The sequence below is a fragment of the Meles meles genome, chromosome 4 (assembly GCF_922984935.1).
Source record: "Meles meles chromosome 4, mMelMel3.1 paternal haplotype, whole genome shotgun sequence".
Classification (NCBI taxonomy): domain Eukaryota; kingdom Metazoa; phylum Chordata; class Mammalia; order Carnivora; family Mustelidae; genus Meles; species Meles meles.
Window position 1 is genome coordinate 117754721 of NC_060069.1, and position 72089 is coordinate 117826809.

The 72089-nt window shown below is 36.4% G+C and overlaps 3 protein-coding genes across 3 annotated transcripts; all 3 read right to left on the reverse strand.

Moving 5' to 3' along the window:
* Positions 1-20346: 20346 nt before the first annotated feature.
* Positions 20347-21264, reverse strand: LOC123940532 (olfactory receptor 5AC1-like). The gene has a single exon (XM_046003413.1). It carries the CDS (start codon positions 21262-21264, stop codon positions 20347-20349), a length of 918 nt encoding a protein of 305 aa, XP_045859369.1.
* A 10056-nt stretch (positions 21265-31320) lies between these two features.
* Positions 31321-32244, reverse strand: LOC123940528 (olfactory receptor 5AC1-like). The gene has a single exon (XM_046003407.1). The coding sequence runs from the start codon at positions 32242-32244 to the stop codon at positions 31321-31323; it is 924 nt and encodes a 307-aa protein (XP_045859363.1).
* An 18289-nt stretch (positions 32245-50533) lies between these two features.
* Positions 50534-51457, reverse strand: LOC123940529 (olfactory receptor 5AC1-like). The gene has a single exon (XM_046003408.1). The coding sequence runs from the start codon at positions 51455-51457 to the stop codon at positions 50534-50536; it is 924 nt and encodes a 307-aa protein (XP_045859364.1).
* Between the last annotated feature and the right edge of the window lie 20632 nt (positions 51458-72089).

The following is a 72089-nucleotide window of genomic DNA, read 5'->3' on the forward strand; positions in this document are numbered from 1 at the left end:
GAGATTATACTCACGTGAATAAACTCTATCATTTGCAATTCTTCCCTTAAGCTGAAGGTTGCTAATGTTATATAAAAATAATTGCAAATGTTACATAGTTGTATATAAACAGAGTAGAAAATAGACACATTTTAAGAGCTCAACTGATAGTGAATTAATTTACTTCACTGTAATATAAACAAAAATGGAGTACTATTTAACAAAAATGAAACACCTTCTACAATAAGAAACTCTGAAAAGGTGTAAGAAATAATCATTCTAGAAAGAACTACACTAGCTTTATCTGAAAAATCTATGACTATTTGATAATTGATGAACAGAAATTAATGTTAGCCATTTTTATACACATTTCTTTTCAGAAAACTAAATTTTGTGTAAATTTTTACTATTTGCAATCATTTGAAGATTTTTCTCCTCCCCTCAGGTAAAAGAATATACTTTTTCCTTTTTTAGGAAAAAAAAAAACTCTACGCTTCATTAATCATAAAAACCCAGACCAATGAAGAGAGGTACCATAGGAACTTAGCTAAATCCCTCATGAAATTTCCATTTTGATGTAAGTGTCACAATAGTTATTAAACAGGAAAAGTTCTGACTTAATTATAATCACCTAATCTTCAGCAACTTGTTTCTCAACCTTTAAGAAGTAACTATTGTCAAGAACTGGTGTTAGTCTGCTATATTCATGCTGCCAGAAGATATGAGCCAACCAGGTTAGAGGCAAAGGATTTTATTACTCACAGCATTACTCAGCTTTTGTGCCAGTTCCTTGAAAGTTTCCTTGAAACTTAGTTCGCATGGTCTTATGGTAAGTGAAGCTCAGGTCCCCTATACCTGTACTGGGTTATGTTATAGGAGAGAAACCCCGGGCTTAGAAAACCTGAATCTTTTATAATGGGCAGTAAATCAGTCTGTTCTTTGACTGGATGAAGACACAATCTCCACACACAATCACATACTCTTCCAAAACTGCTGTGCAAACATCCTTGAAAAGTCTAGAACAAAGATAGCCAACGTGTCTGCTTGTAAGGCATGCAGAGAAATGAAAGACCCACGGAAAATTGTATTCCGACAATCATTATAGATAATTCTCAACTCTGGATGGACATTAGAGCCATCCAGAGAACTTCGAAAAAATACTGAGCATAATAAAGAACATGGAGGACATGGGGAGATGGAGAGGAAAGGGAGTTGAGGGAAACTGGAAGGGGAGATGAACCATGAGAGACTATGGACTCTGAAAAACAACCAGAGGGTTTTGAAGGGGCGGGGGTGTGGGAGGTTGAGAAACCAGGTGGTGGGTAATAGGGAGGGCACATACTGCATGGAGCACTGGGTGTGGTGCAAAAACAATGAACACTGTTACGCTGAAAATAAACTAAAAAAATAATAATAATTAATTAATTAATTAATTAAATTTTTAAAAATACCCAGAAATGACACAGGTGATAGAATTAATCAACAAAGACATTCAGTTATGATAGTATTCCTTATGTTCAAGAAACTGGAAGAGAGATTAAATGTGTTAAGTAGAGACATAAAAGATAGACCCAAGTTGAAAATCTAGAGATGAAAATTACCATGGCTTAGACAACAAGTACACCAGATGAGATTACTAGCAGAATTAACATTGCAGAAGACATTGAAGAAGATTAATGGACTTGAAGATACAGCAGAGGGAAAGGGAGAGAGAGAGAGGAAAGATGACTTAACAAAATAAACAGAGAATCATTCAACTGTGGGACAAATTCAAGAAACCAAATATATGTGTATTTATTAGCTTTGTCTCAAATGAGTCATGGTGGTGAAGCTAAAATCTATTTGAAGAAATAATGGTCAATACTTCCCATATTTGATGAAATCATATCCACAACTCCCAACAGACCTCAAGCCATGAAACATGCAGAGATCTTCGCTTAAATCAACTGATAGAGAGCAAATCACAAAAGCAGCCAGAGAGAAAGAGGAAGAAAGATAAGGATATTATCAGATTTCTCTTTGGAAACACTGTAAGCTAAAAGACAGTGGAGCAACATATTTAGAGTACTGAAAGAAAAAAAAAAATACTATTGGGTGCCTGGGTGGCTCAGTGGGTTAAAGCCTCTGCCTTCAGCTCAGGTCATTATCTCAGGATCCTGGGATTGAGCCCCACATCAGGCTCTCTGCTCAGTGGGGAGCCTGCTTCCCTCTCTCTCTTCCTGCCTCTCTGCCTACTTGTGATCTCTCTTTCTCTGTCAAATAAATAAATAAAATCTTTAAAAAAAAAATACTGAGCCTAACCCTTAACAATTCTGATTGTATTTAACCTGTTGGATCCTGATGTTACTATTTCTTACAGTTTCTCCTGGTAATTCTTTTTGCAATCAAGAATGGGAACCACCAACTTATATTTTTTAGAGGAAGATATAGTAAAAGAAAGCAAACAAGACCAAATCCAATACTTTTCATTAATTACATTACCGCTTATCTCCAGGGTCTGATGAATAAGAGGATTGTCTAGCTTTAAAATATCCTGTGAACTGGTAGCACCTGAAATGCTCCTACTCACATTTTCCAGTTTCCACCACAAACTCCAGTTTCCTAATTTGTAAAATGAGAACAAAATAGTTCTACTTTATAAGATTCTTTAATGATTAAATGAGGTAATACTTATACTTGGAACACTGCCTTACATGGATGTCATATAAATGTTTGCTAAATAAATAGATCTTTATATGGTATGTCCCATATGGTAAAAATGTTTTCAAAATGTGTAAATTTTATGTTTATACTTTAAAATTACATAAAAACATATGTATAGTCTTTTTTTTAAAAAAGAACACATACATTCTTCACCAAATATCTATGTATGAGTCTTCTATATTCTGAGACTTATGGTAAGCTGTGCCACTTGAGAATATTCAACTCATTCCCATTAGTGACTACTGAAAGAAGAAATAGCTCTGTAAATTTTTATAAAGTAGTTCCCTAGAAATTCACTTTAGCACCATGTTCCTTCCAAGAAAACATTTTATTCAATCTATGAAAGGAGGGAAAGAAACAGAAAAAGAACATATAAATAGTTTTCCAGACTTCACTGAATAGTTTTGTGTCTTTTTATTCACTCTGCTAAAAATCTAGCCAGTACAATCCAAATAACTATGATTAGAGTAACAAAGTACATATGTAACTGGGAAATGTACCTTGTTCCATAAGTAATTTAGAATGAATCTTTTAGTATACTTTTTCTCAGTGTGCTGGGATATACACCATCTGGGAGAGGGAGAGGGCTTAAAATCCTGAGTATCAGTAGAACCTAAAAAAAGTTACTGAGGATTTTTGCACTCATGAATGATACAGGAAACTATTGTCATCATGTAATGTTATTTAAAGAAATTTAAAATTAATGTGAAGCACAAAGAAAAATAACTTGAATACAATGATGCTCATTTGAGTGGAGAAAAAAATTGTAAAATGCTCAAGATCAAAATTTTCTACAACAAAAAAAGAACATTATGGAAAGCAAAAAATATAGATTGAAGAATTAAAGGATGAAGACAGCAAAATTTATATGGAATTGTAGGAAGCTACTAAGAAGATAAAAAGGGGGATTTCATGGCAGAATAAATTAGCCAAACATCTTTAGATGTAGGAGGGTGGATGCAGGATACTTCGTAAAGGAAGCTAAATAATTATACCTAAGCAGAGTTGAGAAAGTTTTGGAACAAGATTTTTTGCTTTTCTCTTCAGTATATCTGGGAGAAAATACGTGAACTAAAAATGTCACAGAGCAAACAATATATAGAGCAAACAAGGTCATTATTTGAACATCATAGGGATCTTTTTTAATGTTCAGTAGTCTAGAATAAGTGTGATGTAATTATTTCATTAATTTTTCTTCTCTCTGTTCTCTGTTGAAAGTTGCAGAAATAAAGAAAAACACATTACAATAGTTCCTCCCTGAATCTGACAAACCAAATTATAGCTATATTCACTTTAAATATTGTTTTGCTTTCTTGCCTCTCGGAAGTGTCTTCTGAAGAGGTTCATTTTTGACTGGTGGGTCAAAAGGATTGGGAAAGTTTCTGAAGTCAATAATACGAATTTGATAATATGTGCATATTAAAGATTGAGAACTGGTCATTTCCAAATATATTGTAGAAGCCAGTTGACTATAGTTATCAATTTATTCCATAATTGAGTTGTAAAGGGCCAGGAATGCCGACACTGATGGAGCTCAGGAAAGAAGAAGCAAGTGAGAATCCGTAGTTGACAAGGACCTGATTTGAATCAAGATTAATAAGGGTTGATATTAATAACGATTGACTTAATCAATACCCTATTTTATTTGAATCCCAATTTAAAGTCTCTCATTATTAGTCCAGCACTCATTTAGAAGAGATGTTTGGGGATTGGTAATGGAAATGTCGGCTAATAATGCCCATTGCTCCTCACACAAGAATTGGAAAGTTATTTAGTGAAACTGTTATCTAATTTCCTGTCACCAAACTTTTGCAAATTTCCCTTGGGTAGTTCCTCATTATTTCAAATAATTACCATTCTCTTGGTACCCTGTTAAACTTTTTTATTCCCCATAGAAGCAAAGATGATCACTCTCAAGGCTAGCATAACAGAAGTCATAACATAAGCTATATTTCAATCATTATAGTTGTTGGCTTCATCCTTACTCTCTAAAAGCCCTAAATAAATTTGCACTGAAAGGAGAGCTCCCTTGTGCCAGTTTCTCCTCAGGTCAAGACCAAGTGACTTTTCCCTGAGCTAGTCTCTTCTCACTTAATTACCCACCTTGGGTATTGACCTAAGGTTACCTGTTCAGAGGGTAGTTAACTAACCCAAAAGACTGACTCTGACATTTCCTGAGCCATTTAAAAACAGGCTTAAAAATTCAGTTTTATAGCTCACCAAAGTAAGAGATACAAGGTTTTTTATCTTTTATCCCTAATTTATCTTTATTCCCCTTATTGGATACACGATAATTTATTGTCTTCAATGCTCCAAGAATCCATTAATAAGAGTTATATACATATTGACAGCTAAATAAGTAACTGTGAAATCTGACAGTAGTAAATTTGTCCTAAAGTATTTACATATGCAAATTTTCAAGTGTTACATGTGCCCTCCCTACCTTTGTTTAACACCCTCTTAAGGTTACCCTAAATAGGACCAATCCTCTGTGGTTAAAAAGTAATAACCAAAACAAACATGCTGTCTGACTAGTGATAGCCTTATATGTTGTTTAATGTGAATAAATAGTTATGGAACTTATAGATGACATGGATCAGTCTTGCTGCAGAATCCAAGTATCATATTGTTTGAGGACTCAACTTCTATGGTCATTGAGAACATAAATATATTTGACTTCTTTGTCCTTCATTTGAATTTTAATATTGATACCAGGTTTTATTAATTACCATTATGCACTCCATTAAGAACAGGATCACCATATTGATTTAGTTCTCTGCTTGTTAACAGTGCCTGATGTATTTAACATTACACTAAGTTTAATTTCTGTGGAATTTAAGACTAGATTGACAAATACTAGTCAAGAGGTGTACAGAATTCTTCTAAGGCAGCAACAGAATTTCAACACCTTCTTAATCAAGTTTCCATTGATGAAGAAAAAGCCCTGAAAAGAATAAAGTAAATGTACTATAGCCCAGCTGTGGCCTTTATGAACGGATACCATGATTGACACAGACTTGGGAAATTACAAACCCAAGACTTGACATTATTTCTGTTTAAAATGCATGGAGTTCCTTATTTTGCTGTAAAGGATATATAGTAAAATATGGAGATCTGTGAAGGTCAAAATGTCCCTAACATCATTATCATTTAGAAAAATATAGTGGTTTCTATCCTGAGCCCTTAAAGTGGATTTGACTCACCTTCATGCCAGAAAAGTTTTTTTTTTAAGGCATACAATAGATTTAGTTGATTTATTTGTGCCCTGTGTCATCTAAACATAATTAATGTTGGCTCCTAAAAATTAATTTAATCCTTTTTATCCATATGGTTTCCATGAGATACTGGAAACCAGAAGAATACAAATCTCTCCCACACATCCTCGAATTAAAAAAAAATACTATTGAAAAAAAGAATACAAAAATATCCATAAAAAGAGACCTGGGTGGTTCAGTTGGTTAAGTGAAAGACTCTTGGTTCTCTTGGTTTCTGGTCCTGTCATTATCTCATGCATTGTGAATTGGAGCTCCCTGCAGTGCCCTCTGTGAGGCTCCATACTCAGCAGGGAGTCTACTTGAGGATTCTCTCCCTCTGCCCCTTTCCTGACTCACATGTGCATACATGCATGCACTCTAAAATAAATAAACAAATCTCTTAAAAATAACCATAAAACACATCTCTCATATATCTAGGAAACAGAGAATACTATGAACTTTAATTTACAGGTAAGCAGTAAATTATACCCAAAAATTCACTCTGGAGCCTGGACCTGACACAGAAAAGACAGAAACTCTACAGGGAAAAAGAGAGAAAGAGAAAAAAAAAAAAGTAGAAATGATGCCCCAGGGTAGCAGAATACAGATAAATTCAATCTCAAAAATATAAATTTCCATCCTGAGTGAAGAAAATACCAAGAACCAGCCTGAAACTTGATAGTTAAGAGCAAAGAGAAAATCACAAATTCAGAAGATACTTTGAACTCTCCTCCAAGGAAGGTCCTAGAAATTTGAAACTTTCATTTTACTATAGACCACCAGAAGAAGGGTATGGTGAACTACAAAAATATAGTAAACTAACCAAACCCATTCTATACATATGTCAACACCTATAAGTGATGGTCCTAGAAAAATAACTTTTCAAAAGACCAGAAAACAACTGAGAATATACACAGTAAGCTATGATAATATAAAAATTAATTCATTGCTACATTTTCCCCCTGAAAACACCCAAACAGGACAACATGATTATAACATAGAATCACATGATACAAACTCAAATTAAAAATCCTTAAATATTAAGATATATAAGAAAAAGACAATATATCAGCTGAACCCAGTGTTTAGCCATCTTCACCAATGGACCAGATTTATGAATGAGCCATGTTGGAAAATCTAGAACAATTATGCCTACAGATTACTGCAGATCAGCTGACATTACGTGGAGCAAAATAACAGCCCATTTGAGCCTGGTCAATCCACAGAACTGTGAGATAATAATTAGATTGTTGGTAGGTCACTAAATTTTGGTGATTTTTTACACATGAATAAATAAGAGAAACATTCAGAAAACTTAAGAAAAAATCCAAGGGAGAAAAACAAAAGTAAAAAGAGGTAAAAATGATCAGAGAAAAAATTATTGATATAGCTGATATGCAAATAAAATCCAACATATATGTAATGAGTCCCTGAAGAAAAAAATAAATCAATTAAATAGAATCATGAATATTATAATCTAAGAATACTTTTCAGAAATAAGAATATATTTATGCATTATTATAAGTTCATTACATGCTTTGGAAAATTAAATAATCTATTTGAGTCATAGTATATTAAAACTATTAAATTTTAATGTAAAAGGAATAAATACCCTCTGGACTTCCAGACAAAAGAAAGAATATCAGGTTGGCATCAGACACTTTCAATGGCAATATATAAATCCAGACATATGCAGTGGAGCAATATTTCTAGAAATTTGGGAAAAGAAATTTTTAATGATTTGTAACTATGACCTTATTTTTCTCTTTGTGTTTAATCTCACCCTGGTTTCAATCTGTTTTTCATACTATCACAAGAAATGAACTTCCAAAATCCATTTTTTTATTTTGCTTATCACCTTTAAGTTGTACCTCCTTTGCCTATAATAAATTCAATTAATTACCATGACATAAGTGTTTTTCCATTGTTTAATCCCTGCTGACATCTCCAGTATTATCTATGATATCACCATCTTCCATCACCTTCTGTTTCAGCTAGATTTAACTACAAGATTCAAATTTGGAGCATTATTTTTATATATTATGCTCCCTCATTCTGGCATGAGTGCCTTGTGGACTCTTGCTAACTCATATGCTTCTAGTACTGCATCAATGCCATCTCTTCTAGGAAGTTATTTCTGATACACACCCCCCCCCATTATTACCATAAGTAGACTTGAGCTGTATCTCTTTTACACCAACTCTATTTCTTGTACTTCTTTTTAATTTTTTAAGATTTTATTTATTTATTTGACAGAGATCACAAGTAGGCAGAGAGGCAGGCGGGGGACGGGGGAAGGGCTCCCTGCTGAGCAGAGAACCCAGTGTGGGGCTGGATCCTAGGACCCTGGAATCATGACCTGAGCCAAAGCCAGAGGATTTAACCCACTGAGCCACTCAGGCACCCCTCTTTATAATTTTTTAAAAGATTTTATTTTTAAGTGATCTCTGTACCCAACATGGGGACTGAACCCTGAGATCAAGAATTGTACACACCACCAAATGAGCCAGCCAGGTATCCCCCTTGTACTTCTTTTATGGCACTTTTATTCTCTATTACAGTCAAAATTTTTACAAATGCATTTCTTTCTCTAGACTGTAGGTTCTTTGAAAATAATAATTGGTTAAATATATCTATGAGATGTTTAATATGTTTTCTTAAATAAATACATGAATGAATGAATGAACTAATTAATTTGGCATGAGTAATAAAGAAAGTTGAAAGAAGCAACTGAACACTTTCAGGATGGTCAAGCTTCTAAGATTTCTACTGGACACACTTTATTATTTATTTATTTGAGAGAGAGAGAGCAGAAGCAGGGGGAGAGGCAGAGGGAGACAGGGAAGCAGGCTCCCAGCTGAGCAGGGAGCTGACCTGAGGCTCAATCCCAGGACCCTGAGCTCATGACCTGAGCTGAAAGCAGATACACATAACCAACTGAGCTACCCAGGTGCTCCTGAAGGACACACTTTAGAAATGAAGGATGAAGAAGGTTTCCCATTTGAGGAAGAAGGGAGCGATAGGACCAAAGTCACAATAACAAGTAAATTACCTATTTAATGCAAGAATGCAGAATATTTGCTTGGTTCCTTTATGGATCTTCACAATATGCTAAGGAATGTAGACTCTATTACATAGCCAAAAAAGTACTAGGAGATTTTAGTCAGAGGTAAGAAATGATATCAAACGCTGTCTTACATTTCAGTTTTCCTCAGGGAAAAAGTAACTGTTGTGAGGCTTGAACTTCCACTACACACAAATAGAAAGCTGGACAAATATATGAAAAGCTGTTTCAGAAAGCATACAAAAGGCAGCATAAAACTGCTGTGACACCTAAGAACATATGAAGTGAGCTTTGTCATGTTCAATTAAATGCTAGTCTAGATGTTGCTGTGAAAGTATTTTCTAGATCAAATTAACATTTACAGTCAGTTGACTTTAAGTAAAGGAGATTATTGTCAATAATCTGAGTGAGCCTCATCCAGTCAGTAGAAGGTCTTCAGAGCAAAAACTGAAGTTTCCTGGAGATAAAAAAAAATTCTTCCTCAAGACTATAATAGAGAAATACTGCCTGAGTTTCCAGCATGCCCTGTGAATTTCAGACTTTCCAGTTCCCACTATCATGTGAACCAATTCCTTAAAATAAATATCTTTATTGGTTCTTCTTCTCTGGAGAACTCTAGCTGATATATAAGATCAGATTATTTTTTTCAAGAGTACCAGTGTAATTCAATGATAGAAGAGATAATCTTTTCCAAAAATCCAAGAAAAGATAATCCAAAATCAAAAACAGATGATCTTTTCCAAAAATCCAAAAAGATAATCTTTTCCCAAAATCCAAGAAAAAAAAGACTTTTAAAAACTGGATATTTGTTTGAAAATAAATGAACCTCAACACTTATCCCATAAATAAAAAGCAAATTAGAATAATTCTCAGAGCTTAATGTTAAAATTTAAACTCTAAAACCTCTAGAAAAATACAGAGGACAAAACTTCCCTGACCTTAAAGTAAGGCATAGGTTTCTCAGATGATAAAATATGCAGTGATCGGTTAAGAAAAATGATACATGGGACTTAAACAAAACGGAAACTTTTGCAGCAACATAATAACGAGAATTAAGTGTTAATTATGGCATCATAATTACTATTTACCAAAAATTATGTTATTTTTTTAAAGATTTATTTATTTTAGAGAGAATGTGAACAAGAGTAGGGGCAAAGAGAGAGAGAGAGAAACAGACTCCACAGCTGAGTACCCAGATGCCCCTAAACATTATTTTAATCTCAAATCCGCACTGATGCTGAAATACAGTATTTGTTGGTTCGCATATAAACCTAAATTAACAGCGCCTGGGTGGCTCAGTTGGTTAAGTGACTGCCTTCAACTCAGGTCATGATCCTAGAGTCCTGAGATCGAGTCCTGTATTGGACTTCCAGCAAAATGGGGAGGGAGTTTGCTTCTCCCTCTGAACTTCTCCCCTCTCATGCTCTCTCTCACTCTCAGTCTCACTCTCTCTCTCTCAAATAAATAAATAATATCTTTTTAAAAATAAACCAAAATTAAAATGTAAATTATCCAGATATTAACCCTCTGGATGAAAAGATACTTTGGGAAATTATCCTTACTCTCTAGTTTGTGTAATACATCTGGAAAAGGTAATCTTAAAATACATCTGGAGGAAAAGGTAAACTTAGCTTAGTGAAAATTACGTATACAATTGAATGCTTCTATTCTACATCTACAAGAATTTTAAGTAATAATGAATAATGGGGGAAAAGGATGATATAGTTCCTGCTTTCTCTTGTAGTTTTAGTTTGTCTATTTTTAATCCATCAAATATCATAGAAATTGGGGTATTGAACAATATAAAAATCGTGGCCCCTGGATGGTCCAGTCAGTTAAGCATCTAACTCTTGATTTCAGCTCAAGTCTTGATCTCAGGGTCATGAGTTCAAGCCCCATGTTGGGCCTCCATGCTGGGCATGGACCCTACTTTAAAAAAAGGGGGGGAGTAAAAATGTATAAGAACCATGTATATATGGTCAATTAATTTACTACAAAGGAGACAAGAATATGCATTAGGGAAAGGACAGTTTCTTCAAGAATGTTGGGAAAACTGGACAGTCATGTGCAAAAGAATGAAATAGGACCAGTATATTGTGTATTGAGGCCATACAAAAAAATTAGTTCAACACAGAATAAGGACTTTAATGTAAGACCTGAAGCCATAGAACTCCGGAGGAAAACAGAGAGTAAGGTCCTTGACATCAGTCTTAGCAATGACTTTTTGGAGTTGACTATAATTGCAAAGGCCACAAACAAAAGGAAAGGTATTGCAAACAATATATCTGATAAGGAATTAGTATCAAAAATATATTACAATCTCATAAAACTTAATAGGGGGAAAAAAACAAACAATCCAGTTTAAAAAATAGACAGCCTAAAAGTCCTGATTTTGTGCTTCGTTCTGAAAAACAACCTGAGGGTTTTGAAGGTCAGGGGTGGGAGGTTGGGGGAACAGGTGGTGGGTAATAGGGAGGGCACGTTTTGCATGGAGCACTGGGTGTTGTGCAAAAACAATGAATACTGTTACGCTGAAAAATAAATAAATTAAAAAAAATAGACAGCCTAAAAATAAATGAATGAATGAATGAATAAATTTTCCAAAGAAGACATACAAATGGCCAATACCTACATGAAAAGACTCTCAACATCACTAATCATCAGAGAAATGCAAATCAAATCCACAGTGTAAAATCATCTCAGACATGTTAGAATGGCTATTATCCAATAAACAAGTGTGGGTGAGGATGTGAAGAAGAAAGAACCCTTTGTGCACTGTTGATATAAACGTAAATTAGTACAGCCACTATGGAAAACAGTAAGAAGGTTCTTTTTTTTTTTTTTTTTAATCACAAGTGGAACTACTATATGATCCAAGAATTTCACTTCTGGGTATGTGTCTGAAGGAATTGAAACTCTTATTTTAAAGAGATTGTTTTAACTGGGTTATAAGTTTTTTGGATGTTCAGTTTGAGAAGTTCTTTATAGATCTTGGCTATCAGCCCTTTATCTATAATGTTATCTGTAAATATGTTCCCCCATTCCGTGGGCTGCCTCCTAGTTTTGTTGACTGTTTCCTTTGCTGTGCAGAAGCTTTTTATCTTAATAAAGTCCCAAAGGTTCATTTTTGTTCTTGTTTCACTTGCCTTTGGAGACATGTCTTAAAAGAAGTTACTGTGGCCAATGTCGAAAAAGTTACTGCCTATTTTCCCCTCTAGGGTTTTGATGGATTCCCGTCTCACATTGAGGTCTTTCGTCCATTTTGAGTTAATCTTTCTGTATGGTGTAAGGGAATCGTCCAGTTTCATTCTTCTATATGTAGCTGGCCAATTTTCCCAGCACCACTTATTGAAGAGACTGTCTTTTTTTCCAGATATTTTTTCCTGATTTGTCAAAGATTGGCTCATAGATTTGAGAGTCCATTTCTGGAGTCTCTATTCTTTTCCACTGGTCTATGTGTCTGTTTTTGTGCCAATACCATGCTATCTCAGTAATCACAGCTTTGTAATATAGTTTGAAGTCAGGCAATGTGATGGCCCCAGCTTTGTTTTTCTTTTTCATCATTCCCTTGGCAATTTGGGGTCTTTTCTGGTTCCATACAAATTTTAGGATTTTTTGTTCCAGCTCCTTGAAAAATGCCAGTGGTATTTAAATAAGGATGGCATTGAAAGTGTAAATAGCTTTGGGGAGAGTAGACATTCTAACAATGTTTGTTCTTCCAATCCATGAGCATGGAATATTTTTCCATCTTGTGTCTTCCTCATTTCTTTCACAATTGTTCTGTAGTTTCTAGAGTATAGATCCTTTACCTCTTTAGGTACCTTGTGGTTTTTGTTGCTATTGTGAACAGAACTGATTCCTTAATTTCTCTTTTACAGTTACATCATGAGTTCTCCCTGTCATTAGTGTATAGAAAAGCCACTGATTTCTGTGCACTGATTTTGTATCTTGCCATGTTGCTGAATTGCTTTATGAGTTCTAGTAATTTAGAAGTGGAGTCTTTTGAGTTTTCCTCATAAAGCATCATGTCATCTGCAAAGAGGGAGAGTTTGACTTCTTTTTTGCCGATTTGCATGCCTTTATTTTTGTTGTCTGATTGCTGAGGCTAGGACTTCTAGCACTATCCCGAACAATAGCGGTGAGAGTGGGCATCTTTGTTGTGTTCTTGACCTCAAGGGAAAAGCTCTCAGATTTTCCCCATTGATAACGATATTCACTGTGAGCTTTTCATAGATGGTTTTTATGATATTGAGGAATGTTCCCTCTCTATATATACTCTGAAGAGTTTTAATCAGGAACAGATGTTGTATTTTGTCAAATGCTTTCTCTGCATCAATTGAGAGGATCAGATGGTTCTTGTCTTTTCTTTTATTGGTGTGGTCTACCAAGTGGATTGATTTGCGAATGTTGAACTACCCTCACATCACAGGCATAAAACCTACTTGCTCATAGTGAATAATCCTTTTAATGTACTGTTGGATCCTACTACCTAGGACCTTGTTGAGTATTTTGGCATCCATGCTCATCAGGGAGATTGGTCTGTAATTCTCCTTTTTGATGGGGTCTTTGCCTGGTTTGGGGATCAGAGGAATGCTGGCCTCATAGGATGAGTTTGGAAATTTTCCTTCTCTTTCTATTTTTTGGAACAACTTCAATAGAATAGGTATTATTTCTTCTTTAAATGTTTGGTAGAATTTCCCTGGGAAGCCATCTGGCCCTGTACCTTTTGTTTTATTGGGAGGTTTTTGGTTATTACTTCAATTTCGATACTGGTTATTGGTCTATTCAGATTGCCTGTTTCTTCCTGCTTCAGTCTTGGTAGCTGTAAGTTTCCAGGAAGGCATCTGTTTCTTCCAGGTTGCTTAATTTGTTGGCATACAGTTGTTGTTATACTTAACTAATGAATCACCAAACACAATATCAAAAATAATACATAATAAAAAACATAATAAAACATAATACATATAATTTAAAAAGTCAAAATTTCACAGGCTAAAATGTGTAATTATAATTGAGTAGAAAATATTCTCTATCTTCTGGTAATAAGGGATTGTGTTAGCTACTAAAAGTTTATGAATAAATGACTGAATAAGAACAAAAAAATTTAAAAAGAGATAGTTTTACCCTCATGTCCATTGTAGCACTATTTCAGTAGCCAAGACATGGAAACAACCTAAGTGTCTATCAACAGAAAAATGCGTAAAGAGATTGTGATACACACACACACACACACACACACAAACATTGTTCAGCCATATGACGAAGAAGGAAATCTTGCCATTTGTGACAACATGGATGGACTTTGAGGGCATTATGCTAGGATGAAATAAGTAAAAGGAGAAGAAATATCATATGATCTCACTTATATATGGAATCTAAATAAACAAAACAAATCTTCATAGATACAGAGAACAGATTGGCCATCACTAGAGGCAGAGGCTGAGGGATGGACAGAATGAGTGAAGTGGGTCAAACATATTAACTTCCAGTTATAAAATGATGGCATTCTGGGGCTGTGGTTTATAGCATGTGACTATAGTTAAAAATACTATATTGTAGCATTGGACATTGGGGAGGGGAGGCGAACCATAAGAGACTATGGACTCTGAAAAACAACCTGAGGGTTTTGAAGGGTCAGGGGTGGGAGGTTGGGGGAACAGGTGGTGGGTAATGGGGAGGGCACGTTTTGCATGGAGCACTGGGTGTTGTGCAAAAAGAATGAATACTGTTACGCTGAAAAAATAAATAAAATGGAAATATTAAAAAAAATATATATATTGTATATTTGAAAGTTACTAAGAGAGTATAGCTTAAAAATTGTCATCACAAGAAAAAAAATGTAACTATATGTGGTGACGGGTGTAAACTAACTTATTATGGTAATCTTTTCCCAATATATGCATATATCAAATCATTAGGTTATACATCTAAAACTAACACAATGTTGTATGTCTGTTATACTTCTGTAAAAAAAAAATAAAATGTTTCAAATGAATTTTTTTAAGTGTAGAAAAGCTTCACTCCCTCATTCCTATCTTTATATCTCAGCAACCTGACAAAGGTGTTCCCCACTTCACTAACCACTGTCAATGAGCATTCCTATATACACTTTTCAATTAATTAGTGAGCTATCTTGAATTGTCTTATTTTGGAAGATATTTTTCTGGCATTGCTCATTACACAGTAGATCTCAAGTTTTAAAATTATCTGCTGTCTTTCTATTTCCACCAGAGCCCAATAACAGACTGCCTTTAGCTTTCAAAAGGACTGTTCCTTGTTGTGCACCAAATAATTTATAATTTCTTTCAATGGATGCCATGTGTGTGGTAGTATTGATGTTTGCCAGAGACTCTAATCTTCATGTAACTGGGTAACAGATACCCTCGAAATCATTTGTGACTTGGGAGGATGTGATTCCAGAGAGACTGTCTGGGTTCAGTGTGAGTCTCTAAGAGTTTTTTTTCCCCCAACTCCAATAAAGTTCAGATTTATTTGATTGCCTAAATACAGGGCTTAATAAAATGCTCAAGTGCAGTATATACACTTACCAACATGTAAATAGACCGCTTCTTATCTCTAAGTTCTGAAAAGAGTAATTTATTCTGTATTATCTGTAAAATGTCTATTGTGGTTCCAGTTCAAATTATTCTGCCAAATTTTCTGGCTAAGCCAAGGCCCTATATTTTAGCTGGATAGATCAACAATTTTTGGATTAGCCACGTGCCACCACAATTCTTAGTTCCTAGGTGTCTTCCTCTTCTCAGAGATAAATTATGATAGAATATATTTTCAATGTAATGAGCTAGTATTCTCTTTGTAAGGATTGAATCTTTATCTTATCTAACCAGGGTGTAAGGCTATACTGGAGTGATTAACATATTTCAAACATGTATGGGATGCCTTGTCAAATGATAGAAAATTGTTTCATTTTCAAAATTCTTCTGAAATTGGAATAAAAACATGAATCTTTCACCAAATCTGTAGTAGTGTACCAGTCACCTTTAGATCGCTGGCCTTCTTCTTAAATGGCTTTTACCAGACTTAGTGGAGAGAAGCTTAACAGTGAAACTATTTAATTTAGTCCTCAGTAGTCATAGTAAATCTTCATTAACTCTTTTTTCCTTAATACCAGACAGGGTCTTTATATAGTTAGTCAATAAGGGATTAATATCCCCATTTCCACTATATCTTAACGCAGGAATGGGTTATTATTCTCCAAGGATTTCGTATTGTTTAATATTCACTACAGAGGAGAATTTGCATGATTCTACAGGTTCTATTTGTATGTAGAATTAGAAATGGGTGGAGGCTCTGTCTCTCCAGAGCCTCCACCCATTTCTAATTCTACATACAAATAGAACCTGTAGAATCATGCAAATTCTCCTCTGTAGTGAATATTAAACAATCATATGATCTCCCTGATATGAGGACATGGAGAAGCAACATAGGGGGTTAGGGGGATAGGAGAAGAATAAATGAAACAAGATGGGATTGGGAGGGAGACAAACCATAAATGACTCTTAACCTCACAAAACAAACTGGGGGTTGCTGGGGGGAGGTGGGATTGGGAGAGGGAGAGGGGGCTATGGACATTGGGGAGGGTATGTGCTATCGTGAGTGCTGTGAAGTGTGTAAACCTGGCGATTCACAGACCTGTACCCCTGGGGATAAAAATACATTATATGTTTATTAAAAAAAAATTTGGAAGGGGAGGCGAACCATAAGAGACTATGAACTCTGGAAAACAACCTGAGGGTTTTGAAGGGTCAGGGGTGGGAGGTTGGGGGAACAGGTGGTGGGTAATGGGGAGGGCACGTTTTGCATGGAGCACTGGGTGTTGTGCAAAAACAATGAATACTGTTACGCTTAAAAAATTAATAAAATGGTTCCCCTTTCTCCACATCCTCTCCAGCATCTGTCATTTCCTGACTTGTTAATTTTAGCCATTCTGACTGGTGTGAGGTGATATCTCATTGTGGTTTTGATTTGTATTTCCCTGATGCCGAGTGACGTGGAGCACTTTTTCATGTGTCTGTTGGCCATCTGGATGTCTTCTTTGCAGAAATGTCTGTTCATGTCCTCTGCCCATTTCTTGATTGGATTGTTTGTTCTTTGGGTGTTGAGTTTGCTTTAATATCTCCAGAGAGGGTTTCTCTAATATCTTCCATGCCTTTTTCGAGCCCAGCTAGGATGTTCAGAATCGTCATTCTGAACTCTAAGTTCCTTATAGATTTTGGATACTAGCCCTTTATCTGATATGTCATTTGCAAATATCTTCTCCCATTCTGTCAGTTGTCTTTTGGTTTTGTTAACTGTTTCCTTTGCTGTGCAAAAGCTTTTGATCTTGATGAAATCCCAATAGTTCATTTTTGCCCTTGCTTCCCTTGCCTTTGCCGTTGTTCCTAGGAAGATGTTGCTACGGCTGAGGTCGAAGAGGTTGCTGCCTGCATTCTCCTCAAGGATTTTGATGGATTCCTTTCTCACATTGAGGTCCTTCATCCATTTGGAGTCTATTTTCGTGTGTGGTGTAAGGAAGTGGTCCAATTTCATTTTTCTGCATGTGGCTGTCCAATTTTCCCAGCACCATTTATTGAAGAGGCTGTCTTTTTTCCATTGGACATTCTTTCCTGCTTTGTCGAAGATTAGTTGACCGTAGAGTTGAGGGTCGATTTCTGGGCTCTCTATTCTGTTCCACTGATCTATGTGTCTGTTTTTGTGCCAGTACCATGCTGTCTTGATGATGACAGCTTTGTAATAGAGCTTGAAGTCCGGAATTGTGATGCCACCAACTTTGGCTTTGTTCTTCAATATTCCTTTGGCTATTCGAGGTCTTTTCTGGTTCCATATAAATTTTAGGATTATTTGTTCCATTTCTTTGAAAAAAATGGATGGTATTTTGATAGGGATTGCATTAAATGTGTAGATTGCTTTAGGTAGCATAGACATTTTCACAATATTTATTCTTCCAATCCAGGAGCATGGAACATTTTTCCATTTTTTTGTGTCTTCCTCAATTTCTTTCATGAGTACTTTATAATTTTCTGTGTATAGATTCTTGGTCTCTTTGGTTAGATTTATTCCTAGGTATCTTATAGTTTTGGGTACAATTGTAAATGGGATTGACTCCTTAATTTCTCTTTCTTCAGTCTTGTTGTTGGTGTACAGAAATGCAACTGATTTCTGTGCATTGATTTTATATCCTGACACTTTACTGAATTCCTGTACAAGTTCTAGCAGTTTTGGAGTGGAGTCTTTTGGGTTTTCCACATATAGTATCATATCATCTGCAAAGAGTGATAGTTTGACTTCTTTTTTGCTGATTTGGATGCCTTTAATTTCTTTTTGTTGTCTGATTGCTGAGGCTAGGACTTCTAATACTATGTTGAATAGCAGTGGTGATAATGGACATCCCTGCCGTGTTCCTGACCTTAACGGAAAAGCTTTCAGTTTTTCTCCATTGAGAATGATATTTGCGATGGGTTTTTCATAGATGGCTTTGATAATATTGAGGTATGTGCCCTCTATCCCTACACTTTGAAGAGTTTTGATCAGGAAGGGATGCTGTACTTTGTCAAATGTTTTCTCAGCATCTATTGAGAGTATCATATGGTTCTTGTTCTTTCTTTTATTAATGTGTTGTATCACATTGATTGATTTGCGGATGTTGAACCAACCCTGCAGCCCTGGAATAAATCCCACTTGATCGTGGTGAATAATCCTTTTAATGTACTGTTGAATCCTATTGGCTAGTATTTTGGCGAGAATTTTTGTGTCTGTGTTCATCAAGGATATTGGTCTGTAGTTCTCTTTTTTGGTGGGATCCTTGTCTGGTTTGGGGATCAAGGTGATGCTGGCCTCATAAAATTAGTTTGGAAGTTTTCCTTCCATTTCTATTTTTTGGAACAGTTTCAGGAGAATAGGAATGAGTTCTTCTTTAAATGTTTGGTAGAATTCCCCTGGGAAGCCGTCTGGCCCTGGGCTTTTGTTTGTTTGGAGATTTTTGATGACTGTTTCAATCTCCTTACTGGTTATGGGCCTGTTCAGGTTTTCTATTTCTTCCTGGTTCACTTGTGGTAGTTTATATGTCTCTAGGAATGCATCCATTTCTTCCAGATTGTCAAATTTGTTGGCGTAGAGTTGCTCATAGTATGTTCTTATAATTGTCTGTATTTCTTTGGTGTTAGTTGTGATCTCTCCTCTTTCATTCATGATTTTATTGATTAGGATTATTCCCTGCATATTTTCAGACCACAATGCTCTGAAGCTAGAACTCAATCACAAGAGGAAAGCTGGAAAGAACCCAAATACATGGAGACTAAACAGCATCCTTCTAAAGAATGAATGGGTTAACCAGGAAATTAAAGAAGAATTGAAAAAAATCATGGAAACAAATGATAATGAAAACACAACAGTTCAAAATCTGTGGGACACAGCAAAGGCAGTCCCGAGAGGAAAATATATAGCGGTACAAGCCTTTCTCAAGAAACAAGAAAGGTCTCAAGTACACAACCTAACCCTACGCGTAAAGGAGCTGGAGAAAGAACAAGAAAGAAACCCTAAACCCAGCAGGAGAAGAGAAATCATAAAGATCAGAGCAGAAATCAATGAAATAGAAACCAAAAAAACAATAGAAAAAATCAATGAAACTAGGAGCTGGTTCTTTGAAAGAATCAATAGGATTGATAAACCCCTGGCCAGACTCATCAAAAAGAAAAGAGAAAGGACCCAAATCAATAAAATCATGAATGATATTTCATTCTTTAATTCATGCCAACTTTCATTTTCTTCCTAACATCCACAATTTTCTTTAGAAATTTTCATTTTTTTTCTTAACTTTATCACCAAACAGTACATTTCTTCTCAAGAAATATTTTTCCAAGAAGCAGAATTGTATTTTATTAGTCAACTGAAGTAACTATCTGTGGCAGCAAACAACAAAGCCTTATCGATTTGCAAGTCCAGAGCAATGGGCTGGGCTCATGCATGAACTAAAAGACTAACTCTATATGCCAGCTTCTATCACAGCTATTTCTCTCCATATTTGTCTGTATCTATCTAGAATTTTGGAAAGTCCTAGAAAATAACTAATTTGCAAAAGCTAAATGCTTCAGATAAAAATAAGGTCCAATATTTCTAATTAAGCAAATTCTAGAGGTAATGATACCAAACTTTCACTGGACTCATTCCAAGAAAGCTTACTGGGAAGCTGGGATGCTTCACACACACTTTATTAACTCCCCTAACCATTAGACTTCTGGTGGAATGGCAGTCATGACTTATCTATAGGACTTGGGGTGTTTCTTCAGCAGATGATAAAAAAGAAACATTTTGAAAATTGGCAACTATTTATTTCTTCATTATTCTTCTCAAGGCACCTATAACTTCTTTGTTCCTCAAGCTGTAAATAAAAGGATTCAGCAGAGGAATTATTATTGTGTAAAATAAAGAATACATTTTGTCATGATCATCAGTGTGGCCAGAACCAGGACGCACATACATGAAGAAGAGAGTGCCATAGAACAACGAAACAGAGAGCAGGTGGGCACTGCATGTGGAGAAGGCTTTGCTCCTGCCCTTTTCAGACTTCTTTTTCATGATGGCAAAGAGGATACGGATATAAGAAACCATGATGGTCATGAAAGTAAAGACTTGTATAAAAGCAGAAAAGATTAAAACCAGAAGTGTATTAACTGTAGGATCAGTGCAAGAAATTTTGAAAAGTTGTAAAATTTCACAGTAGAAATAATGTATTTCATTGGACCTGCAGAAAGTTAATCGAAATAGCAATTGAATTGCTGAATGTAGAAAACCCATGAAATATGAAACACCAATGAACTGAGTGCAGAGGTTCCTGGACATTAAGACTGGATAAAGCAAAGGGTTGCATATGGCTATGTAGCAGTCATAAGCCATTACTACCAGCAGGAAACACTCTGTGGTGGCACTAGAGCCAAAAATATAAAATTGAGCCATACAGTCAAAAAGTGATATCACATGATTCTTGGATAAAAAATGTGTAAGCATCCTGGGAGTTACAGAGGATGAAGTACAAGCATCTGCAAAGGCCAAACTGCTGAGGAATAAGTACATGGGGGTGTGAAGTTGGGGATGCTTCCGGATGAGAAAAATCAGTCCAAGGTTGCCCACCATGGTGGTGAGATAGATGACCAAGAACACCAGGAACAGGGGGACCTGCAGCTCTTGAAGATCTGTAAGTCCTGTGAGAACAAACTCAGCCACAAGTGTCTTGTTTTCTTCTGCCATATCTGACCTGTCCAGATGTTAAAATAAAAGAAAAATATTGTTGAAACAGTTACAAAATAATCATTAAAACCATGTACTTTTTGTGTAACTGATGTATTTCTAAAATGTGCTTCTCATATGATTAGCAATTTTTAAATTTTTACCTTTATATGTGTCCTTTAATATACATTCAAAAATTTCCATAATAAAAAGTTTTAAATGATAATTCACCTAAAGTAACAAGTGAATTAAATACAAATCCTTCTCAATCCAACAGAGGTTTTAAGAACTGTATATGCTCATCCAAACATTATATGAAAGAAAGAAATTTCCCATTTTACCCAAGAAAAATGTAAATAGTTAAGAACAGTCAAGAGTACCTAAATTTCTACTGAACTACAACATCAAGATATGATAATCAAAACATTGAGATAGTGGAATAAGAATACTCGAGAGGGTCAATGCAATAATGGGCAGCCAGCTCAGAAATAGATTCCATTATATACAGAAATGTGGCATAAGACAATATGATGTTTCAGTTCAGTAGGAGAAAGATAATGGATTTAATGGATTGTGCTGCCATTCTTGGCTATCTGTCTGGATATGAACAAGGTTAGGCTCCTAACTCACAGCATAGATATTTTCTAAGAAATTTGGGAGACAACAATATAACATAGTGATTAGAGAAATTCTTATCCAGAAAAGAGTATTGGACAGAGTCAGAGGGCATATAATAGGTTGGGAAATACATTTTACAGCGTATATGAAAGATATAGATTTATGAATAACATAATACATAATATAAGAATAACATAAAAATAGATAAGAAAAAGGGAAACAATCTAAAAGAAGAATGAATAAAGGATATGAACAAGCAAGTTTACAGATGAATAACCAACAAATAAAATGAAAGGATGCCTAGTTTTCTATGTGTCACACATAAACACACATGTGCAAGTGCAGGCATGCACACACAAACACATACACAGATACTTCCTTTCTCGCCTATCAGATTAGCAGAAATTAAAGTGAATAGGTACTGTTGACTGAGGTGAGAAAAGTGCTTCTTTCATGTTAACTGTGGATCCATGAATTGCAACAGTCTTCTAGAAAAAGCAATTTTATATGATACCATTTAAATTTTTAATAAATACATATACCCTTTGACTTACCATTTTGCCTAACATATACCCTAGAAATAAAAGCACAACTATACAAAGATAGATATAAAAAGAATATCCAATGCATTATTTTTCAAGGTGACAAAGACCAGACACATCTACAGTGAGATGGCTAAATAAATCATATTTATGTACACTTATGTTTTGTAATACAATTCAGCTATGAAAAAAGGAGTCATCCCACTTGAACTGGGAATTTTCACGATGTATTTTTACCTGAGAAGAATATGATACAGAGAAGTATAAATAAGATTTCATTATTGTAAGATGAGCAATGCATTTTTAAATCTTTTACCTGGAAAAAATGTGGATATTAGAAATTAAGTTGATAGCATTGGGCTTTCCAGAATAGAAGTAGAGGTAGAAATGAGGGAAAAAGAGAAGAGGAAGAGAGAAGTCAAAATAAAAGTTCTATGAGAACAGCAACATATATATTGTGATCTCTTTCACATAAAATTATGTAATTGATTTACTTGTGTGTATATATACGTAGGCCTTTATACATACATAAAGAGATGTGTGAAAGAGTCTCCAACATGTTAATAATGGGGAAAAGAAACAAGAATGACAAAATCCTAGTGTTTTCTTTTTCAAGATGTTTTGTCACTGAAAAGTGCATTGTAAAATTAGGATGCAATCATCTGTTAATTTTGCATGTATATATCAGTTAAGGACAGAAATAGTCTTCAGAGAAATTAACATTTTCTTTTGGAAACTGTCAATGGGAAACAACTTTTAACCATTGAGAGTAGATACAATTTTTTTGATAACCCAAAATTACCTGTAATTGTATAAAATAGGGATTCAAATAAAACAAGAATTTTTAGAGGGTTTTTTCAATTTTAATAAATTTTTTATTAATCTTATTTCTCCATACTTACTTTTTAGTCACTGTTGTGAACTTAACATGTGGTGTTTGTATGAAGTAATGACATTGATTTTTTTTTTCATGATTTATAAATAGTCTCTGAAAGAAGTCAAAAAAGGAGTTTTCCAGTGAATACAGTTTCTTTTGTATTACCATAAAAAGAAAAAGAAAAACAGATATACAGATTGTTATGGTATTTCTTGGGATGAAAAAAACATTTTCATAATTTTATAGTCACATCTCTCAGTACTGGTAGAACACAAAAAATTTTTTTACCATTAGAATATATTTGAAAAATTGAGTTTGTTTAATGTAGAAATAGGAACAAAGGCTCTTTTTCAATGAATCAGTGATCAGTGTAAGAGAAGACTGTAAGATATTATTCTACCCCCACTAAAAATAAAGGAAGAATTTATGAGCTTTAGAATTTTTACTTTTGAATGTGTACCCACCAGGAACCCCAATATATACAACACAGACAAAATATTAATTGAAAATTAAGAACATAGGAGATTTTTGCTCTGCACAAACTGGTCCAACTTTATAGTCTCAAATAACCAAATGTTGGTTTTCCTAGTTTTAGTTCCTACAGCGTGTAACTTGGCCAATTAGTAATCTCTGTGATTTTTTTTTCTCGTTATGTGATAAATAAGACAAGGAGCAATTTTGAAGTTACCACCAGTGACTTTAGCCCATATTTGCATGATTTCATGAAATTAAAGAATTTGTGTTGTACTCAGCAACAAACCTTAGGCCATAAGTTCCCAGTCTGAAAACGTTACAAATAAGTTAGATTTGAGCTGCTTAGCTTATATCTCAATTAAGCAAACTTCACATTATGAAATGAACTCTGAATTTTTCTTACCATAATTATTGAATTTTTCTATTTTTCTTTCTTCTGTTAACCAAAGTTTATTATTTAAAAACTCCCTCCAGGGGTGCCTGGGTGGCTCAGTGGGTTAAGCCTCTGCTTTCAGCTCACTTCATGGTCTCAGAGTCCTGAGATAGAGACCCACATCAGGCTCTCTGCTCAGCAGGGAGCCTGCTTCCCCTTCTCTCTCTGCCTGCCTCTCTGCCTACTTGTGATCTCTTTCTCTCTCTCTCTCTCTCTGTCAAATAAATAAATAAAATCTTTTAAAAAATAAAATAAAAAAGGAAAAATAAAAACTCCCTCCAAAATGTGCTATCTACAGAGTAAAAATTCTAACTAAAATATACATGTTCAGACAGACGTTTACTTCTGTCTGTATAGATTTTGGTTGCTGATTTAAAAAGAAAAAAGTCCTTTCCAGGATGTTAGTTTCTTACTTAGGTGTTTGTTATCATACAGACAAATTGCAACACTACATTAATGAAAATTATGAAAATCTCTACTCTCTCACCTACTTCCTGTAAATCATGGGAAATTTGAAATGTTTTCTTAAAGTAACATAAAAGGTACAGAAATGAAGCAGTATTATTTGTGCATTGATTTTCCTTAGAAACTCCAAACTGGAGATAGATAGCATTTCTTCCTGCTACCTGCAAATCTATTCTTTAAAAATTTCTGAAATTCCCTTAATGCTTCAGAAGGATTCCCAATAGGATGAAGTCAAAGTTGTTCTATTGGGTCTTGTGAGCTAATCCTCAAATCATCTACACACCAATAGTTGTAACAATTAAAACTGTACATTCTGTCCTCAGGGTTTACCATAGGGACATGTTTATGAAATGTCACCGAATAGAGTTGAGAATAAGCTTGTTTTCCTTCCCCTTGTCTCTTTTAATGGTCCCACTACCCAAATACATTCTTGTCCACTTGGAAATCCCAAAGGTACATTAGAATTAACATATCCAAATCTGAAATTAAGATCTTCCTCCATTCTATCCCCAAACCTGGTATTCTTCCAATGTTCCCTGTCTCAGGGAATAGGGTATACAAACAAGTATTTGTGCACACCATAAATCAGGAACATATTCATGAAACTAACTTCTTCCTCAATTCCATTTTTTTTTACTACTATCTCTAGATGTTATGTACCAAAGATGTCTTAAATCCAACTACTTCTCTCTATTTATACAGTTAATCCTAAAATCCATAATGCATTCATCTCCTGCCTGGACTTATTAAATAAATTCCTAGCAACACTATCTGTATCTGCTCACACAGTCATCCACTTCATTTTCCATTTTCCACACTGATGCCCAACTGATTTTTATAAAATGCACACCATTTCACCATCATCCCCTACACACTCTCCATACTCGACATATATAAATAACTTCACATTCCACATAGAATAACAACAAAAATTGGTAATCCTAAATATCTATTTCTGGATATTTCTGAGAAATAGACCCAGTAATTAACTGTATACAGTTGAGGAAGGTTTTTTTTATTACATGTATATATTATTTACAGTAACACTAATTGAATTCACAAATAATAGCCAATATTTTACTGGATTGACATAATCGACATAATAGAAGTTTAGTTCTCCTTTATGTAAGTATGAAGTACATGTTCTTAACTGAACAGCTGTTCCTTCCATTTGATGATTCAGAGTAACAAACTCTTTCCAACTTGTCACTCAAGCATTTTCCACACATTATTTCCTTCAGGGTTTGTGTTTTCATTTGGATCAAGCTAAAAGGGGAAAGTTCATAGGGGATTCCAAATGTGAGGTTCTTATGACCCAGAAATGTAAGTGATATACATCACTTTCAATCCTAAACTCAATCATATCACTATAGTCAACTGAAAAGGGGGTCTGTGTGTCTAGGATGAAAAGAAAATAGATTTGGAGGTCACCTAACAGTTTCTTCTTCTGATTTGACTATAGTTTCTGATTCTCATTTACCTGTTTTTACCTTCCTTCTCCTGTAGACAATACTTTCAACAACTTCCCAAGGGAGTCAAATCCAATTCTCACCTAGCCTGTAATCCAAGAAAAAGCTAGGATCTCTGTTGATACTCTGGTCTCTCCATCAAATCCAGGTGTAGCTGTTCTCTGTCTGGAAACCAAGAAATTTTTTAGTATTTTGGCACGTTATAACTACCATTGACAATATGCAATTTTTGTAGGATTTATCTGTCATCCTCTGGAGAACATGAACTTTGCACAATATCCAGTCTTTATCAACATAATATTGTCAATATAAATGAACCAGCCTGTGCTCTACAAAATGTCCCCCAAATAAATATTCCTTCTGTCCTCTTAACCCATTACATTCTCTTCTTAGTAAACTCTAGGCCACTCAAAAGAAACAAGATGGGATTGGGAGGGAGACAAACCATAAATGACTCTTAATCTCACAAAACAAACTGGGGGTTGCTGGGGGGAGGTGGGATTGGGAGAGGGGGAGGGGGCTATGGACATTGGGGAGGGTAAGTGCTATCATGAGTGCTGTGAAGTGTGTAAACCTGGCAATTCACAGACCTGTACCCCTGGGGATAAAAATACATTATATGTTTATTAAAAAAAAAAAATTTGGAAGGGGAGGCGAACCATAAGAGACTATGGACTCTGAAAAACAACCTGAGGGTTTTGAAGGGTCAGGGGTGGGAGGTTGGGGGAACAGGTGGTGGGTAATGGGGAGGGCACGTTTTGCATGGAGCACTGGGTGTTGTGCAAAAAGAATGAATACTGTTACACTGAAAAAATAAATAAAATGGAAAAAAAAAAAGACTTACTCTTTTTGAGGGATCTATCCACCACAAGAAGACCTCTGTCCTTAATCTGATTTTCTGACTATGTTACAGATTAACAACATTTTGCTAAGTTAAACTGGATATTGGATGTTCAGAAGCTGTCCCCAACCCCAGTGTTTAGCCTGTCTCTATTCCAGGGATCTCACTATGTGGCCAGCAAGGCTACCCTTGTGTAGGCATAGATATAGGGTGGATCTGAACTATCTGGAGATTTGGCAGTTGTCTCTGATAAGTGTCAGAAAGTGTAGAATGTCACCCCAACCCCAATTTCTCTGTGAGTTCTCCTCTCCTACATGCTCATTCCTACTCCCAGCCTGTAGCCCCATCTCTGCCTTACCTGTCTGGCTTGAGTGAAAACAGGTAGTGGATGAGCTGATTGTTGGAAGATTAGTATGACTTCACTTGCTAATTTCACAGGATTTCCCACACTGGCTTTGGCTGCTGCCTGACAAGCTTCAGGTTCTTTTTCAGACGTGACTAGAGACTCTGGTCATGTCCTCCCACATCTGGTCTTCACAGATATATCCCAGGCTACCTCTCTGAACTGAGTTATCACTGTTGGAATTGGTCTGTTCTCAGGAAAAAGTGAGTCTCAAAAATTCAGAGTCCAAGAAGGGGATTTAATTCCTTGTCCCTTGTCTTGCTACCTCCCATTCTTTCTGTTATGAGGTGATGTCGTCAGCCTGGAAATGACCTAGATCTATGATTCTAGTCAATGATTTGTTGAGCAATCCATGGAATAGGTACAGCAATATCCACTGCATTCTACATGGCAGAAAAGAAATTAATTTAAATCTTTTCCATCTTTGTCTCTGAGATGGTATATAAAAATATGGGCATGGGGAAGTAGAATGTGAAATGTTGGAAGTAGAAAGACGGTCCCTAAAATGTTTTGTCCCACTAATATCCTCACACTCTACGGACTGTTGGTGTTTTCAGCTTTTGTGCCAAAGTCTGTTGGAACTTGTGATCTGGTCTCTTAAATGGAATAGGGCTTGGCTATCCTGAAAGACATTCTGTCTCTCCCAGCTTTCTATGGTCTGGTAACCCCCTAACCCCTCTTTTATACCCTCTCTCTACATGCCCCAGCCCATCCTCTACAGTCACTTTTGAGAAGTAAGTCTCTCAGCCACTCTCAGATACTGAAGAAATTTCCAGGTGTTGGCCATGCAATGCAGTAATGGGAAGCATCCTCCAAAACTAAACATCAAGGCTGTCCTGCCCACACACTCTGCAGGACAAAGTTCATTGTGATGTAGCCAAACATGGAAAGAACGCAGTGAGAAATAGTTTTTTTTTTCCAGTGCGTGAAATGGGAATCTAGGCAAAAGTTCTTCTCTTCTAAGGTTACTTATGATAGGCAAAATAACGGCCATCAATGACATGAACCTAAAAATACATTAGGTTGCATGAAAAGGAAGAATGGGGGCACCTGGGTAGCTCAGTGGGTTAGGCCTCTGCCTTTGGCTTAGTCATGATCTCAGGGTCCTGGATCGGGCCCCACATCAGGCTCTCTGCTCAGCAGGGAGCCTGCTTCCCCAACCCCCGCCTCTCTCTGCCTGCCTCTCTGCCTACTTGTGATCTCTCTCTCTCTCTCTCTAATAAATAAAATCTTTTTTTAAAAAAGGAAGAATGAAGGCTGTAGATAGAATGACAGTTGCTTATCAGCTGACCTTGAAATAAAGAGATTTTCCTGAATTATCAGGAATGGTCCAATGTAATCACAAGGTCCTTAAAGTGGAAGAGGGAGGAGGAAGAGTCAGGTTCTAAGAAACTGTGACAACAAAAGGCAGGTACCAAGAGCTGCAACCCTGCTGGCTTTGAAGCTGCAAGAAGGGGCCCATGAGCCAAATGGTGTAGACAACTTCTCAAAGTTGGAAAAGAGGAAGAAACAAAGTCTTACCCAAACCTTCCAGAAAAGAATTCACCCTGCTAACACTTTGATTTTAGTCTAGTGAAATTCATGTCAGACTTCTGCACTACAGAACTAATATAATAAGTGTATATATTTTTAAAGCCACTACTCATGGTTATTTGTTAACAGCAATAGAGAATACAATACCTCATACTATTAATTTGCCTCCCTGCCTTCCAAATACCAGTCCTCTCCAGCAGGGAAATTAAAAACAACATGTCTCATTCCTCCTCTACTGTTGCATCCTCTGTCTCCCTCCCAGGGAAGGAGGGTCCTCCCAGGGTCAGAAGAGGTAAACTTGTCCCCTTTTAGGACATGTCCTCCTTGTAACAGGATAGCAAGTATAAGACCCTCTAGTCATAGAAAAAAACAAGAAGAGGTGAGTTCACCAAACCTGGTATATCCCTAGTGAAAAGAAGGAAATAAATAAATTTAGAAAATCTCCACTTAAAGAATCCCTAAAAAGTCAAGAACTAGCTTTTTCCAACTTTAAATACCATGAAAAGAAACATAAAATAGGATCTTCATTTATTTATTTTAAAGACTCTATTTATTTATTTGTCAAAGAGAGCAAGCACAAGCAGGGGAACAGCAAAAGGAGAGGGAGAAGCAGGCTCCCTGCCAGCAGGGAGCCTGCTGTGGGACTCAACTGGGATCAGGACCTGAGCTGAAGGCAGTTGCTTAACTAACAGAGCCACTCAGGTGTCCCTAAAATGGGATATTTAAATTGCATGGTTTAATATTTGCAAAAAATTTATCCCCAAGGACTAAGGAACTTCTGTGGTTGTTTCTCCAGGGTAACTGTGAAGATGGCATTTCAGCTATATATCACCTGTGCTGACAAAAACATAGAGAATGTAACAATCTGCTACTGGATTACACCCCACCTTAGTAACAGTGTTGTTTGAAAAAATAAAGAAGACATTGACATATATTGACATATATAGACAGATAACAATTATACACAGCCAATACCTAAAACAGTCTGCATTGCACATAAAGGGAGAAAAAGAGAAAGTTTTGCCGCTGCTCTGGAGTGTAAAGAGGTGATGACAGAAAGTTAACAGAGACTTGGCACTCACAGAGAGCAACATGGTTCGAATGAGCCCACACAGCAGAAGCAGGGCTCAGATGCAGTGAGAAGAGCAGAGTCTGAGGAAACTGAGCCCCACACAAACAGTGCTGAAACCAGTCAGCCCCACCGCCGGCTTTGCTGTTCCATGAGACAACAAATTGTGTCTATCCTCAAATCAAAATAATAGGGATGTGTCATGAATACGGGGATATCTTTTCTTATTTTTCACTACAGTATTCACAGGTCTATATGTAATAAAGTCAGAAAGCCAGACAGAAAACACAGAAGACTTTTGTAAGGAAAAAAATTTGGTTTAAGTTGCATAATTATGAGATGATCAAGCACACCTGCTATTTCAGGTTGTTGTCAATTCGGGGGGCAGGAGGGATGGGAGGGAATGTATTCAACTGGTATATTTGTGCTGGAAAGAAGGTGCCTGGTGAGATTATTCAATAAATCAAAAAGTAGAAATTTTTAAAGAGCTCAGAATTATTCATTATATTGCAGGAAGTAATTAGTTTAAGTGTTTAATTGCTAAAGTGTTGTATCTTTCAATGAATACAATGCAAATATGTTAATTTTCAAAATTACTTATAAACCTCCTAGATATATTCATATTAAATGAGGAATATATGTTGTCACATTTAGTCTAACAATATTACTTTGGCATATATAGTGTTTGCATCATTATAAACATCTATCAAAGATATTTATATCTACAAACTCTTGAAAATTACTTGTTCAAGAATTATCTAGGAGGGCATGAGTAGTTTCTAAACAGAAGATTTACACAAGCTAATTATTCCTATAAAAGAATATAAGTTCAGGGCCACCTGGGTGGCTCAGTTGGCTGGGTGTCCAACTCTTGATCTTTGCTCAGTTCATGATCCCAGCCAGCATCCAAAGCCCTGCTTTGGACCCCATGCTCAGCAAAGAGTCTTCTCTCCTCTTGCTCTGCCTGTCTCCCCACTCATGTTCTTTCTCCCTCTCAAATAAAAAAAAAAAGAATATAAGTTCAAAAAGTTTTAAAATGTGTGTATCTGGAAACACAAAGCTCATTAAAGTTACAAAGATACAATAATTTAGGTATTCTGTTTCATTTTTATCCTTGAGGATGGATTATAAACAACAAGAGCACAAAGTAAATGGAACCTGTCTTTACCATGCTCATTAATTATTTTGATAATCATAACAACTTAGGATAAAAACAAGTCTATCTACTCTGAATTTTTTATTCATTCATTTAACAAGTATATTAAGGCCCTGCTATGTGCTAAACCCAGGGACACATGTTTTATTTAAACAGAATAAAATCTAAGGAATAATGAAAGTTTTCCCGAGAAATATTTATTTCTTTATAATTTTTCTTAGTGCCCCTAAAACTTCCTTATTTCTTAGGCTATAAATAAAGGGGTTGAGCAGAGGGATGATAATCGTGTAGAACAGTGAATACATTTTATCCTGATATTGATCTGGGCCGGACCCAGGACGCACATACATGAAGAAGAGAGTGCCATAGAACAAGGAAACAGAGAGCAGGTGGGCGCTGCACGTGGAGAAGGTTTTACTCCTGCCCTTTTTGGACATCTTTTTCAGGATGGCAAAGAGGACACAGGTATAAGACACTATGATGGTCATAAAAGTAAAGGCTTGTATAAAAGCAGCAAAAATGAAAACCACCAGTGCATTAATAGATGGGTCAGTGCAAGAAATTGTATACAGCAGCAAAATTTCACAGTAGAAATGAGGTATTATATTGGACCTGCAAAAGGTTAATCTAAATAATAACCCTACATGAATTGTGGGATGCAGAAAACCAATTACATAAGACAAACTTATCAACCAAGTACAGAGCCTGTTGGACATCACCACTGGATAAAGTAAGGGGTTGCATATGGCTACGTAACGGTCATAGGCCATCACTACCAGGAGGAAACATTCTGTGGTGGCACTGGAAGCAAAAATATAAAATTGGGCGATGCACTCAAAGAGGGATATCATTTGACTTTGGTCTAAGATGTTGACAAGCATCCTGGGAGTCACAGAGGATGAGGAACAAGCATCTGCAAAGGCCAAACTGCCAAGGAGTAAGTACATGGGGGTGTGAAGATGGGGATGCTTCCAGATGAGAAAAATCAGTCCGAGGTTGCCCGCCATGGTGGTGAGGTAGATGACCAAGAACACCAGGAACAGGGGGGCCTGCAGCCCTGGAAGATCTGTAAGTCCTGTGAGAACAAACCTGGTCACCTGTGTCTTGTTTGCCTCCATCATATGCACAGGGGCTGATCACTGCCAGGAGAGAATATGTAAAGGAAAAACTTTTTTTATTATTTTCTTTGATTTTTTCAGTTTTCCAAGATTCATTGTTTATGTACCACGGCCAGTGCTCCATGCAATACATGCCCTCCTTAGTACCCATCACCAGGGTCACCCAACTCCCCATATCCCTCCCCTCCAAAACCCTTAGTTTGTTTCTCAGAGTCCACAGTCTCTCATGGTTTATCTCCCTCTCCAATTTCCCCCAATTTACTTTTCTCTTCCTTCTTCTAATTTCCTCCATGCTATTCCTTATGCTCCAAAGTAAGTGAGATCATGTGATAATTGACTCTCTCTTCTTGACTTATTTCACTCAGCATAACCTCCTCTAGTCCCATCCAGGTAAAGGAAAAACTTAATCAAGGATCAGGAAAACTTGTATTATATGTCAATATCATATCCCTCTATTTCTTTTTTTTTTTTTTAGGAAGGAATTTATTTTATTTTATTTATTTATTTATTTATTTATTTTTAGATTTTATTTATTTATTTGACAGAGAGAGAGATCACTGTAGGCAGAGAGGCAGGCAGAGAGAGAGGAAGGAAAGCAGGCTCCCTGCCGAGCAGTGAGCCCGATGCGGGGCTCGATCCCAGGACCCTGAGATCATGACCTGAACCAAAGGCAGAGGCTTTAATCCACTGAGCCACCCAGGTACCCCTGGGAAGGAATTTAAATAGATCTTCTGTATGTTTGGTGATCAGCAAGAAGCAGCTATTTCTGATGGCCCTTACTCAACAAATAGTAAAGTTTGGAGTTACTCTTTTTTAAAACACACTAATGATGTTAAACATAGGTAGTTTCAGGAAGTAAAATTCATTAAAAACACTTTTAAATGTGTGTATATACTAATGTGTGTGTGTGTGTGTTTGTGTGTGTGTGTGAAATACTTGAAGAGACACTGGTTCAGGTTCAAATGTATTTTCACCTTTTCTTGGTCACTATTTCATATCATTTCTATTGAACAAAAACTGGACTATATATTTGGTATTGATATATATCATTCTCTCTCTCTAAGACATTACTGTATAGAATAATGAGAGAGTAACTTAAAAATCCCATTTCAGCTATTTTCTGTCTATTATCATTATGTTATTTGAGTCTATATTCAACAAAATCTTCTCAGATTCCTAAAAGACCCTTTTTTTATTTTTTTTTATTTGTTTATTTACAGTATAACAGTGTTCATTGTTTTGGCATCACACCCAGTGCTCCATGCAGTACGTGCCCTCCCTATTACCCACCACCTGGTTCCTCAACCTCCCACCCCACACCCCCACACCCCCCCCCCGCCACCCCTTCATAACCCTCTGGTTGTTTTTCAGAGTCCATAGTCTCTCATGGTTCATCTCCCCTTCCAGTTTCCCTCAACTCCCTCTCCTCTCCATCTCCCCATGTCCTCCATGCTATTTGTTATGCTCCACAAATAAGTGAGACCATATGAGACTTGACTCTCTCTGCTTGACTTATTCTAAAAGACCCTTTTGATTTTACATTCTTTAAAGTCACTCCAAATTTCTAATAGAATCTTTAATTTTCCCAATAAATTGTCATATGTGAACATAATCATCCATTCAGTTAACAAATATTTATTTAGTGCCTCCTGCATTATCATTCTTAGCTTCATTATGCATAGATCTTCTAATTCTGGTGTCATACTTGAGAAACTAAAATAACCACTCTTTCAAGACTAGAGAAGAAACAAAAACACTAGCCAGTTTATTTGCACATTTGGAATGAATCTGAGAGCTCCCATTAAACATGCCCATGTATACAATTATCATGTGGTTAACCAAAAATGTTTTTAACATTTTACAGGCTCATAATTCTTTTTTTAGAGGCTCATAATTCTAAAATGATTAATGGGTTTTTTTTTCCTGCTCTTTTTGAGATTGCAAGTGGGACTATCAAAGTCAGGGTGAATGAAACATTACAAATGGAACCACAGTTGAAAAAATAACCAGTGTTTTGAAAATGTGGATTTAATGTAAATAGTAAAAATTATAAAATCTGCTTAAGAGGTAAATCAAATGAGAAAAGATGAACCCAGTAAAAGACAATGACTAACATAAAGACAGTCAAGGCAGATAAGAGCCCCTAACTACAAATGGATCCATGAGACTTATGAGCCTGGGAAGCAAGTGAGAAGGCTGGGTCCTGTGGACACCCAAGAGAAAAAAACTCAGTCCTCATCATCACAGTGTATTTCATCAATGAAAAATTATGCACAAGTCTGAACATAAAATGTTTTATGGCCTCCTTTGTATCTAAAGCAGAGTCTACCCATTTATAAACAGCTGATCTAAATACATAACCATTCAAGGGACTATTTGCCACTCTTGGATTCACACTTCCAGGCTTTGATGACAAGATCATCCAAGTGGGTGTCATTCCAACACATACGTTTACTTCTACACCAATTCCACATAGCTGAAGATTCCCTCCCTGTATGTGCTAGCCTAAAATATCTCAAACCTCCCATTTGGTAATTCAAAAAAAAGAATAACAGTATTTGTGAAAAATTCAGTTCTGATGAAAATAATCTTTGAACAGTAAAAATATATAGAAGAATTGGGATATTTTCTATTAAAAGGCACCTGGAGTTCTTCTCTTTAAAAAGGAGGTTATTTTGAGGAACAGAGTTCTTCATCTCCAGTGGAAAAAAAGAAAATTTGGGATTGATTTTAGACACAAAGAAACACCAGCAAAGAGTCTGGTCACAGTGGCAGTAATCGTCGAATAAGCACATTGCTGTCAAGTCACTGCAAGTACCAGATTATCCTTATTCACACTCTTCTAAGAATACAACAGTAAGGTGTGGCTCTTGGCAAATATGGTGAATTCTTTTCCGCAGATTTCCAGACAAGAACTATGTAAAAAAGAGCCACACTGAAGGGGAAAGCATAGACTCTCTTTCAGTCTATAACTCTCTAATTCTTATCTATTTGAAAATTTCCCTACTTCTATGAGGTTTCTATAATAAAGTGAAAGAATGAATTTTACTTTCAAAGACAAATTATTAGATTTATTCTATAATCCATTGTCCTAGCAAAGAAAATGTTAACAGAAATAAAATAATGTTTCAAAAGCTGGAGTCTCAATTCCACCTCTAAATTACTAAGTGAGGTGTCTAAACCATTTTATGGCCTTCATTTCAAGGTTCTCTTCTGTAAAACACTATATTTTCTGAGATGCATTTCTGCTCACAGTCTGCGATATTCTAAGTTCTCTTGTTATTCAGTAGGTAACATAGCATGGTGGTGAAGCACACAGATGCTATAATAGTTTGAACCCTCATTCTACAATTATATAGCCTTGTAGCCACAAGAGTTTAAATTAATCAAACATAATTTTTATTTAGCTGTTCAGTTAGTATTCCTTTCTGTTCCATTTGATAGATAAAACATCTCAAAAAACTTTTCAGATATTTTGACAGCTCATGAGAAACTCTTGGTACTAAAATTATATGTTCTGTCATTTTTGGTGGAAAGAATAACCACAATAAAATAAAGCACTGTATTCTCACCCAATTCTTATAAGAAGATGCAGAGATGTCATAAGAAACAAATTTTCATGAAAAACTCATAAGATACAAGAACAAAGATGTCAAAGACAGCTACATGTCTCATGTTAGTTTTCTTTGAAAAATGCAGTTTGTAAGGAAAGACATTTATTTCTTACCATCTTCAAACCTGTTTGCAAAGAGAATATTGAAATTCCCTCAATGCCACCAAAAGATTCCCTGTAGAATGAAGTCAACCCGCTGGGCATTATAGTCTAGTCAACAAATCATTTTTAATGTACTTTTTTACCTATTATTTTCATAGCTTGTTTCTTCTGCAAACAAAATCAGATTAATTGGAGCAAAAAATGAAAATGTAGAAAAGCACAAAGAAACCAACTTGTAATCTCACTAAGCACTGATGAATACAGTTAACTTTTTGGTGTATATTTCTCCTATCATTTACCCATGTGTGTAGTCTATATATATATATATATACTATTAATAAAATTATAAGAGAAAGTACATTTATATTTCTGTACTGTATTTGTTGATATTCTAAGTTGGCATGCTTTGTTTACAAAATGCATAGTCTGTCAGTACCTACATTAATATTGTCTTATGATACAAAACACTATAGATGTTATATGTGTGACTAACACTAGACATTGAAAATAGGAAGATGTGAAAAAGAAATTCATGCTTATTTGCAAGAATACAATGCATGCACTGATCCAAAGAAGTGGCAATATTATTGCTTTATGGTAGTCTACTATAATTAATATGACTGATTCATGGTAGTCTGGCCTATACACTAATGAATGAATTGTTACTAATTTTTTATGGCATACCATATTATCACCATATTCATAATATAGTATTAGAAACATTGTTACATTTTTTAAAAACCGCTTACATTTGACTTCGTCAAGATCAAAAGCTTCTGCACAGCAAAGGAAAGAGTCAACAAAACAAAAACGCAACACTCAGAATGGGAGAAGATATTTGCAAATGACAGTAGAGACAAAAGGTTGATATCCAGGATCTATAAAGGACTCCTCAAACTCAACACGCACAAAACAGATAATCATATCAAAAAGTGGGCAGAAGATATGAACAGACACTTCTCCAATGAAGACATAAAAATGGCTATCAGACACTTGAAAAAATGTTCATCATCACTAGCCATCAGGGAGATTCAAATTAAAACCACATTGAGATACCACCTGACACCAGTTAGAATGGCCAAAATTAGCAAGACAGGAAACAACGTGTGTTGGAGAGGATGTGGAGAAAGGGGAACCCTCTTACACTGTTGGTGGGAATGCAAGTTGGTGCAGCCACTTTGGAGAACAGTGTGGAAATTCCTCAAGAAATTAAAAATAGAGCTTCCCTAGGACCCTGCAATTGCACTACTGGATATTTACCCCAAAGATACAGATGTAGTGAAAAGAAGAGCCATCTGTACCTCAACATTTATAGCAGCAATGGCCACAGTCGCCAAACTGTGGAAAGAACCAAGATGCCCTTCAATGGACGAATGGATAAGGAAGATGTGGTCCATATACACTATGGAGTATTACGCCTCCATCAGAAAGGATGAATACGCAACCTTTGTATCAACATGGACAGGACTGGAAGAGATTACACTAAGTGAAATAAGTCAAGCAGAGAGAGTCAAGTATCATATGGTTTCACTTATTTGTGGAGCATAACAAATAACGCGGAGGACATGGAGAGATGGAGAGAAGGGAGTTGAGGGAAATTGGAAGGGGAGATGAACCATGAGAGACTATGGACTCTGAAAAACAACCTGAGGGTTTTGAAGGGGTGGGGGGTGAGAGGTTGGGGGAGCCGGGTGGTGGGTATTATGGAGTGCACGCATTGCATGGAGCACTGGGTGTGGTGCAAAAACAATGAATTCTGTTACACTGAAAAGAAATAAAAAAAAAAAAAACCACTTACCTGTGATGATAGGCTGAGAAGTTTCTCCAATTATGAAAGAGAAAGAGACATATTATACGATAATGTTATTCTTTGAAAGCAAAGTTGTAAAACTAGAAAGTTATTAATTTTATATTAAATATCACTCACCTTATTCCTGTGTAAGGGTAAGCTGTCTTCTTCCACACAGGACTTGCACATAATGTTCTACAGGATGGTACATAGATGATGATGATATCAGGAAAATATCTCACACAATTCTTGCTATACAGTTATTAAGGTTTTCGCACAAAAGACACATAAAAATGGGTTTTTTAACTGTTTGGAGTGATGATTATTTACTATCCATGAAGTAGAGGTTGATCATCATACAGGGGTATTCATCCTCTTCTTCATGTTGAGTAGGCTGAGGAGAAGGAGGAAGAGGGGGGTTGGTCTTGCTGTCCCAAGTTCACAGAGATGGAAGAGGTGGAGGAAGTAGAGGAGGTGGCAGGAGAGGCAGGCCCACTCTCATCAGATCTCCAAAAAGAATGTATAGTAAAATATCAGTGGACTGTGCAAGGTCTCTCTCATTTTATTTCCCTTACTTTCCCCTTTAGAGTGATTCCCCCCACTCCCTCTCTACCTAGCCCACCCTCTGGCACCCACTGATGTGTCTGGTTTATCTTTTTAAATTTGTTTATGTCTTTACAAATTGTACAGGGTTGCTTTGTGTATATGGTTTTAAAATGTGTGCTTTTTAATTAAAAAATAACATTGTGTTACAGAAAAAAAATTTAGAATACCTGGTAATTTCTTTCTCATTTTTTTGCTTTTTCATTCCTCTAAAAGTGTACCTACTCAGTACCAATCCTCCTTCTCCCAGTTGCTTTATTTTCAGTCCCCATATCATGGAATGGTGCAGATCATTAAAGCCAAAAGTAGTCTTGAATAATTCGAATCCTTCTGCTAGATGGTCTAGTGCTAGTTTGTTTTCTGGCATTGTTTCTTCTATGTCTTCTTCCTCATCATCTGGAGCTGGTTCAGTAGCACTCATCATCATCAAGTTGTCTTGTATTAATTCCTCTGGTATGGTGTCTATCAGCTCTTGAATTTCTCTAAGATCCATATCTTGAGACCCTTCACCCACCATTTTTTTTCTTTTGCCATACACAGAATTTCCTTCATGATTTTCCTTGACTAGCTCTGTCATAAATCCTGTTGTGCAAAATAGCTGAAGTTTTTTCCAGCAGATTTTGTTTGGGGCTGGATGGCCTTCATGGCTTTTTCTATCACAATGGTGTCATCTTCCGTGGTATAATTGTTCCAGACTTTTATCAAATTTTCTCTTTAGGGGTTCTCTTCCAAACTGTTTATAATCCTTTCCATAGATTATTGTGTATAACAAGCCTTAAAAGTTTTTATGAACCAGTGATCTAGAGGCTGGGTTAGAAGCATTGTGTTTGGGAGCAAGTAAACACTTCAGTGCCTTTGGTGTTGAACTCATGGAGTTCTGGGTGGCCAGGGGCATTGTCCATATCAAAAGAACTTTAAATGAAATCCCTTACTGGCAAGGTACTTTCTGCCTTCAGGAACAAAGCAAGGATGGAATCAATTAAAAAAAAAAAAACTCTTCTCTTTGTCCAGGCTTTCTTTTACAACAAGAATACCGGGAAGCTGGTGTTTCTCTTTTCCCTTCAAGAGTCAGGAGTTAGCAGCTTTATAGATAAGGGCAATCCTGATCATAAACCCAACTGCATTTGTGTAAAACAGTAGATTTGGCCCATCATTTGTTGCCTTAAATCACAGTGCTCACTTCTCTTCCTTACTAATAGATATCCTTTGTGGCATTTTGTTTCCAGAATAGGACACTTTGATCTGCATTAAAAACCTGTTCAGGCAAATATCTTTTCTCCTCAATGATTTTTTTAATGGCATCTGGGAACTCATCTGCTGCCTTTTAGTTGGCAGAGCTGCTTCTCCTATTATCCTGACATCTTTTAAGCCAAACCTCTTTCTAAAATTATCAAACCATCTTTAGCTCGCATTAAATTCTCCAACTTTAGATCTTTCACCTTCCTTTTGCTTTAAGTTGTCATATGACTTTATTTTTTCTGAAATCAAATTAGAGTATACAGGTATGCCTTTCTTATAGCACTCAACATAAAAGATGCATTTTTAATATGACATAAAAAGGTATTTTACCAAAAAAAAAAAAAGATGCAAGGTTTTTGTGTCTGCTGGCATAGCTATAATGATGGTTTCAAGAATTTGGGGGGGTGGGGGCTCCTGGGTGACTCAGTCAGTTAAGCAACCAATTTCAGCTCAGGTCATGATCTCAGGGTCATGAGATCAAGCCCCATGTCATCAAGCCTCATGCTAGGTGTGGAGTCTGCTTAGAATTCTCTCTTTCCCTCTACCCCTCCCAGCTTTCACTCTTTCTCAGTTTCTCTCAAAAAAAAAAAAAAAATTTTTTTCTTTTCTTTTCTTCTTTTTTTTTTTTTTCCTGACAATGGTCCTTATACTGCTTTAAATAGTGGCAATCACAGCTGCAGACCTCAATCTACTGTACATTTTAAGCAATTCAACTTTGTGTTGTAGTGTCATGATTCTTCTCTGCCTCTTCAGGACACTAACAGCACTGCTACTGGTACTTCATAGGAGTCCCATAGTGTTAGTAAAGGTTTATGGTGATTGCCCTAAACACGAAAAATACATGAGAACCAAGAGATCAGTTTGTACTGCAATATGCAATTTACTACAGAAACCAATTGCTCATGTAGAGATTAACATGGTAGGTTGTTTTTTTTTTCTTTTTATTTTATTTATTTTTTCAGTGTAACAGTATTCATTCTTTTTGCACAACACCCAGTGCTCCATGCAAAACGTGCCCTCCCCATTACCCACCACCTGTTCCCCCAACCTCCCACCCCTGACCCTTCAAAACCCTCAGGTTGCCCCAACCTCCCACCCCTGACCCTTCAAAACCCTCAGGTTGTTTTTCAGAGTACATAGTCTCTTATGGTTCGCCTCCCCTCCCCAATGTCCATAGCCCGCTCCCCCTCTCCCAATCCCACCTCCCTCCAGCAACCCCCAGTTTGTTTTGTGAGATTAAGAGTCATTTATGGTTTGTCTCCCTCCCAATCCCATCTTGTTTCATTTACTCTTCTCCTATCCCCCTACCCCCCCATGTTGCTTCTCCATGTCCTCATATCAGGGAGATCATATGATAGCTGTCTTTCTCCGATTGACTTATTTCACTAAGCATGATACGCTCTAGTTCCATCCACGTCGTCGCAAATGGCATGATTTCATTTCTTTTGATGGCTGCATAGTATTCCATTGTGTATATATACCACATCTTCTTTATCCATTCATCTGTTGATGGACATCTAGGTTCTTTCCATAGTCTGGCTATTGTAGACATTGCTGCTATAAACATTCGGGTACACGTGCCCCTCCGGATCACTATGTTTGTATCTTTAGGGTAAATACCCAGTAGTGCAATTGCTGGGTCATAGGGTAGTTCTATTTTCAACATTTTGAGGAAACTCCATGCTGTTTTTCAGAGTGGTTGCACCAGCTTGCATTCCCACCAACAGTGGAGGAGAGTTCCCCTTTCTCCACATCCTCGCCAGCATCTGTCATTTCCTGACTTGTTAATTTTAGCCATTCTGACTGGTGTGAGGTGATATCTCATGGTGGGATTTCATCAAGATCAAAAGCTTTTGCACAGCAAAGGAAACAGTTAACAAAACCAATAGGCAACTGACAGAATGGGAGAAGATATTTGCAAACGACATATCAGATAAAGGGCTAGTATCCAAAATCTATAAGGAACTTAGCAAACTCAACACCCAAAGAACAAACAATCCAATCAAGAAATGGGCAGAGGACATGAACAGACTTTTCTGCAAAGAAGACATCCAGATGGCCAACAGACACATGAAAAAGTGCTCCACGTCACTCGGCATCAGGGAAATACAAATCAAAACCACCATGAGATATCACCTCACACCAGTCAGAATGGTAGGTTGTTTTAAGCAAGTACTCAACACTTAAGTACACTGCAACAGCAAAAGAAGGTGACTATGAAATTACAGTAGTGCAGTATGTACTTCAGTTAATTTCATGCAGTTATGATTTAATGCTGCTTTCTCCTAACTGCCATTGGTTCCATGTACAGTCTCTAAGTGTTGGTTTGGATAAACCTTAATTTTTTATAATAGATTTTTGTACATTTTATGGTAGTAAGTGATAAAATGGACTAGTATCACATATATTTTATGCATCTGTAACATATCTTTTTCTTAATTTTTTTGATATTTCTAGTCTATGAAGTTCATCTGAGAGTTTTTTCAAATTATCTCAAATCTACAAAAAATTTTCCAACATATTTCTTGGAAAAAAAAATATATATATGCACACATATGTGTGTATATATATCTATGTATATGATTAAACTTGGCAAGAAATATGCCTGACATGTATGTATTTGGTAGAAATGAAAAAACTACTGAGGGGTATAAAAATGTATTTACTATGTGAAAATTCATCATTTTATCAAACAGAAAGACTTGGCTAGAAAAGACATTAATTTTTCTAAATTAATTTATAAATTTAATGAAATATTACATAAGACATAGAGAAATAGTTGAACTAGAAAATTAATTCATCTGTAAGAGCAAAGAGATTTTTTTAATGCCCTAAGAATTCTTCTAAAAAAATAAAGAAGGGAGTTGTCCCATGCCAGGTTTGCAATATATCATAAAGTTAACTGTAATAACTGAAACTATGCTTGATGTTACCAAGATTCACTATGGATATAAATTCACTAAAATTTGAATATCTACTTCTAAACATGGGGAAGAAGAAACAACGTTGACTAAAAGTATAGACTTTGGAAAGAGACAGATTTTGGTTCACTGGGCTTTGCCTCTATGACTTTGATCAATAACAAACTTTCTAAGCTTTGACATCCTCATTTGCAAGATGATATTAATAAAGTGCCCTTACATATCCTCTCACACTATTGGTGGGATTGCAAGTTGGTGCAGCCACTTTGGAAAACAGTGTGGAGATTCCTCAAAAAAATTAAAAATAGAGCTATCCTATGACCCAGCAATTACACCACTGGGTATTTACCCCAAAGATACAGATATAGTGAAAAGAAGGGCCATATACACCCCAATGTTCATAGCAGCAATGTCCACAATAGCCAAACTGTAAAAGGAGTTGAGATGCCCTTCAACAGACAAATGGATAAAGAAGATGTGGTCCATATACACAATGGAATATTACTCAGCCATCAGAAAGGATGACTACCCAAACTTTGTATCAACATGGATGGGACTGGAGGAGATTATGCTAAGTGAAATAAGTCAAGCAAAGAAAGTTAATTATCATATGGTGTCACTTATTTGTAAATCATAAGGAATAACATGGAGGACATTAGGAGAAGGAAAGGAAAAATGAAGGCAGGGAAATCAGAGGTAGAGATGAGCCATGAGAGACTGTGGACTCTGAGAAACAAACTGAGGGTTGTGGAGGGGGGAATGGGTTGACCTGGTGATGGGTATTAAGGAGGGCACATATTACATGGAGCACTGAGTGTTTTACATAAATAATGAATCTTGGAACACCATATCAAAAACTAATGATGTACTGTATAGTGACTAACATAATATAACAAAAAATAATAATAAATAAATAAAGTGCCCTTACAAGGTTGTTGCAAGAATCAGATGAGAGGGTTAATGCCAAGCCCTTAGCACTATACTTCACAGATCAAAAAAGACTGATTAATTGGTAATTTTATCTATTTGTGATAATTATTTTAACTATGCAGAAGTGAAGCAGTTAAGCTCTTTTGTTAAAGAATGGTTTTTGAGAGAACAAATTGAGATGTGTTTATAATAATTTATAACAATGAAAGTTTAATTTTTTACATAAAATACTTTTACAGTTAGCTCAATCCATCTGCAGGTTGGCACACAGACCAATATGTAGTGTGATTTATGTGGAGTCACAACTTCTAGAAGAAAGAACTTACAAGCATAACACATTTTAAAGAGAAACCTTTATTTTAATGAAAATTACAGATACATTTCATAATTAAACATTCCACACTGCATCATGAAGAAAGGACATTTTTTTCCTAACCACGATACCACTTGGCCATTAGATAAAATGAATACTATTCTTCCAATACCATCAAATAACCAGTCTATATTCAAATTTCTCCAATTGTTACCAATTTTTTACAGCACTGCATTTGTTTGTTCTACCTATCAAGATTCTTTTAATCCAAAACAGTGTCATTTCTTTCCCCTTTCTTTACTTTTTGGTTGTTGCTATTAGTCATAATGGCTTTCTTATTTTTTCCCCCTAATTAAATGACATGGAGAGAGTGGGCCAGTTGTATTATGAAATTTCCCACATTCTGGATTTTTCTGGCTTCCTTATTTGACTTGTTCTCCTATGCTTTGCATTTTTCCATTCTCAGTGGAATTTATAGCTAAAGCCTTGATTAAACATTTTCACAAGAATTCTTTATAAATGATGCTAATAAATTTCATATTACATAACATCAGGAAGTGCAGGGAGCCTGTTAGTTTCACTACTGGTTGCATTCAGTGTGATCCCTGGGTTAAGGTATTAAGAGTCACATCTCTCCACTATAAAGTTTATCTGTTTTCCCTTACATCAGGCAAGTAACTCGTGATATGATACTTTCACACCTTCCAGCTATCCAGGTTCCCATCCATTTATTTAGCTAAAGTTTTTAGCATTCTTTGATGACTCTTGCCAGAACCAGTTATATTATTAGAGATTTTTAAATGGTAATCTTTAAATTCTGTCATTTGTTCTACATTTTCTTAAAAATATTTTATTTATTTGATGAAGGAGAGCAAGAGAGAGAGAGAGAGCTGAAGCGGGAGGGAGCAGCAGAGGGAGAGGAAGAAGCGGGCTCTCCACTGAGCAGGAAGCCTGATGTGGGGCTCAATCCCAGGACCCTGAGATCATGACCTGAGCCAAAGGCAGACATTTAATCGACTGAGCCACCTAGGCGCCCCCTGTTCTACATTTTCTTAATACTTTAACACAACTATAAAAAAAGAGGAAAGTAGGACAAAATGTTTTGACATTTATCATGAAAATTTTTAAACAAATGTCTAAGCATTTGTTTAGTTTTATTTGACCTTGCCAGAAGTTCATAGTTTCATAAGCCCACCTTCCTTCTTGGAGGCAAATTGTTGGTGGTTTTAAAAGGCTTACTTTGAATAGCTTTGTAATTCATTCCAAAAATATATTTAAGTGTCTGGTATAGTAGACCCTAGTCAGGAGTTTTCTTTGAAAGGAAAAAAGTGAGTCAATAAAAATCCATGTTGGGTCAAGTTCTGTCTCGTCAATGTTTCCTATTTCTCACTTTGTGAGAAACTGCCTTTTCTCTCTCATGAGTGATCAAATTATTTTTTGCCAGAAATATTCCATTTGAGGCAATGTTACTTTTCAAAGCCTTCCTCCCAAAGAGGGATTTTACAGGCACTTGCTTTTTAAGGTCTCCTAAGACTAATTTTTTAATGTACATATTTAATAAAAATATAATAATCATTATCATAAGAACATATTTTTGGTACTTTACTTTCAACAAAAACACATTCATACAAACTTTCTTAATTTCTCAACAGTATTGGAGCACCTGCCATTTCTCATATTACCTTACATAATGAAAAGAATTCTGATGCAGACACATTGGCCACCTGTGACAGTGCAGTGTTTCTTCTCTTAGATTAACCTCTTATTATTTATATAATTTTAGAAAAGTAGGACCTTAACTTCCTCATAAAAACAAAACCTATATTTGTACAGTGATTTGTGCTCTGAAATGTACCTTCACATATACTGTCTCTCCCAATCAGCTAAATAAGGACAAAAGTGCATATTACTATTTCCATTATCTAAATGAAGAAATTGAGGCAATGCCCATTTAAATGTCATCAAACACTCATTGTTTTCTCCTCTGTATGACCCAGAAGATTTAACAAAGGTGCTTGTAGTCACTTTTAGCTTCACCTAAGACTCAGGAATAAAAGAACAGATCGTCTGATTGACACACTCTGCTTTTCTGTTACTCCAGGTGGCCTCACCTGTAAAAGGGAGAAATACCACCTCCCTTCCATTTTCCAAAGTGACTGAAAGGAGCCATTAAGATGATTCCGATGAACACACTCTAAATGTCCTGAAGTAATATTTAAATAGGAGGTAGTGCCTTGGTCCATTCAGGCTGCCATAAAACATACCACAGACTGGCTGGCTTATAAACAACAGAAACTGATTTCTCATAGTTCCGGAGGCTGAAAGTCCAAGGTCAAGCTGTCAGCATCATCACATTCTGATGAAGGTCCTCGTCCTGATTCATATCAGTGCCTTTTCACTGTGTCCTCACATGGAGAAAGAGGTTAGGTATCTGTTCAGAGCCTCTTTTTTTTTCTTCTTCTTCTTTTTTTTTTTTCTTTTTTTTTTCAGAGCCTCTTTTATAAGGCACTGATCCCATCATGAGCTCCCCCACATGACTTCAGCAACTTCCACAGGGCCTACCTTTTCATATCATCATCTTTGGGTGTTGGGATTTTAAAATACAAATTTGAGGAGTACACAAATATTCAGATGAGAACAGGTAGGTTTTCCTATTAAGAAATCAAATTTCAAAGTCTAAAGTGATCATCATGTATGTTTGAACAATTTTACTGCTTTGTCTTTCAAAAAAGGTAGTCCAGGCCCACCTGCCTCAGAGGTGTCTGGGCTGCTTGTGAATAGTAAAGAATCTCACACCAACCAACGATCTACTGCAACCAATATCTGTGGGCTCATGCACACAAAAGTTTAAGAATGAAAACCTCAAGTGAAAAATCTTCACATCATTGGCTCTTCTTCTGCTTCACTAAACCAGTTATGAATGTTATATAGAGGCTATACTCTCCAACCAAATAAAGTATGTAGATACTTTGTAATAGCTCCACTAACATTCAGTAGGTTGATTATACTATATGACAGTATGGACAAGAATGGAGAACTGTCCAATATAAATAAAATACCTGCTGAAATATGAAACTCTAATAATGCAGGAGAAACATTTGTTAGGAAGGAATTGCAAGTAACTTTTTTTTTTTTTTGCAAGTAACTTTTTATGAGCTGTCTGGCTATGCATAGCCTATCTCCCCAAACTGATTATCTGGTAGGAATTCAAAAGAAATTAGTGCTATCTACAACTAACTTTTTTATGAATGAATTTGTTTTCAGACAACAAACTGCAGATCACTGTTCACTATCCTGTAGATAATTGTGTCAGACTTCCAAAACCAATTGAAGAATCAAGACCCATACGAAGATTCTATTTTTCCCTTATGCCAGTAGTTTTCAACCTGGGCTATACTTTTATCACCTGGAGGGATAAAGGTCGACAAATAGGTGGGTCACATTTCCATAATAACTGAATTAACTGGTCTGAGATTGGATCAGAGAATTTTAATTTCTAAGGACCTTAGATGATTTCAGGAAGGATTGAGAATCACTGCCTTAAATTTTTTTTTAATTTTTTTTATTTATTTATTTTGACAGAGGGAGAGAGAGAGATCACAAGTACACTGCCTTAAATTTTAAAAAGCACACTGTTGGGGCGCCTGGGTGGCTCAGTGGGTTAAGCCGCTGCCTTCGGCTCAGGTCATGATCTCAGGGTCCTGAGATCGAGTCCTGCATCGGGCTCTCTGCTCAGCAGGGAGCCTGCTTCCCCCCCCCCCCCGCCTGCCTCTCTATCTACTTGTGATCTCTCTCTGTCAAATAAATAAATAAAATCTTTAAAAAAATAAAAATAAAAAAATAAAAAAAATAAAAAGCACACTGTTGGGGCACCTGGGTGGCTCAGTGGGTTGAGGCCTCTGCCTTTGGCTCAGGTCATGATCCCAGGGTCCTGGGATCAAGACCCACATCGGGCTGTCTGTTCAGCAGGGAGCCTGCTTCCTCCTCTCTCTCTGCCTGCTTCTCTGCCTACTTGTGATCTCCATCCGTCAAATAAATAAATAAATAAACTACACTGATGCAATAAACATATCATTTATGCATCATTATTCCCTTTGTTCCATCAAAATGGGGGGAATAAAGATAAAAATGTGATCAAAAATTGCATAAACTATGATAAAGTAGCCATTTGGCGAAACAGTCATTGTAATAGTCATACAGGGGAGTTTCTATACTCAATTATCACCTAATCTTCATTGGAAGCTTGCCAAGTTTCACATGAGGATTTTCCCTAGTGACTGTCAACCCTGGCTGAATATTAGAATCACTCAGAGTGGTTTAGAAAACTACCCACTTCTTAAAGATCCTAGTTTGTTTGGTTTGGGGTGGGAACCAAGAGTGAGAACCATGGATCCATACCATCAGGATGAGGAAGAAGATATGCAAGACTTGATTGGTGACATTTAGTCACTAATTCTGCTACTTGTTATCAATAGGGTGTGATGTATTCAGTTTTACAATATGTCATAAACCCAAGAAACACCTGAAACGCTGTCATTCTCATGGATTATGCAGCTAGTAGTTGGATTCCAAACCATCTTTTGCATAAAATATAAAACCATGAAAAATAAAAGTTTCTGCAAAGAACTCACAGTACCCTATAAAAGCCTAGCACCATGACCAGAGCTTTAGAGGAAAAGAAGAAGCCAGGAAACACATCTAGAGGCTTACTTCCATTCTCTTACCCACAGCGCACACTGGTGGAGCAAAAGGACATCTGGATTTGGCCAGTACCATCTCCTTCCAAGTGCCTCTTCAGCCAATGTTGGGTTTCACATAAGACGTTATGATCTAATAGAAGCACCATAGGGTAGTGGTTAAAAGCACGGACTCTGGCACTATGCTGCCTGAAATAATAAAGGTGTAAAGAAGACAGAGAACATCTATATATTGACAGATAGCAATTGTATGCAGCCAATACCCAAAACAGGCTGCATGGCACATAAGGGGGAAAAAAAGAGAGAGTTTTGGGGCACCTGGGTGGCTCAGTGGGTTAATGCCTCTGCCTTTGGCTCAGGTCATGATTCCAGGGTCCTGGGATCGAGACCCCCATCGGGCTCTCTGCTCAGCAGGGAGCCTCCTTCCCCCTCTCTCTCTCTGCCTGCCTCTCTGTCTACTTGTGATCTCTGTCTGTCAAGTAAATAAATAAAAACTTTAAAAAAAAAAAAAGAGTTTTGCCACTGGCCTTGACTGTGGAGAAGTGGAGGTAAGAACTTCCACAGAGATTCTTCACCCACAGGGAGTAACCTGCTTCCAACGAGCCCACACAGTAGAAACAGAGCCAGATGCAGCAAGAGGAGCAGGGGTCTGAGGAAACAGCCCCAAGCACAGTGCTGAAGCCAGTAGGCCCCACCTCAGGCTTTGCCATTTCATGACTCAGCAAATTGTTCCTATCCTCAGATCAAAATAATAGGCTAGGTGTTAGAGGAATGGCCGTGTATACATAAATACTTTGTTCTTTTCTTTTTCTTTCTTTTTTTTTTTTTCCTACAGCGCACCAAGTTCACTACCCATGGTTTATATGCTCCTTTTCCCTCCTATGGCCTATAAGAGACATCTAAAGGTTATGAGAAATGGCTCCATCAAACATACTATGGATCCAGCTACCTATTTTTCCTTTATTTTTGACTAAAATATTCACAGAGCCATATATAGTAAAGTCAGGAGCTCAAAAAATGCAAAAGGGCCAGACAGAACACATATATAGTTTCTATAAAGAAAAAAAATCGGTTAAGTTGCATAATTACAAATTTACCAAGCATATCTACATGGGTAGATGTCCATTCCAAGAGAAAAAAAAATTCAATTTGTATATGTGGGTCAGACACAAGATGTTTAGGAAGATTGCTTATAAATTAAAAAGTAGAAGTTTTTAAAGAACTCAGAACTTTTCATTGCACTGCAGGAAAACTACTTTCTCTTATATATGTAATTGTTAATTTTTTATACCTTTCAATGATTGCAACGCAAATATAATTTTCGAAATTACTTTTAAACCTTGAAGAGAATGCCTCATGAGGTTATATATTGTCACAATCAGTCTAACAATATTACTTCAATGTACATATTTTTTGGATAATTATAAAACCTCAAGAGAAAGTTTTGAAAAATTCCTTTCTCAAGAATTATTTAACAGGCGTGACAACCTTTTAAAAAGAAGGTTTACAGAGATTGAGCCTTCCCTTAAAAAAACATAAGTGCAAAAGGGTTTTAAAGTGTGTTTATCTGGAGGGGTGAGTGGGTGGCTCAGTCATCTGACCTTCTGCTTTCGGTACAGGTCATGATCCAGGACCCTAGGATTGAGCCCCACTTTGGGTTCCCTGCTCAGTGGAGAGTCTTCTTCCTCTTCCTCTGCCCCTCCTTCTGCTTATGCTTTCTCTCTCACTCTCTCTCAAATAAAAATATATAAATAAAATATTTCTTCTAAAAAGTGTGGGTATCTGGAAACACAAAGCTCATTAAAGTTACAAAAATATATCAATTTGAAAATTTCATTCTAATTTCATCCTTGAGAATGGACTTAAAACAACACAAGGTAAGTGGAGTCCATCCTTAAAATGCTCATTAATTATTTTGATGATCACAAGAACTTAGGATGAAAGCAAGTCTATCTACTCTGAATTTTTTATTCATTAACTTAACAAGTACATATTAAGGCCCTACTATGTGCTAAACCCAGGGAAACATGTTTTATTTAAACAGAATAAAATCTAAGGAATAATGAAAGTTTTCCCGAGAAATATTTATTTCTTTATAATTTTTCTTAGTGCCCCTAAAACTTCCTTATTTCTTAGGCTATAAATAAAGGGGTTGAGCAGAGGGATGATAATCGTGTAGAACAGTGAATACATTTTATCCTGATATTGATCTGGGCCGGACCCAGGACGCACATACATGAAGAAGAGAGTGCCATAGAACAAGGAAACAGAGAGCAGGTGGGCGCTGCATGTGGAGAAGGTTTTACTCTTGCCCTTTTCGGACTTCTTTGTCAGGACTGCAAAGAGGACATGGGTATAAGACACTATGATGGTCATGAAAGTAAAACCTTGTATAAAAGCAGCAAAAATAAAAAGTACTAATGCATTAATAGATGGGTCAGTGCAAGAAATTGTATATAGTGGCAAAATTTCACAGTAGAAATGAGGTATTATATTGGACCTGCAGAAAGTTAATCTAAATAATAACCCTACATGAATTGTGGGATGCAGAAAACCAATTACATAAGACAAACTTATCAACCAAGTACAGAGCCTGTTGGACATCACCACTGGATAAAGTAAGGGGTTGCATATGGCTACGTAGCGGTCATAGGCCATCACTACCAGGAGGAAACATTCTGTGGTGGCACTGGAAGCAAAAATATAAAATTGGGCGATGCACTCAAAGAGGGATATCATTTGACTTTGGTCTAAGATGTTGACAAGCATCTTGGGAGTCACAGAGGATGAGGAACAAGCATCTGCAAAGGCCAAACTGCCAAGGAGTAAGTACATGGGGGTGTGAAGATGGGGATGCTTCCAGATAAGAAAAATCAGTCCAAGGTTGCCCGCCATGGTGGTGAGGTAGATGACCAAGAACACCAGGAACAGGGGGGCCTGCAGCCCTGGAAGATCTGTGAGTCCTGTGAGAACAAACCCGGTGACCTGCGTCTTGTTTGCCTCCATCATATGCACTCGGACTGATCGCTACCAGGAGAGAACATGTAAAGGAAAAACTTAATCAAGAATCAGGAAAACTGGCTTGGGATGGTAATGTCTGCTCCCTATTTCAGTTGTCAGTTTCTCAACAGATATGGAGGTACAGGTTTCTCTCTTTTAAAAACACACTTGAGACTATGAAGCATATAAAAATAATTTTGAAAAATATTTTTAAAAGAAGGCCTTTAATCATATATATTTAAAATTGAATATATTAACAGTGAACTGTTTTCCAGAATTAAGAATAAAAAAATACATTTTATAAGAAAATCTGTAGAAGCAGCAGTGGTTCAGTTTCAAGTGTCATCACCCTTTCTCAGAAAACCTTCTGCCTCTTTTCTATTGAGTGAAAAATGGGCTCTATCTCTGATATCAGCAATATACATCATTCAGTCCTTCTAAGACATTAAGAGGTTGAGGTTTAAGATAGTAAATCAATATCCTATTACTGTTTTATTATCCATTATCATTATTATTTGATTATATATTCATCAAAATTACCCCAAATTCCTAATCAAGTCTTTTGATTACACATACTACAAACTCCTCCAAATTTTTAATTAATTCTTTTTAATTATCCTCAACAAACTCTTATGTGAACATAATCTTTCATTTAGTCACCAAATATTTATGGAATACCTCCTAAGTTAAAGCACTGTCATTCTGAGCTCATAGGACCTCTGTCATTAAACCAAGGATGATAAAATACCCCTCTTTTAAGAGGAGTGAAGAAACAAAGACACTACTGTCTTATTTGCAGGTGTGGGAAGGATCTAAGGGCTGTCATTTTCAGGCCAAATAAGACATTTGCCATCCAGTTAACTGAGAGTGTGCTAACATTTCAGAGGCACAAATTCTAAAATGATTAAAAAGCTTTTTCTTTTCCTGGGGCGCCTGGGTGGCTCAGTGGGTTAAGCCACTGCCTTCGGCTCAGGTCATGATCCCGGGGTCCTGGGATGGAGTCCCGCATCCGGCTCTCTGCTCAGCAGGGAGCCTGCTTCCCTCTCTCTCTCTCTCTGCCTGCCTCTCTACTTGTGATCTCTCTCTCTGTCAAATAAATAAATAATTAATTTAAAAAAGCTTTTTCTTTTCCTGATCTTTTTGAGATTGCAAGTGGGACTATCAAAATCAGGGTGAATGAAACATTACAAATGGAACCACAGTTGAAAAAATAACCAGTGTTTTGAAAAGGTGGATTCAATTTAAATAGTAAAAATTATAAATTCTGTTTAAAAGGCAAATCAAATGAGAAAAGATGAACCACAGTAATAAGCAAAGACTAACATAAAGACAGTCAAGGCAGATAATAGCCCCTAACTACAAATGGATCCATGAGGTTTATGAGCCTGGGAAGCAAGGGAGAAGGCTGGGTCCTGTGGACACCCAAGAGAAAAAACTCAGTCCTCATTATTACAGTGTATTTCATCAATGACAACTTATGCACAAGTCTGAACATAAAATATGTTTTATGCCCTCTCTTACCATCTAAAGCAGGGTGTACCCATTTACAAACAGCTGATCTAATATGTAATCATTCAAGGGACTATTTACCAGTCTTGGATTCACAGCTCCCGGGCTTTTATGAAAAGACTACCCAAGTTGGTGTCATTCCAACACATGTTAGCTTCTATACTTAGTCACCAATTCTGTACAGAAGTGCAGACTTTATTCTCCAAGTCTCTGCTGGCCTGAAACATTTCTCTAACGTGCCTGCTTGGTAATTCAAAGGTAGGAAATGTACTGAAAATTGAGGGAAGACAGGGTTTGTGGAAAAACTCAGTTCTAATGAGACCAATGCTTGAACAATAAAAATAAATGGAAAAATTGGAGTATGTTCTATAAAAAGGCACCTGGAGGTCCCCCCCCCCCGTAAAAGAGAAGCTAGTTTGAGCAAAACTGTTCTTCTCCTTTTTCACTTGAACTAGGAAAAGAGAAATTTTGTTTGAGACTTATACTAAACATGAAGAAACACCAGCAGAGAGGCTGGTCACAGTGGCAGTAATCATCAAGCAAGCACACTGCTGTCAAGTCCCTGCAAGAACCTGATTATCCTTTGTAACAATGGGTGGTGCCTCTCAATACTTGTGGTGAACTTTTTCTTTTTTTTGCATATTTCCAGCGAAGTATCATCTTAAAGAAGATTCAAATTGAAGAGGAAGTCACAGACTCCCTTAAAAAGCCCCATAACTCTACGATTCTTAAGTCAGAAATCTTCCTCATTCGGTTTGAGTTCCAATGTAAGTTAAATGACAGAGTGAATTTTAATTTCCAAAGATACAAAAAATACTAAAAGATTGTTTCTGTAATTCATTATCCTGGCCCCCAAAAAAATGTTAATAAAAATATAACAAAATTTCAGATGCCTTGAATCTCAGTTCTCCTTCTAAATTACCTCAGATACATTTCTACCCACAGCCTGTGTGACCATGACTCCTCTGCTACTTATTATGTAGCATGATATGGTGATATATATCTTCATATCCAAAAGTTTTCAGAGGAAATAAACATAATGTTTATTATCTATTTAATTCAAGATATTCCATTTGAAAGATAAATCATCTGAAAAATATTTTTCATTAATTTTGTTGCATCATGAAAAACTCTTGGTACTAACATGGTATTTCCTATCATGTTTTCATGGAAAGAATAATTGTAATAAAATAAAGCACCGCATTCTCACCCAATTCTTGTAAGAAGATGCAGAGATGCCATAAAATATAAACTTTCATGAAGAGCTCTTAAGATACAAGAACAAAAATGTCAAAGCCCACTATTTTTCCTTGAAAAATGCAGTTTGGAAGGAAAGATATTTATTTTTTTCCATCTTCAAACCCATTTATGAGGAGAATACTGAAACTCCCTCAAGGCCACCAAAAGAGTCCCTGTAGAATGAGATCAACCTACTGGGCATTATAGACTAATCAACAAATCACTTATAACATTCTGTAGTAACTATTATTTTTGTAGCTTATTTCTTTTTTCTGCAAACAAAAACATTACAGGTTAATGGTAGGGAAAAAATGAAAATGTAAAAAAGCAAAAAAAAACAACAAATTGCTTTCATTTCACTAATCACTGATAAGTATAGTTAACTTAGTGTGTGTGTATATATATATATTTACTATATATTTCTCCTATCATTTACCCATACATGTATTTATGTATACTTTATTATATGTAATTAACATATATTTGTATTTACATAGTATATAAACATTTTATAGATACATATAAAAATAAAATTATGACACTATTGTACATAATTTTTCATAAACTATTTTTTAAGTATGACATACAATATTGTATAGCTTCAAGTGTACAGCATGGTGGTTTGACATTTATATACATTATGAAATAATCACCATCTTAGTTAACATCTGTGATCATATATAGTTATTACGATATTATTGACTATGTTCCTTATTTTGTACTTTACATCTCCATGACTCATTTATTTTGTAACAGGAAATTTATAGCTCTCAGTTGCTACTGATGTAGCCCATCCCACAATCCTTTTCCTTATTTGTTCCAAATATTTTTGGTGGGATCGTTAGGATTTCTATGTATAGTATCTTTTCATTTGCAAATAGTAAGAGTTTTGCTTCTTCTTTCTCAATTTGAGTGCTTTTTATTTCTTTTTCTTGTTTAATTTGTAAGGTAAACTTTCTTATTAAGAAAAAAAGAAGAATTCAAAATCTAAAGTGATGGTTATGAATATTTGAGCAATTTTAGTGCCTTGTCTCTCAAAATGTGACCAAAATCTCATTGACAACAGAATCACCTGGGATGCTTCTGAATAATGCAGTATCTCAAGCCCACCAATGATCTATTAAATCTAATACCTATGGGCTCATGTACACTGAAGTTTAAGAAGGAAAACCTCAATGAATATCTTTGTACCATTGGCTTCTCTTCACTTAACTGGCCAGTTATAAATGCTAAATAGAGGCTATTCACTTCACTCCAACTATATAAATTAAGTAACTAGTGTATGCTTTTAATACCTCAACTGATAATGAATTTATTTATATACTTCATTATAATAAAAACAAAAAAGGAGAACTGTCCCTCATAAATAAAATATCTGCTGAAATATAAGACTCTTAGAAGGCAAGAGAAATATTTCCTAGGAAAGAATTCCAGTTAGGTTTTTGTGAACTGTCTCTATATGTATAGCCTTTCACCCCAAACTGATTATCTGATGACATACTGAAAGAAACTAGTGTTATCTGTAATTTTTTCATGAATGTGTTTGTTTTTAGACAGCAAATTCCAGGTCCAATTCACTACCCTAGAGACAGTTGTGTTGGATCTCCAAAAACAATAGAAGAATATTCATATGGGATTAAATGGTAATACTATGTATAAATCCTATATCATTGCATTTAAGTTTTTATTTATTTATTGGAGAAAGAAACAGTGAGAGAGGGAGCACAAGCAGGGGGAGTGGGAGAGGGAGAAGCAGGCTTCCTGCCAAGCAGGGAGCCTGATGCAGGGCTCGATCCCAGGACCCTGGGATCATGACCTGAGCAAAAGGTAGATGCTTAACAAGTGAGCCATCTTGGTGCCCCTATCATTGCATTTAAAACAACTAAGGTCATATCTTTCCTTTACTAGGCATTTATTTATTTCAGCACCTACAATTTCAGCACTTACAGAGGCTATGCTCTGTGGTTTCATACATACTCAACTCACAATCACTGGTGGTTACTAAAAATTGTGAGTGATAGGCTTGCTACATGGTCCTAAGAAATTCAGGAATTGAAATGATAATGACAGATAATTTTCACAAAATTAATATCAGACACCAATCCACAGATCCAGGAAGCATAGAAAACACCAAGCAGAAAAATTCCATAAAACTACACGTAAGCCTGCGGGAGCTGGGGCCACGCTGACCCCGCGTGAGCTTCACCCCAGTGTAGCCTCTGGAGCAATGTCCCATAAATGACTCTTAATCTCACAAAACAAACTGTGGGTTGCTGGGTGGAGGTGGGGTTGGGAGAGCTGGAGGGGGTTATGGACATTGGGGAGGGTATGTGCTATCGTGAGTGCTGTGAAGTGTGTAAACCTGTCGATTCACAGACCTGTACACCTGGGGATAAAAATACATTATATGTTTATTTAAAAAAATTGGAAGGGGAGGTGAAACATAAGAGACTATGGACTCTGAAAAACAACCTGAGGGTTTTAAAGGGTCAGGGATGGGAGGTTGGGGGAAGAGGTGGTGGGTAGTAGGGAGGGCACGTTTTGCATGGAGCACTGGGTGTTGTGCAAAAACAATGAATACTGTTATGCTGAAAAAATAAAAAAATAAGAAAAAAAAACTACACGTAAGCATATCATTTTCAAACTCTACAAAATCAAAGATAAATTTCCAAAAGAAGCCAGAGGAAAGAACACCTCACCTATAGAGAAATTAAGAGAAGAATTACATCTGTATCAATGCTTTGGCATTTATTTTGTGTGGCTAAATGCTTGCAGAGGCTTTGAACTGATTCTAGCCACTTCTGTGAATATATGCCCTAGATAATACCCCACACAGTAAAGAATGTTAAGTTCCTGTTTGACTTCCATCATACTTCTGGTGATAAACCGTCTCTCCTGATTCCCAGCTACTTCTTGTGCACTCCTTAGATAAGACCCCTCAGAGCTTACCAAAACCGCAATATTTTTATTTGAATTGACCAATCCAGCCTTGGGTTGGGGACCGGGTTGGTGTCCCCAGAAGCACTTTAACCAAAGACCTCAATAAAGGCATAAGCCTCAGTTCCCTTTAATAGCATTCTGCCTGTACCCTGCCTTGATATCCTTGTGTGGCTCCACAAGCATGTTGTGTACTTCCTCCAGGACCTGTGAGTAATAAACTTTTCTATCTCACTGTGGTCTTTGTTGACCAGTGGCTCACCATCCAACACTCCACATAAGGCTCTACTGAACAAATGTTAATTTAACAAAATTACAACAATCCAGCTTCTCCTCAAAAACCATGGAATGAATGAGTATAGAGTGAAACATTTTAAGTGTTGAAAGAGAAAAACATCCATATGTACCCTGCAAAATATCCTTCAAATGTGAAAGACAAATAAAGACATTCTTGGGCAAATAAAAATTGAGGGAATTTGTTCCCAGTTGAGCTGCCTTGTAAGAAATGTTAAAATTCTTTAGAGGGAGGGGAAATGATATAGGTCAGAAATTCATATCTACATAAAGTAAGGGAAAAGATCAAAGAAGGAATAGATGAAGGTAAGATAAAAGCTTCAATTTTTGTTATACATAATTGATCTAACAGGGAATAGCGTATTCAAAATAATATCACCAACAATTTCACTTTGCATTATACCCTCTGGACCCATCTATGTTGTTGCAAAAGACAAGATTTCAATCCTTTTATGGCTGAGTAATATTCCACTCTATATATTTATCTACATAGATACATACATACATACATACATAAACACATACGTACCACATCTTTATCCATTCATCTGATAATGGGCACTTGGGTTGCTTTCATAATTTGAGTATTGTAAATAATGCTGCAATAAACATAAGAGTGCATATATCCTTTTAATTTAGTATTTTCATATTCTCTGGGTATATTCCTAGTAGAGGAATTACTGGATCTTATAGAAATGCTATTTTTCATTTTTTAGTATATGTGCTGCTGAAGCGAGCACATCTATTTTTCATTTTTTGAAGAATGTCAAGTGTTTTCCACAATAGCTGCACCGGTTTGCATTACAGCCAACAGTGCATAAATGTTCCTTTTTCTTCATATCTTCACCAGAACATGTTTCTTGTATTTCTTATTTTATTCATTCTGACAGGTATGACATATGTCATTTTGGTTGTGTTTTGCATTTCCCTGATTATGAGTGATGCTGGGCATCTTTTCATGTGTCTGTTAACCATCTGTATGTCCTCTTTGGAGAAACAGCTGTTCATGTCTTCTGCCTATTTTTAATTGGATTATTTGGCAGGTTATTTTTGGTGTTAAGTTGTATATGTTCTTTATGTATTTTGGATACCAACCCTTTATTGGACATGTCATTTACAAATATCTTCTCCCACTCAGGAGATTATCTTTTAGTTCTTTTTTTTTATTTGTTTATTTTCAGCATAACAGTATTCATTGTTTTTGCACCACACCCAGGGCTCCATGCAATACGTGCCCTCTCTATTACCCACCACCTGCTTCCCCAACCTCCCAGCCCCCGCCCCTTCAAAACCCTCAGGTTGTTTTTCAGAGTCCATAGTCTCTCATGGTTCATCTCCCCTTACAATTACTCTCAACTCCCTTCTCCTCTCCATCTCCCCCTGTCCTCCATGTTCTTTGTTATGCTCCACAAAAAAGTGAGACCATATGATACTTGACTCTCTCTGCTTGACTTATTTGGCTCAGCATAATCTCTTCCAGTCCCATCCAGGTTGCTACAAAAGTTGGGTGTTCATCCCTTTTGATGGAGGCATAATACTCCATAGTGTATATGGACCACATCTTCCTTATCCATTCATCCGTTGAAGGGCATCTTGGTTCTTTCCACAGTTTGGCGACCATAGCCATTGCTGCAATAAACATTGGGGTAAAGATGGCCCTTCTTTTCACTACATCTGTATCTTTGGGGTAAATACCCAGCAGTGCAATTGCAGGGTCATAGGGAAGCTCTATTCTTAATTTCTTAAGGAATCTCCACACTGTTCTCCAAAGTGTCTGCACCAACTTGCATTCCCACCAACAGTATAACAGAGTTCCCCTTTCTCCATGTCCTCTCCAACACACGTTGTTTCCTGTCTTGCTAATTTTGGCCATTCTAACTGGTGTCAGGTGGTATCTCAATGTGGTTTTGATTTGAATCTCCCTGATGGCTAGTGATGATGAATATTTTTTCATGTGTCTGATAGCCATTTGTATGTCTTCGTTGGAGAAGTGTCTGTTCATATCTTCTGCCCATTTTTTGGTATGATTATCTGTTTTGGGTGTGTTGAGTTTGAGGAGTTCTTTATAGATCCTGGATATCAACCTTTTGTCTGTACTGTCATTTGCAAATATCTTCTCCCATTCCGTGGGTTGCCTTTTTGTTTTGTTGACTGTTTCCTTTGCTGTGCAGAAGCTTTTGATCTTGATGAAGTCCCAAAAGTTCATTTTCGCTTTTGTTTCCTTTGCCTTTGGAGACATATCTTGAAAGAAGTTGCTGTGGCTGGTATCGAAGAGGTTACTGCCTATGTTCTCCTCTAGGATTCTGATGGATTCCTGTCTCACATTGAGGTCTTTTATCCATTTCGAGTTTATCTTTGTGTATGGTGTAAGAGAATCGTCGAGTTTCTTTCTTCTACATATCGCTGTCCAGTTTTCCCAGCTCCATTTATTGAAGGGACTGTCTCTTTTCCATTGTATATTTTTTCCTGTTTTGTCGAAGATTATTTCACCATAGAGTTGAGGGTCCATATCTGGGCTCTCCACTCTGTTCCACTGGTCTATGTGTCTGTTTTTATGCCAGTACCACGCTGTCTTGGTGATCACAGCTTTGTAGTAAAGCTTAAAATTGGGTAACGTGATGCCGCCAGTTTTGTTTTTGTTTTTCAACATTTCCTTAGCAATTCGGGGTCTCTTCTGATTCCATACAAATTTTAGGATTATTTGCTCCAGCTCTTTGAAAAATACTGGTGGAATTTGAATCAGAATGGCATTAAAAGTATAGATTGCTCTAGGCAGTATAGACATTTTAACAATGTTTATTCTTCCGATCCAAGAGCATGGAATGGTCTTCCATCTTTTTGTGTCTTCTTCAATTTCTTTCATGAGTGTTCTGTAGTTCCTCGAGTATAGATCCTTTACCTCTTTGGTGAGGTTTATTCCCAGGCATCTTATGGTTCTTGGTGCTATAGTAAATGGAATCGATTCTCTAATTTGCCTTTCTGTATTTTCATTGTTAGTGTATCAGAAAGCCACTGATTTCTGTACATTGACTTTGTATCTTGCCATGTTGCTGAATTGCTGTATGAGTTCTAGAAGTTTGGGGGTGGTTTATATGGAAAATCCAGAAGCTTTTTGTTTTGATGCAGTCCCAATAATTTACTTTTGCTTCCCTTGTCTAAGGAGATATCTAGAAAAATGTTGCTACAGCTGATGACAGAGAATTATTGTCTGTGCTCTCTTCTGCGATTTTTATGGTTTTAGGTCTCAAATTTAAGTCTTTAATCCATTTTGGAGTTTATTTTTGTGTATGGTGTAAAAAGGTGGTCTAGTTTCATTCTTTACATATAGCTGTCTGGTTTTTTTCAATACTCTTTGTTGAAGAGGCTGACTTTTTCCCATTGCATAGTTTGATTCTTTTGTTGAAAATTAATTGACCATGTATTTACGGGTGTATTTCTGGGTCCTCTATTCTGTTCTATTCATGTGTGTCTATTTTTGTCCCAGTACCATACTGTTTTGATTACCATAGCTTTGTAGTTTATCCTGAACTCTGGGATTTTGGTACTTCCAGTTTTGTTCTTTTTCAAGAATGTTTTGGTTATTTGGGGTATTTTGTGGTTCTATAAAAATTTTAGGATAATTTATTCTAGTTCTGTGAAAAAATGTTTTTGATTGCTTTGAGAAGTAGGGGTATTTTAACAATATTTGTTCTTCCAGCTTATTAACATGGAATATTTTTCCATTTGTTCATGTCATCTTCAATTTCTTTCATCAGTGTTTTATAGTTTTCAGAGTATAGGTCTTTCATCTCTTTGGTTAAGTTTATTTCTAGGTATTTTATTATTTTTGATACAATTGTAAATGAGATTTTTTTTAATATCTTTTTTGCTGTTTCACTACTAGTGTATAGAAGTACTATAGATTTCTGTATATTGATTTTGTATTCTGTGAACTTACTGAATTCATTTATCAATTCTATGATTTTTTGGTGATTTCTTTAGGGTTTTCTATATATAGTATCATGTCATCTGCAAATAGTGAAAGTTTTACTTCTTCCTTACCAGTTTGGATCCCTTTTATTTCTCCTTCTTATTTGATTGCTGTGGCCAGGACTTCCAGTACTCTGTTGAATAAAAGTGGTGAGAGTGAACATCCTTCTCTTATTCCTGATCTTTGGGAAAAGCTCTCAGTTTTTCACCATTGAGTATGATGTTTGCTGTGGATTTTTCATATATGGCCTTTATTATGTTGAGGTATATTCCCTCTAAACCTATTTTGTTGAGAGTTTTAATCATGAATGGATATTGTACTTTGTCAAATGCTTTCTCTTCATCAATTGAATTGATGATATGGTTTTTATTTTTTTCTTGTTGATGTGATGTACCACATTGATTTGCAAATATTGAACTATCCTTATTCATCACAGGAAGAAATCAAATTTGATTGTGATGAATGAATTTTTTAATTTATTGCTGATTTGGTTTGCTAATATTTTGTTGAGGATATTTGCATCTATGTTCATTAGAAATATTGGCTTGAAGATCTCTTTTTTTATAGTGTTTTTACCAGGTTTTGGTATCAGGGTAATGCTGGCCTCATAGAATAAATTTGGATGATTTTATTCCTTCTATTTTGGGGATAGTTTGAGAATAATAGGTTTTTACTCTTCTTTAAGTGTTTGGTAGAATTCACTTATGAAGTCATCTGGTACTGGACTTTTGATTGTTGGGAGTTTTTTGGTTACTGATTCAGTTCCATTGCTGGTAATCTGTCTGTTCAAATTTTCTGTTTCTTCCTGATTCAATTTGGGGAGGTTATATGTTTCTAGGAATTTATCCATTTCTTCTAGGTTGTGCAGTTTGTTAATATATTGTTTTTCGTAATATTCTCTTATAATCTTTTGTATTTCTGTAATGTTGGTTGTTCTTTCTCCTCTTTCATTTCTGATTTAGTTTATTTTAGTTCTCCCCCTGCCTTTTTCTCTCTCTCTTGTGGATGAATCTGGCTAAAATTTTATCAATTTTGTTCATTTTTTAAAAGAACAAGCTCCTGGTTTCATTGATCTATTTTAATACTTTTTAATACAGTTTCTATTTGGTTTATTTCATTCCTAATCTTCATTATTGCCTTCCTTCTACTGGCTTTGAGGTTTGCTCTTGTTGTTGTTGTTGTTGTTGTTGTTGTTGTTCTTCTTCTTCTTCTTCTTCTTCTTCTTCTTCTTCTTCTTCTTCTTCTTCTTCTTCTTCTTTTTTCTAGCTCCTTTAGGTGTAAGGTTAAGGTAAATCAGTGTTGCTATAAACTTCCTTCTTAGAACAGCTTTTGCTGCATTTCATAGATTCTTGGGCCATTGTGTTTTCATTTTCACTTGTCTTCATGTACTTTTGACAGTGTAGATATTAACCCAACTATATGAATAATCACTTTTTTTTAAGATTTTATTTATTTATTTGACAGAGAGAGATCACAAGTAGGCAGAGAGGCAGGCAGAGAGAGTGAGAGGGAAGCAGGCTCCCCGCCAAGCAGAGAGCCTGACATGGGACTCGATCCCAGGACCCTGAGATCATGACCTGAGCCGAAGGCAGCGGCTTAAACCCCTGAGCCACCCAGGCGCCCCTCAATAATCACTTTTAATGCTCGTGTTCTAAGTGCACCAATTAAAAGACAGAGATTATCAGAACGGATCAAAAAACAGAAGCCAACTATATGTTGTCTACCAAAAAACCATTTTAAACTCCCAGAACTACTAAGTGATTATACTAAGGTTTCAGGATATGAGGTTAATATACAGGATTTAATGCTTTTCCTATGTATCAGCAATGAACATGAACAAGTAGAATTTGAAAATAAGAACAAAATACTGTTTACATTATCACACAAAAAGTAAAATACTCAGATATAAGTCTAATAGAATATGTACAAGATATATATGAGAAAATCTACAAAACTCTGATAAATAAAATCAAAAAAAGAAATAAATAAGTTGAATAATAAATAAGTGGAAAGATACTCCATGATAATGGGTAGAAAAATCAAAATTATTAAGATGTCAATTTTCCCAATTTGATCTTTAGATTTAATCAATATCTCAGAAAGTCATTTTTTTTGGATATCTACAAACTGATTCTAAATTTTATATGGAGAATCAATGAACCACAATAGCCAATACAATATTAAAGAAGAGCAAAGTTGGAGAACTGATGTTACCTAGTAAGCTACTTACTGTACTTATTACTTACTATAAAAGTGACAGTAATCAACACAATATGGTATTGGAGATATAAAAGACAAATAGATCAATGAACAGAATAGAGAGCCGGAAATATACTCACATAAATATAGTCAATTAATCTTTGGCCAAGTAACAAATGTAATACTATGAAACACAGAAAGTGTCTTCAACAAATGATGCTGGACAAATTGGACATCCACATGCACAAAAATTAATCTGTTCACATACTTTACATCTTTCACAAAATTAAATCAAAATAGATTACAGACATAAATGTAAAATGCAAAACTATAGATCTCCTAGAAGATAACATAAGAGAAAACCTATATGAAATTAGGTATGGTGATGCCTTTTCAGATTCAACACCAAAGGCATGATCCATGAAAAAAATTGATAAGTTATCCTTTGTTAAATTTAAAAATTTCTGTGCTGCAAAAAGCAATGTCAAGAGAACAAGAAGACAGGCCACAGACTGGGAAAAATATTTAGAAAAGACACAGCTGATAAAGGATAGTATCCAAAATTTACAAAGATCTCTCACATCTCAATGATAAAAAAAAATAAGCCAATAAAAAATGGGCCAAACATCTTAACAGACACCTCACAAAAGGAGATATACAAATGGCAAGTAAGAATATAAAAAGATGGGGCAGTAGGGTAGCCCAGTTAAGCATCTGCTTTCACTCAGATCACGTTCCCAGGGTCCTGGGATCCAGCCCTGTGTTGGGCACCCTGCTCATTCTCCCATTCCCTCTGCCCCTTCCCACCAGCTTGTGATCTCTCTCTCTCTCTTTCTCTCTCTCTCTCAAATAAATAAAATCTTTTTTTAACTTTATTTTATTTTTTCAGTGTTCCAATTTCATTGTTTATGCATCACACCCAGTGCTCCATGCAATAAGTGCCCTCCTTAATACCCACACCATGCTCACCCATCCCCCACAGTTCTCCCCTCCCAAACCCTCAGTTTGTTTCTCAGAATCCACAGTCTCTCGTGGTTTATCTACCCCTCTGATTTACCCCAACTCCCTTCTCCTCTCTTTCTCCTAATGTCCTCCGTGTTATTCTTTATGCTCCACAAGTAAGTGAAACTGTATGATAATTGACTCTCTCTGCCTGATTTATTTCACTCAGCAAAATCTCCAGTCCCATCCAATGGAATATTATGCCTCCACCAGAAAGGATGAATACCCAACTTTTGTATCAATAAATAAAATCTTTTTTAAAAAAATATATAAAAAGATGCTCCACATCATATGTCACCAGGGAAATGCAAGCTTAAAAAACTATGAGATCCCACCACAAATCTATTAGAATGGCCAAAATCTGGAACAGTGACAATAGCTGGCAAAAATGTAGAGTAACATGAATTTTCATTCATTGCTGGTGGATATGCAAAATGGTCCAGCCTTTTTTGAAGACTGTGTGGTCGTGTCTTATAAAACGACAACATTCTTACTATATGATTCAGCAGTTGTACTTGTTGGTATTTATCAAAAGAAGTTGAAAACTTATGTCTACACAAAAACTTGCCCACGGATGTTTATAGAAGTTTTATTCATAATTGCAAAAACTAAAAAATAACCAAGAAGTCCCACATTATTGATGAATGGATAAATAAACTATGGTACATATAGACAATAAACTACTATTCAGTGCTGAACAGAAATGAGATATCAAGCCATGAAAAGACATGGAGGAAACTTAAATGCATATTACAAAGTGAAAGAAGCCAACGGAAAATCCGGCCTACTCTATGGTTCTAATACATAATATTGTGGGGGGAAAAAAACAGAACTAGTAAAAACATTGAGTTGCCAGGGTTTGAGGGGAAAGCCATAAATAGGTAAAGCACAGAGGATTTTTAGAAACTGGTCTCCCTATAGGGGTAGCATTGATTGGGGACAGGGGATTACCTTGAAGTTTAACTCTATATGTATAGTAGAAAATAAAAATTAAAAAAGAATAAACTAGACTAAACTAAGTTAAAATTAAAAAATAATTAAAAAAATAGAAAAGCAAAAGAAAAACACGGGTGTATGTATCAAAAAGTTCAGGTTAGAAGGTTATTAAAGAATTTGATGTACTGGACATCTCAGTGTGGTGGTAAATAGGTTAAAAAATTATCTGTATGTATAAAAAAAAAGAACCAGAATATTGGTAAAGAGTTAAAAATAAAAGTTGTATTTATGAAGTAGTGGTGGTTGTTCCCTTGTAGTCTTTTTTTTTTTTTCTTCCTTCCTGGTTGGTTTTCTGGGGGAGGGGCCTGGTACGTGGGTTTTCAGACAATGATGTTCCCTGAGTTAGGTCCTCCCGCTCCCCTCAAGGGGGTGAGCTCTTTTTTTTTCAGGAAACCATTTTTTTCAGCCTTTTGTTCTCTGGGGGTTTTTATGTTCTTTCATCTGCTTTCTCTCACCTTGACAGCTTTTGATGGTTTTTGGAGGTTTAGAGGAGAGCAAACTGCACCCCGACCTCCCTCTCAGAGAGAAGCCTCAGAATGTTTTGCAAAAGCTGCTGGCTGAGTCGGTTCTGAGTCACTGTCCCTGGGGATGCAGGAGCTCCTTGTTGTACCCAAAACCAGGGCAGCAGTGGCTGTCTAGGCAGCTCCAGACCGCCAGAGAGGTTCTGAGCAGAGATCGCACACTGAGATTTTCCCGCTGTCCCAGGCTGGGAATGTCTGGTTTTTCCAGATGCCAGAGCTCCAGGCTAGCGCTGGGAGCACCTATCCCAAGGGAGGGTGTGGGACGTGCATGTCTCAGGGATGGAGACCTGATTTCTCCACCGCACTCTCTCTGGCTCAGCACCAGGGGAGGCTGTCCTGGGTCCGGGGACTTAGGTCCCTTACCCTAACCGCCCAGGTTCCCACTATTACCCCCTGTGATCCTTTGCTCTTTGTTTTTTGAGTGCTTTCAACCAGACTCCAAGTTAATGCTGGTCCCCAGACGCAGAGCACTCTCATGTTGGGGTATTACTTTCCAATAGGTCACCTCTGGTGGCTCCCTCCCCCTTTTGTTTATCTTCCGATATCAGTCCTATGCTCCCAGTCTGCTTTACCTGCCACTGGCGTCTTCTGCTCCTGTAGAGATCCAGACGTGTATAATTCTGATCTCAGGCTGATTTTATGGGTGGTCGGAGTTCTTTGGTAGGTAATCAGCTCACTTTAGGGTACAGGTTGAAACAGTGCCTCCTCCTACTTCCCCGCCATCTTGACTCCCCCCAAGCACAGAGGATTTTTAGGTCAGTGAAAATACTGCATATGATACTATAAAGGTGGATACATGTCATTATTCATGTATCCAAACCCAGAGAATGCACAACACCAAGAGTGAAATATAACATAAACTACTGACGTTGGGTAACTATGCTGTATCTACATTAGGCGTCTGAATTATAACAAATGTCCCTCTTCTGGTTGAAGATGTTGATAATAGGGAGATTATACATGTGTAAGGGAAGTGACTATGTAAGAATTCTTTGTACCTCCCTCTCAACCTTGCTGTGAACCTTAAACTTCTATAAAAAATTTGTCTTAATTTTTTTAAAAAACAATCTGGAAATGAACAGTGGTAATGATTGCACAATAATGCCAATGTACTTGATAATTCTGAACTGTACACCAAAATATAGTTAAGATGGTAAATTTTATGTTATGTTTTTTACAACAATTTTAAAAACTGAAGAAATAATTAGTCATTTTTCTATATGCTAGCAATGTACAATTGGAAGCAAAAACTTTTAAATCAAGCTATTTCTAATAACTCCAAAAACATAAAATACATAGGTATAAATATAACAAAATATGTACTAGATCTATATGCTGCAAACTATAAAACACTGATAGAAAAAAATCATAAAAGACCCAAGTAGAAGCATAAAAGATCTAAGTAGGTGCTTGTTGATTAGAAGATTGATTCTACCACATTGATTAGGTTTAATGCAATGCCAATGAAAATTCTAGCAGATTTTTTTTTTTGTAGAAGTAGAAAACTAACTCTAAAACTTGTACAACAGGGAGAAAAGAACTAGAATAACTAAAACATCTTTGAAAAAGAAAAATAAAGTTGGAGGAATTTAAGATTTATTTACTGTGAAGCTACAATGATCAAGACAGTATAGTATTAGCAAAGAGATAACATAAGACTAACAAAACAGAATAAAATTTCTCCCATAAGCAACATTTTTGCCAGAGAAAGGATACTATAGAAAGAAGTATCATTAACATATACAAGCAACTGCATATAAAAGAGAGTAACTAGAAAGACTTGGGGCTAATTGCTAAGGAAATGTTGAAAAACAAAAACAAAACTGGCGGCATCACGTTACCCAATTTCAAGCTTTACTACAAAGCTGAGATCACCAAGACAGCGTGGTACTGGCATAAAAACAGACACATAGACCAGTGGAACAGAGTGGAGAGCCCAGATATGGACCCTCAACTCTATGGTCAAATAATCTTCGACAAAACAGGAAAAAATATACAATGGAAAAGAGACAGTCCCTTCAATAAATGGAGCTGGGAAAACTGGACAGCGATATGTAGAAGAAAGAAACTTGATGATTCTCTTACACCATACACAAAGATAAACTCGAAATGGATAAAAGACCTCAATGTGAGACAGGAATCCATCAGAATCCTAGAGGAGAACATAGGCAGTAACCTCTTCGATACCAGCCACAGCAACTTCTTTCAAGATATGTCTCCAAAGGCAAAGGAAACAAAAGCGAAAATGAACTTTTGGGACTTCATCAAGATCAAAAGCTTCTGCACAGCAAAGGAAACAGTCAACAAAACAAAAAGGCAACCCACGGAATGGGAGAAGATATTTGCAAATGACAGTACAGACAAAAGGTTGATATCCAGGATCTATAAAGAACTCCTCAAACTCAACACACCCAAAACAGATAATCATACCAAAAAATGGGCAGAAGATATGAACAGACACTTCTCCAACGAAGACATACAAATGGCTATCAGACACATGAAAAAATGTTCATCATCACTAGCCATCAGGGAGATTCAAATCAAAACCACATTGAGATACCACCTGACACCAGTTAGAATGGCCAAAATTAGCAAGACAGGAAACAACATGTGTTGGAGAGGATGTGGAGAAAGGGGAACCCTCTTACACTATTGGTGGGAATGCAAGTTGGTGCAGACACTTTGGAGAACAGTGTGGAGATTCCTGAAGAAATTAAGAATAGAGCTTCCCTATGACCCTGCAATTGCACTGCTGGGTATTTACCCCAAAGATACAGATGTAGTGAAAAGAAGGGCCATCTTTACCCCAATGTTTATTGCAGCAATGGCTATGGTCGCCAAACTGTGGAAAGAACCAAGATGCCCTTCAACGGATGAATGGATAAGGAAGATGTGGTCCATATACACAATGGAGTATTATGCCTCCATCAGAAAGGATGAATACCCAACTTTTGTAGCAACATGGACGAGACTGGAAGAGATTATGCTGAGCGAAATAAGTCAAGCAGAGAGAGTCAAGTATCATATGGCCTCACTTATTTGTGGAGCATAACAAAAAACATGGAGGACATGGGGAGACGGAGAGGAGAAGGGAGTTGAGGGAAAGTGGAAGGGGAGATGAACCATGAGAGACTATGGACTCTGAAAAACAACCAGAGGGTTTTGAAGGGGTGGGGGAGTGGGAGGATGAGGAACCAGGTGGTGGGTAATAGGGAGGGCATGTACTGCATGGAGCATTGGGTGTGGTGCAAAAACAATGAATACTGTTACGCTGAAAATTTAAAAAAAAAAAGAGACTTGGGGCAAGGAGGCTAATTTAGTTATAGATTTATATTAAAGGCAAAAAGGTCTAGTGCCAAAGGGAACACAAAGGAACTGCAAAAGAAATTTGGAGGAAAAAACAAATTGTTTTTAAAAAGAAAATCTTAAAAAGGGAAGGATCAAAGATGATTTCAAATTTTTGAGACCGGGAGACCAGGAGAATGGTGATAGCATGATCTAAATCATGTTGAAAATGCAGACTGTATTAGCAGAGAGCAATAAGATTGGCAGCTAACATGAATTTTGAATGCTATATTTCAATGAACCAGACATGGAGCTAAATGCAATTTGTTTTGATAGAAAGTTTCTGCTCCACAGTGTTCACTTATTTTTTAATATTTTTATTAACATATAATGACCCAGGGGTACAGGTCTGTAAATCATCAGGTTTACACACTTTTCAGCACTCACCATATCACATACCCTCCCCAAAGTCCATAATGCAACCACCCTCTCCATATCCCTCCTCTCCCCAGCAACCCTCAGTTTCTTTTTTGAGAATAAGAGTCTCTTATGGTTTGTCTCCTTAACAATCCCTTCTTGTTTCATTTTTTCCTTCTCTACTCTCCAAATCCCCCCACTCTGCCTCTCAATTCCTCATATCAGGGAGATCATATAATATTTGTCTTTCTCTGATTGACTTATTTCGCTCAGCCTAATACCCTCTAGTTCCATCCACGTCATCACAAATGGCAAGATTTCATTTCTTTTGATAACTGCATAGTATTCCATTGTATATATGTACTGCCTCTTCCTTATCCATTCATCTGTTGATGGACATCTAGGTTCTACCCATATTTTGGTTCCTGTGGACATTGCTGCTATAAACATTTGGTTGCACATGCCCCTTCATGTCAAATGTCACTACATTCGTATCTTTAGGGTAAATACCTAGTAGTGCAATTGGTGGTCGTAGGGTAGCTCTATTTTCAACTTTTTGAGGAACCTCCATACTTCCATACTGTTGTCCAGAGTAGCTATACCAGTTTGCATTTCCACCAATAATGTAGGAGGATTCTCCATTCTCCACATCCCCACCAACACCTGTTGTTTCTTGACTGGTTAATTTTAACCATTCTGAGTGGTGTGAGGTGGTACCTCACTGTGGTTTTGATTTGTATTTCTTTGATGCTGAGTGATGTTGAGCACTTTTTCATGTGTCTGTTGGTCATGTGGTTGTCTTTTTTTCAGAAATGTCTGTTCATTTCCTCTGCTCATTTCTTGACTGGATCATTTGTTCTTTGGGTGTTGAGTTTGAGAAGTTCTTTATAGATTTTGGATACTAACCCTTTATCTGATATGTCATTTGTGAATATCTTCTCCCATTCTGTCAATTGTCTTTTGGTTTTGTTGACTGTTTCCTTTGCTGTGCAAAAACTTTTGATCTTGATGAAGTCCCAATAGTTCATTTTTGCCCTTGCTTCTATTGCCTTTGGCGATGTTTCTAGGAAGTGGCTGAGGTCAAAAAGGTTGCTGCTTATGTACTTCTCAAGGATTTTGATGGATTCCTGTCTCACATTGAGGTCTTTCATCCATTTTTTAGTCTGTTTTTGCATGCGGTGTAAGGAAATGGTCCAGTTTCATTCTTCTGCATGTGGCTGTTCGATTTTCCAAACACCATTTTTTGAAGAGATTGTCTTTTTTCCACTGGACATTCTTTCCTGCTTTGTCAAAGATTAGTTGACCATAGAGTTGAAGGTTTATTTCTGGACTCTCTATTCTGTGTCAATGATCTGTGTGTCTGTTTTTGTGCCAGTACCATAGCATCTTGATGATTACAGCTTTGTAATAGAGCTTGAAGTCTGGAATTGTGATGCCACCAACTTTGACTTTTTTTTTTTTCAACATTCTTCTGGCTATTCAGGGCCTTTTATGGTTCTATATAAATTTTAGGATTATTTATTCTCTTTCTTTGAAAAAAAATTGATGGTATTTTGATAGGGATTGCATTAAATGCATAGATCGCTTTAGGTAGCATAAGAATTTTCACAATATTTTTTCTTCCAATCTATGAGCATGGAATGTTTTTCCATTTCTTTGTGTCTTCCTCAATATCTTTCATGAGTACTTCATAGTTTTCTGAGTACAGACTCTTTGCCTTTTTGGGTAGGTTTTTTCTTAGGAACCTCATCGTTTTGGGTGCAATTGTAAATGGGATTAACTCCTTAATTTCTCTTTCTTCTGTCTTGCTGTTGGTGTATGGAAATGAAGCTGATTTCTGTGCATTGATGTTATACCCTGACACTTTACTGAATTCCTGTATGAGTTCTAGCAGTTTTGGAGTGGAGTCTTTGGGTTTTCCACATAAAGTATCATATCATCTGCAAAGAGTGACAGTTTGACTTCTTCTTGGCTGACTCGGATGCCTTTTATTTCTTTTTGTTGTCTGATTGCTGAGGCTAGGCCTTCTAGTACTATTTTGAATAGCAGTGGTGATAGTGGAAAGCTCTATGTTCCTGATCTTAACAGAAAAGCTCTCAGTTTTTTCCCATTGAGAATGATATTCACTGTGGGTTTTTCATATTTGGCATGAAATTGAGGTATGTACCCTCTCTCCCTACACTTTGAAGAGTTTTGATCGAGAAAGGATGCTGTACTTTGTCAAATGCTTCTTCAGCATCTATTGAGATTATCATATGGTTCTTGTTCTTTC

Bases quoted from the DNA above. Each gene is read 5' to 3' on its own strand.
- LOC123940532 (XM_046003413.1), bottom strand. From the start codon at position 21,264: ATGGCAGAAGAAAACAAGACACTTGTGGCTGAGTTTGTTCTCACAGGA.
- LOC123940528 (XM_046003407.1), bottom strand. From the start codon at position 32,244: ATGATGGAGGCAAACAAGACACAGGTGACCAGGTTTGTTCTCACAGGA.
- LOC123940529 (XM_046003408.1), bottom strand. From the start codon at position 51,457: ATGATGGAGGCAAACAAGACGCAGGTCACCGGGTTTGTTCTCACAGGA.